Below are 70,915 nucleotides of genomic sequence, written 5' to 3' on the forward strand. Positions count from 1 at the left end.
AAGGTTGTTTTGTGGATGTCATCCGGGTGCATCCTGATTTGATGATAACCACTCCGGAGATCCAGCTTTGTGAAGAAACTTGCACCTCGGAGTTCATCAAGTAGCTCGTCCACCACCGAAATTGGAAATTTGTCCTTGATTGTTTTTGCATTCAATTCACGGTAATCAATGCAAAACCTCCATATTTTATCTGCCTTCTTGACCAATAGTACATGTGACGAGAATGCCGATGTGCACTCTCGAATGATGCCTTGTGCCAACATCTGATCGCACTGACGCTCAATCTCGTCTTTAAGCAGTTGAGGGTATCGGTAGGGTCGTACAACCACTGGTTCTGTACCAGCCAGCAACCGTATGTGATGGTCTTGGCGACGTGATGGTGGCAGTCCCTGAGGGTCCTGAAACAAATCAGAGAAAGAGGACAACAGTTCTTCCATACAATCCCCATTCTTGTCCATGGATGCAAATCCCAACACTGAGTCCCCAACCCCTGTCAATTTACCAACCTTCCCTTCCTCCGGAATGCCATTGTGTGTGTGTCAAAGTTGCAGACCACCGGTCCTAGAGATCGCAGCCACTGCACTCCTAATACGAGATCGAACCCATCAAGAGGCAAGGAATAACATGTTGTGGTGAATTTCTCAAGGCCGATGGTGAGGGTTGTTGTGATTTGACCCTTGCTTGAAATGCGTTCTCTATTGGCAACTTTTACCGATAGGCCTGGCTGGGACAACACTTGCAATCCAAGACGTGCCACTGCAGCTTCACTGAGGAATGTGTGAGTGGATCCTGAATCCACTAGTGCACAATGGTATCTTGCCGTGATCAATGCAAGAAATATGGAGATACAAGTGCTCGACTCACTTGGTACATCATCCGGTCGCAATGACCTCATTGACACTGTGAGTTTACACAAACTCAACAATTACTAACCCCTTATTAACTTAAAAAATCTCAACTTCTAATTCTATGTTTTTATAATAATATCAAGATAAAAGGACTCCAAAGACAAATTGATATGGTATCTCAGCGTAAGGAGTTAAAAGATCACAGGTGGCCAGACCTCCGAGTTGTTTCTTGGCCACTTAGAGAAATAGAAATGGAATATGCAAAGCAAACAGATAGGTACACCATACATTTTTCTTAGTTGCTATTAATATTCATTGCTGTTAATCTTGACATTTTTATCATCTGGTTGATGTAGCTCCTCGTGTGGCCTCTTTCTACTAAACTATATCGAATACTGGACAGGGGATGAATTATTTGATAATTTTACCCAGGTATATTATTACTACTGTGACATAGTATGCACATCTATAGTCAATGATACATATAATTGCTAAATAAATTGTTTCTTATTTGCAGGATGACATGTCACACTTTAGGAAAAAAATAGCTGTTATATTACTATCTTCAGATATAAACAAGAGAAAGGGGTGTCCGTTATACAAGTATGACAAAGAAGTCGATGCTGGAAGCTCCTCTGATGTTCAGATATTAGATAGTCCCACAAATCCTAAGAAGAGGAAACTACTTTGTGTATTTGAAGATAGCGAAGTATTGATGGAAGATGATGATGGCCCCATCACTCAAGCAAACTTAGAAAGGTGGTTTGTTCATGATTGGGATAAAAGAACTCCTATAAAAATCTCGACCGATGAGTGCACTAATGAATTTTTACTGAGTGGCCTTTTCACAAAGGACATGCCAGTGACCAAAGCCGATCTAATAGATGTTCTATGTGATTACATCATGACAATCCAAGATGATACGACATTAGAGTAAGTGCTCATTGTTTTATCTATTTTATATGTACCAACTACGTAGAGTTTTAATATAGACTTTTGTCATGCTACATTACAGGATGACATGGGTGCAAAGTTTCAACCCTTTTAAGATAGAAATATCTGTCAAAGACCTGTAAAACGTATTAAGGGTAAATCTAGATATGACTCTAAAATGTTTTGACATGTCTGTTCAATTGTTGGCCATTAAAGAGTCACATATGTCGAAAGATGAAATGATAAAGGATAAAAACATTATATGGACATGTGCTTCTGGGTAAGTTTGTTTCCAATCAATAATGTAGTAATATATTGTATCTATACATATAATCCTCATGTGGACATGTATATATATTTATCTAGAGAATGGTAGGTTTTGGTAAACTTACAAAGTACCATGAGAATCCTACAACAGAAGAGTTAGCCAAAACACTCGACTGTTGGCCTTCATTGAACTATTATATCACTGGTTGTAAATATGTAAGTATGTGTTCATTTAGAATGTATTTATAAAAGGCATTTCGTTGCAATCCTAATGACTCATATTTTTAGGTTCTTATGCCATGAAAATTCAACGGATGCTACACACTTTTCGTAATCGATCATGGTAAAAAGCACGTAGCTTTTATAGACTTTACACCCACTTAAGATTGGTGTAAACACATGCCATACAATAGGTTTGCGGAACCAATTGTCATGGCCTCAAAGAAATATAAGATTGCCTACAACAAGAAACGTTCTGGATGGACAGAGGATATTTTTAAGTGGGAACATACAATTCGGTTTGGTGTTCCAATTGACTTAAAAGGGTATTTTCTCAATACCACGTTCTCAACAGTTTAAATTTTTTCTATGATAACCATTGTATATAATATAGTTGGCCAAACATTATTCTATAGGGTTAATACCAGCGTTCTACAAGCTATGGTCGTGTGGGGGTGAAAGGGAATTAGGCTTACACCTAGTTCCTAAATAATTTTAGTGGTTGAATTGCCCAACACAAATAATTGGACTAACTAGTTTGCTCTAGTGTATAAGTTATACAGGTGTCAAAGGTTCACAACAAGCCAATTAAAAAGACCAAAGTTAGGTTCAAAATAGAGAGCTAAAAGCATCCCGGAAGACTCCCTGGTTTGGTGCACCGGACTGTCCGGTGGCGCACCGGACAGTGTCCGGTGCACCAGGGGGCCTCGCGCTGAACTCCTCAGCCTCGGGAATTTTCAGAAGCCAGCGCGCTATAATTCACCGGACTGTCCGGTGTACACCGGACAGTGTCCGGTGCTCCAAGAGGACGCGACTCTGGAACTTCGCAGCCTCGGGAATTCGCAACGGCTGCTCCGCTATAATTCACCGGACATGTCCGGTGTACACCGGACTGTCCGGTGTAACTGCGGGGCAACGGCTACTTCGCGCCAACGGTCACCTGCAACGGCATTTAATGCGCGCCAGAGCGCGCAGAAGTCAGGCACGCGCGTAGTGGCGCACCGGACACTCTACAGTGCATGTCCGGTGCGCCACCGGACATCCAGGCGGGCCCAGAAGTCAGAACTCCAACGGTCGAATCGCAACGGCTTTGGTGACGTGGCTGGCGCACCAGACATGTCCGGTGTACACCGGACTGTCCGGTGCACCATACGACAGTCAGCCTCCACCAACGGTCATGTTTGGTGGTTGGGGCTATAAATACCCCCAACCACCCCACATTCATTGCATCCAAGTTTTCCACTTCTCAACCACTTACAAGAGCTAGGCATTCAATTCTAGACACACCAAAGAGATCAAATCCTCTCCAATTCCACACAAGGCTTTAGTGATTAGCGAGAGAGATTTGTCGTGTTCTTTTGAGCTCTTGCGCTTGGATTGCTTCTTTTCTTTCTCACTTGTTCTTGTGATCAAAACTCCATTGTAATCAAGGCAAGAGGCACCAATTGTGTGGTGGCCCTTGCGGGGAAGTTTTGTTCCCGGTTTTGATTTGAGAAGAGAAGCTCACTCGGTCCGAGGGACCGTTTGAGAGAGGGTAAGGGTTGAAAGAGACCCGGCCTTTGTGGCCTCCTCAACGGGGAGTAGGTTTGCGAGAACCGAACCTCGGTAAAACAAATCATTGTGTCACACTCCTTATTTGCTTGAGATTTGTTTTGCACCCTCTCTCGCGGACTCGTTTTTATTTCTAACGCTAACCCGGCTTGTAGTTGTGTTTATATTTGTAAATTTCAGTTTCGCCCTATTCACCCCCCCTCTAGGCGACTATCAATTGGTATCAGAGTCGGTGCTTCATTAGAGCCTAACCGCTCGAAGTGATGTCGGGAGATCACGCCAAGAGGGAGATGGAGACCGGCGAAAAGCCCACTACAAGCCACGGGAGCACTTCATCGGAAGAGTCCCGCACCAAGAGGAAGGAGAAGAAGAAGGACTCCTCCAAAGGGAAGGAGAAAAAATCTTCCTCACACCATAAAGAGAAGAAGGAGAAATCCTCTTCCCACAAGCCGCATCGGAGTGGGGATAAGAAAAAGAGGATGAGGAAGGTGGTCTACTACGAGACCGATTCTTCATCGGCATCCACCTCCGGCTCCGACGCGGCGTCCGTCACTTCTAAGCGCCAAGAGCGTAAGAAGTATAGTAGGATTCCCCTACGCTACCCTCGCATTTCTAAACATACACCTTTACTTTCCGTCCCATTAGGCAAACCACCAACTTTTGATGGTGAAGATTACGCTAGGTGGAGTGATTTAATGCGATTTCATCTAACCTCGCTCCACAAAAGTATATGGGATGTTGTTGAGTTTGGTGCACAGATACCATCCGTAGGGGATGAAAACTATGAGGAGGATGAAGTAGCCCAAATCGAGCACTTCAACTCTCAAGCCACAATCATACTCCTCGCCTCTCTAAGTAGAGAGGAATATAACAAGGTGCAAGGGTTGAAGAATGCAAAGGAGATTTGGGATCTACTCAAGACCGCGCACGAGGGTGATGAACTCACCAAGATCACCAAGCGGGAAACGATCGAGGGGGAGCTCGGTCGCTTCCGTCTTCGCCAAGGGGAGGAGCCACAAGATATGTACAACCGGCTCAAAACCTTGGTGAACCAAGTGCGCAACCTCGGGAGCAAGAAATGGGATGACCACGAGGTGGTTAAGGTTATTCTTAGATCACTCATCTTCCTTAACCCCACTCAAGTTCAATTAATTCGTGGTAATCCTAGATACACACTAATGACTCCCGAGGAAGTTATCGGGAATTTTGTGAGCTTTGAATGTATGATCAAGGGCTCAAAGAAGATCAACGAGCTTGATGATCCCTCCACATCCGAAGCACAACCGGTGGCATTCAAGGCAACGGAGGAGAAGAAGGAGGAGTCTACACCAAGTAGACAACCAATCGACGCTTCAAAGCTCGACAATGAGGAGATGGCTTTAATCATCAAAAGCTTTCGCCAAATCCTCAAGCAACGGAAGGGGAAGGATTACAAATCCCGTTCCAAGAAGGTTTGCTACAAGTGTGGTAAGCCTGGTCACTTTATTGCTAAATGTCCATTATCAAGTGACAGTGACAGGGATAACGACAAGAAGGGCAAGAGGAGAGAAAAGAAGAGGCACTACAAGAAGAAGGGCGGCGATGCCCATGTTTGTCGGGAGTGGAACTCCGACGAAAGCTCTAGCGACTCCTCCGATGACGAGGACGCCGCCAACATCGCCGTCACCAAGGGACTTCTCTTCCCCAACGTCGGCCACAAGTGCCTCATGGCAAAGGACGACAAAAGGAAGAAGGTTAAATCAAAATCCTCCTATAAATATGAATCTTCTAGTGATGATGATGCTAGTGATGAGGAAGATAATTTGCGTACACTTTTTGCTAACCTTAACATGGAACAAAAGGAAAAATTAAATGAGCTAATTAGTGCCATCCATGAAAAGGATGATCTTTTGGATTCTCAAGAGGACTTCCTAATCAAGGAAAATAAAAAGCATGTTAAGGTTAAGAATGCTTATGCTCTAGAGGTAGAAAAATGTGAGAAATTATCTAGTGAGCTAAGCACATGCCATGACACTATTGCCAACCTTAGAAATGAAAATGCCAAATTAATTGCTAAGGTTGATTCTCATGTTTGTAATGTCTCAACTTCCAATTCTAGAGATGATAATGTTGATTTACTTGCTAGGATTGATGAGTTGAATGTTTCTCTTGCTAGCCTTAGATTTGAAAATGAAAAATTGCTTGCTAAGGCTAAAGATTTTGATGTTTGCAATGTTACTATTTCTAACCTTAGAAGCGAGAACGATATATTACATGCTAAGGTTGTAGAATTAAAATCTTGCAAACCCTCTACATCTATCGTTGAGCATGTATCTATTTGTACTAGATGTAGAGATGTTGATATTAATGCTATTCATGATCACATGTCTTTAATTAAACAACAAAATGATCACATAGCAAAATTAGATGCTAAAATTGTCGAGCATAACTTAGAGAATGAAAAATTTAAATTTGCTCGTAGCATGCTTTATAATGGGAGACGCCCTGGCATCAAGGATGGCATTGGCTTCCAAAGGGGAGACAATGTCAAACTTAATGCCCCTCCTAAGAAATTGTCCAACTTTGTTAAGGGCAAGGCTCCCATGCCTCATGATAACGAGGGTTACATTTTATACCCTGCCGGTTATCCCGAGGACAAAATTAGGAGAATTCATCCTAGGAAGTCTCACTCTGGCCCTAATCATGCATTTATGTATAAGGGTGAGACATCTAGTTCTAGGCGACCAACCCATGCTAAGTCTCCTAAAAATAAAACTCCTAGTGCATCAAATGAACATAGCATTTCATTTAAGACTTTTGATGCATCATATGTTTTAACTAACAAATCCGGCAAAATAGTTGCCAAATATGTTGGGGGCAAGCACAAGGGGTCAAAGACCTGTGTTTGGGTACCCAAAGTTCTTGTTTCTAATGCCAAAGGACCCAAAACCGTTTGGGTACCTAAAGTCAAGAACCAAAATTGTTTTGTAGGTTTATGCATCCGGGGGCTCAAGTTGGATACTCGACAGCGGGTGCACAAACCATATGACAGGGGAGAAGAAGATGTTCTCCTTCTATGAGAAAAATCAAGATCCTCAACGAGCTATTACATTCGGGGATGGAAATCAAGGTTTGGTCAAAGGTCTTGGTAAAATAGCTATATCCCCTGACCATTCCATTTCCAATGTTTTTCTTGTTGATTCATTAGATTACAATTTGCTTTCTATATCTCAATTATGCAAAATGGGCTACAACTGTTTATTCACTGATGTAGGTGTCACTGTCTTTAGAAGAAGTGACGATTCAATAGCATTTAAGGGTGTGTTAGAGGGTCAACTATACTTAGTAGATTTTGATAGAGCTGAACTCGACACATGCTTAATTGCTAAGACTAACATGGGTTGGCTCTGGCACCGCCGACTGGCCCATGTTGGGATGAAGAATCTTCACAAACTTCTAAAGGGAGAACACATTTTAGGACTAACAAATGTTCATTTTGAGAAAGACAGGATTTGTAGCGCATGCCAAGCAGGAAAGCAAGTTGGTGCCCATCATCCACACAAGAACATCATGACGACCGACAGGCCGCTTGAGCTACTCCACATGGATCTATTCGGCCCGATTGCTTACATAAGCATCGGCAGGAGTAAGTATTGTGTTGTAATAGTGGATGATTATTCTCGCTTCACTTGGGTGTTCTTTTTGCAGGAAAAATCTCAAACCCAAGAAACCTTAAAGGGATTCTTGAGACGGGCTCAAAACGAGTTCGGCTTAAGGATCAAGAAAATTAGAAGCGACAACGGGACGGAGTTCAAGAACTCTCAAATCGAAGGCTTCCTTGAGGAGGAGGGCATCAAGCATGAGTTCTCTTCTCCCTACACGCCACAACAAAATGGTGTAGTGGAGAGGAAGAATCGAACTCTATTGGACATGGCAAGGACCATGCTTGATGAGTACAAGACTTCGGATCGGTTTTGGGCCGAGGCGGTCAACACCGCCTGCTACGCCATCAACCGGTTATATCTACACCAAATCCTCAAGAAGACATCCTATGAACTCCTAACCGGTAAAAAGCCCAATATTTCATATTTTAGAGTCTTTGGTAGCAAATGTTTTATTCTTGTTAAAAGAGGTAGAAAATCTAAATTTGCTCCTAAGACTGTAGAAGGCTTTTTACTAGGATATGATTCAAACACAAGGGCATATAGAGTCTTGAACAAGTCCACTGGACAAGTTGAAGTTTCTTGTGACGTTGTGTTTGATGAGACTAACGGCTCTCAAGTAGAGCAAGTTGATCTTGATGAAATAGGTAATGATGAGGCTCCGTGCATCGCGCTAAGGAACATGTCCATTGGGAATGTGTGTCCTAAGGAATCCGAAGAGCCTCCAAATGCACAAGATCAACCGTCCTCCTCCACGCAAGCATCTCCACCAACTCAAAATGAGGATGAAGCTCAAGTTGATGAAATAGAAGATCAAGCAAATGAGCCACCTCAAGATGACGGCAATGATCAAGGGGAGATGCAAATGATCAAGACAAGGAGGATGAAGAACAAAGGCCGCCACACCCAAGAGTCCACCAAGCAATCCAACGTGATCACCCCGTCGACACCATCCTCGGCGACATTCATAAGGGGGTAATTACTAGATCTCGTGTTGCACATTTTTGTGAACATTACTCTTTTGTTTCCTCTATTGAGCCACACAGGATAGAGGAAGCACTTCAAGATTCGGATTGGGTGGTGGCGATGCAAGAGGAGCTCAACAACTTCACTAGGAATAAGGTATGGCATTTAGTTCCTCGTCCTAATCAAAATGTTGTAGGAACGAAATGGGTCTTCCGCAACAAGCAAGATGAGCATGGTGTGGTGACAAGAAACAAAGCTCGACTTGTGGCCAAAGGATACTCCCAAGTCGAAGGTTTGGATTTCGGTGAAATCTATGCACCTGTAGCTAGGCTTGAGTCAATTCGTATATTATTGGCCTATGCTACTTACCATGGCTTTAAGCTTTATCAAATGGACGTGAAAAGTGCCTTCCTCAATGGACCAATCAAGGAAGAGGTCTATGTTGAGCAACCTCCCGGCTTTGAAGATAGTAAGTATCCTCACCATGTCTATAAACTCTCTAAGGCGCTTTATGGGCTCAAGCAAGCCCCAAGAGCGTGGTATGAATGCCTTAGATATTTCCTTATCGCTAATGGCTTCAAAGTCGGCAAGGCCGATCCTACTTTATTCACTAAAACTCTTGACAATGATTTGTTTGTATGCCAAATTTATGTTGATGATATTATATTTGGGTCTACTAACGAATCTACATGTGAAGAATTTAGTAGGATCATGACACAAAAATTCGAGATGTCTATGATGGGGGAGTTGAAGTATTTCTTGGGATTTCAAGTAAAGCAACTCCAAGAGGGCACCTTCATTAGCCAAACGAAGTATACTCAAGACATTCTAAACAAGTTTGGGATGAAGGATGCCAAGCCCATCAAGACACCCATGGGAACTAATGGGCATCTCGACCTCGACACAGGAGGTAAGTCCGTGGATCAAAAGGTATATCGGTCGATGATAGGTTCTTTACTCTATTTATGTGCATCTCGACCGGATATTATGCTTTCCGTATGCATGTGTGCAAGATTCCAAGCCGATCCTAAGGAAGCTCACCTTACGGCCGTAAAACGAATCTTGAGATATTTGACTTACACTCCTAAGTTCAGGCTTTGGTATCCTAGGGGATCCACATTTGATTTGATTGGTTATTCGGATGCCGATTGGGCGGGGTGCAAAATCAATAGGAAGAGCACATCGGGGACTTGCCAGTTCTTGGGACGATCCTTGGTGTCTTGGGCTTCAAAGAAGCAAAATTCCGTCGCTCTTTCCACCGCCGAAGCCGAGTACATTGCCGCAGGCCATTGTTGCGCGCAATTGCTTTGGATGAGGCAAACCCTGCGGGACTACGGTTACAAATTAACCAAAGTCCCTTTGCTATGTGATAATGAGAGTGCAATCAAGATGGCGGATAATCCTGTCGAGCATAGCCGCACCAAACACATAGCCATTCGGTATCATTTTCTTAGGGATCACCAACAAAAGGGAGATATCGAGATTTCATATATTAACACTAAAGATCAATTAGCCGATATCTTTACCAAGCCTCTTGATGAACAAACTTTTAACAAACTTAGGCATGAGCTAAATATCCTTGATTATAGGAACTTCTTTTGTTGACTTGCACATATAGCTCCTTTATATACTTTGATCATGTCTCTTTCATATGCTAAGACTAATGTGTTTTTCAAGTCTATTTCAAACCAAGTCATAGGGGTATTGAAAGGGAATTGGAGTCTTCGGCGAAGACAAAGGCTTCCACTCCGTAACTCATCCTTCGCCGTCACTCCAAGCATCTCTCCATTCTTGGGGGAGAAAGCGTGAGCACCAAGCAAAAAGACTTCGTCTTTGGTATAATCTTCACTCATTTGTTTATGACCAAAGAAGAATAAAGTAATGAAAGGGCTCTAATGATTCCGTTTTTGGCGATTCATGCCAAAGGGGGAGAAAGTATGAGCCCAAAGCAAAAGGACCGCACCACCACCTATTTTTAAAATTAGAGATTTTTCAATTGGTAAATTTCAAATTGGTATCTTATTGTGTTCAAAAAGGGAGAAAGTATTATTTCAAAATGATATTTCAAAACCCTCTTGAACACTAAGAGGAGGATCTCATTTAGGGGGAGTTTTGTTTAGTCAAAGGAAAAGCATTTGAAACAAGGGGAGGAAATTTCAAATCTTGAAAATGCTTTGCAAAATCTTATTCATTTACCTTTGACTATGTGCAAAAGAACTCTGTAAAGGATTTACAAAAGAGTTTGCAAAAACAAAACATGTGGTGCAAGCGTGGTCCAAAATGTTAAAAACAAAGAAACAATCCATGCATATCTTGTAAGAATTTACATTGGCTCAATTCCAAGCAACCTTTGCACTTACATTATGTAAACTAGTTCAATTATGCACTTCTATATTTGCTTTGGTTTGTGTTGGCATCAATCACCAAAAAGGGGGAGATTGAAAGGGAATTAGGCTTACACCTAGTTCCTAAATAATTTTGGTGGTTGCATTGCCCAACACAAATAATTGGACTAACTAGTTTGCTCTAGTGTATAAGTTATACAGGTGTCAATGGTTCACAACAAGCCAATTAAAAAGACCAAAGTTGGGTTCAAAATAGAGAGCTAAAAGCATCCCGGAAGACTCCCTGGTTTGGCGCACCGGACTGTCCGGTGGCGCACCAGACAGTGTCCGGTGCACCAGGGGGCCTCGCTCTGAACTCCTCAGCCTCGGGAATTTTCAGAAGCCAGCGCGCTATAATTCACCGGACTGTCCGGTGTACACCGGACAGTGTCCGGTGCTCCAAGAGGACGCGACTCTGGAACTTCGCAGCCTCGGGAATTCGCAACGGCTGCTCCGCTATAATTCACCGGACATGTCCGGTGTACACCGGACTGTCCGGTGTAACTGCGGGGCAACGGCTACTTCGCGCCAACGGTCACCTGCAACGGCATTTAATGCGCGCCAGAGCGCGCAGAAGTCAGGCACGCGCGTAGTGGCGCACCGGACACTCTACAGTGCATGTCCGGTGCGCCACCGGACATCCAGGCGGGCCCAGAAGTCAGAACTCCAACGGTCGAATCGCAACGGCTTTGGTGACGTGGCTGGCGCACCGGACATGTCCGGTGTACACCGGACTGTCCGGTGCACCATACGACAGTCAGCCTCCACCAACGGTCATGTTTGGTGGTTGGGGCTATAAATACCCCCAACCACCCCACATTCATTGCATCCAAGTTTTCCACTTCTCAACCACTTAAAGAGCTAGGCATTCAATTCTAGACACACCAAAGAGATCAAATCCTCTCCAATTCCACACAAGGCTTTAGTGATTAGCGAGAGAGATTTGTCGTGTTCTTTTGGGCTCTTGCGCTTGGATTGCTTCTTTTCTTTCTCACTTGTTCTTGTGATCAAAACTCCATTGTAATCAAGGAAAGAGGCACCAATTGTGTGGTGGCCCTTGCGGGGAAGTTTTGTTCTCGGTTTTGATTTGAGAAGAGAAGCTCACTCGGTCCGAGGGACCGTTTGAGAGAGGGTAAGGGTTAAAAGAGACCCGGCCTTTGTGGCCTCCTCAACGGGGAGTAGGTTTGCGAGAACCGAACCTCGGTAAAACAAATAATTGTGTCACACTCCTTATTTGCTTGAGATTTGTTTTGCACCCTCTCTCGCGGACTCGTTTTTATTTCTAACGCTAACCCGACTTGTAGTTGTGTTTATATTTGTAAATTTCAGTTTCGCCCTATTCACCCCCCTCTAGGCGACTATCAGGGGGAGTGCTAGACGAATGGAATTTGATAGGGTGAGTGGAATACATTTGTTTCATGTTCAAACATACATTTCAGTTACATAATATAAATTTGACGTTTTGTCCTCTTATGTCTTTGTGTGTAGGATGCAAAGATTTTTCGAAGGAACTTTGTGATTGATCTGTTAAGTTACGAGGACAATTCATGCCGCTATGCCATCCCTGCAAATATAGGTGTACATTTGGGCCGGGCCTGATGGCCCGGCCCGAAGCATGGGAAAAAGCACGGCCTAGGCACGACACGACACGAAATATTTTAGTGCCAGGCCGGCACGACCTGATATATCGGGTCATGTTTGGGCCGAGGTCGCGGCCCATGGGCGGGCACGAGCATGGCCCGTTTAAGGCAGGCACAAAATGGCCCATATAGAGGCACGAAAAGGCCTATATATTTATTAAAATCAAACTTCGTTCGACACTTTCATGTACTTGATAAAGAACACAAAGCTAGAGATAATGTTAGTTAGATGTTTTTTGTAGCTTTGAATTAGAGTATGTGATGTAATTTTATTTTTGTTATGAACATTAGATAATGAACTGAACTTACGAACTTTATATAGAGCTGATGATACTCTTTTTCTTTCTAACAAAATGATTTGTAAACGAAGTAGTCATTGTATAGCTATGGTAACTTAATACAAATATTAAGTTTGCTTTTGGTCAAATTTATTTGTCTTATCTTTTATTTGTTTTATTAAATTTGTTTTGAATTTCGAGCTCTTACGTGAATTTTGGGCCCTGATGTGAATTTCAGGCCAAAAACTGAATTTCGGGCCCTAATGTGAATTTCGTGCCACCCGAAATGAGCCCGACACATTTAAGCAATTACGGGCTAGGCCCGTGGGCCGGCCCGGCATAGCCCGAAATTCAAACGGGCCGGACCGGCCCGAAATTCAAACAATACGGGCCTTTTCAGGCTTGGGCCCGAATGTACACCTATACCTGCAAACATACAACAAAGACTTATCAATATCACTAAAAAGGATTAGATTAATTGTCGGTGTTTCGACCCCGGGGGGTCCCTGGACCGACGAGTAAATTGCCGCTGCGTGTCCCAGCCCAGATGGGTCGGCGCGAGTGAGAGCACCTAGAGGGGGGTGAATAGGTGATCCTGTGAAACTTGAAAACTTAAGCCACAAAACTTGGTTGATCGTTAGCACAATAATTGCCAAGTGGCTAAAGAGGAATCCTCAACAAAACACAATAACCAACAAGGATCAATCACAGAGATGGCACGGTGGTTATCCCGTGGTTCGGCCAAGACCAACGCTTGCCTACTCCACGTTGTGGCGTCCCAACGGACGAGGGTTGCAATCAACCCCTCTCAAGCAGTCCAAAGACCCACTTGAATACCACGGTGTTTTGCTTTCTTTACTCAATCCCGTTTGCGAGGAATCTCCACAAAGTTGGAGCCTCTCGCCCTTACACTTAAAGTTCACAAAGAAGCACGGAGCAAGGGAGGGATTAGCAACGCACTCAAGACAAGAAATCACAGCAACACCACGCACACAAGTCGCAATGAGAGCTCACAACACAACTCAATGAGTTCACCACTCAACTAGAGCTCTAATCGCTATTGCAAAGAATCAAAGGCGCAGAATATATGTCTTGGTGCTTAGGAATGCTTAGGAGATGCTTGGTGTTCTCCTCCATGCGCCTAGGGGTCCCTTTTATAGCCCCAAGGCAGCTAGGAGCCGTTGAGAGCAATCTAGGAAGGCTGATCTTGCCTTCTGTCGACTGGCGCACCGGACAGTCCGGTGCACACCGGACACTGTCCGGTGCCCGATTTCTTTCCTTAAACGGCGCAGCCGACCGTTGGCAGCCAGAGAGCCGTTGGCGCACCGGACATGTCCGGTGCACACCGGACAGTCCGGTGCCCCCTTCTAGCCGTTGGCTCGGCCACGTGTCCCGCGCAGATTGTGCGGCCGACCGTTGGCCCGGCCGACCGTTGGCTCATCGGACAGTCCGGTGTACACCGGACAGTCCGGTGAATTATAGCCGTACGTCACCTGTGAATTCCCGAGAGCGGCCACTTCGCTGGCGCACCAGACACTGTCCGGTGCACCACCGGACAGTCCGGTGCCCCCAGACTCAGCAGATTCTTGGCTGCTCGAGCCAAGACATTTCCAATTTGATTTTTTCCTGTTTCCAGCACTTAGACACAACACATTAGTCCATAAAACAATGTACTAAGTCTGAAAAACATACCTTTATCCTTGATTTGTACTTTGTCCACTTTTTTACACTATGGCACTTGTGTTGGACACTAAATCACCAAAATACTTAGAAATGGCCCAAGGGCACATTTCCCTTTCAATCTCCCCCTTTTTGGTGATTTATGCCAACACAACATAAAGCAAGTAGAACAGATACAAAATCAATTCAAATAAGAACTCAAATTGTTTTGATTCAAATTTGACATATATGGATCACTCTTTGCCACCACTTGGTTTGTTTTTGCAAATCAAACTCAAATTTCTATATCTAAGTCAAACACACGTGTTAAGACATAAAGAGAGTCATTCCAAGAGAAATTGGTTCAAGATTTCAAAAAACTCCCCTTTTTCCCATAATCAACACTTCTCCCCACTAGAAACCAACTTTTGACAAGAGAGACAATAAAAGAGTTTTGACAAACCAAAAGCTCTATTCTACTATTTTCAAAAACTCTCAAGTGGTAGCTGATCCATTTATCGCTTTGGCCTTTATTTTCTCCCCCTTTGGCATCAAGCACCAAAACGGGATAAATCTTGGCCCTTTAACCCCATTGCCTCACCAAAATCTTCAAATAAGAGTACAAAGGCAATAAGAGTATAAAGATGAACTTGGAAAAGTTACTCTTTTCATCGAAGTGCAGTGGAAGTCTTGCATGGTCCAAGTCCACCTTTTCCCTTTCAATCCTCCTTTGAGACTAAAACAACCAAACTCAAGAACATGGTTAGTTTCAAAGGGTCAAGTTGTAGCACAGCTCCCCCTAAATATGTGCATCACTTGCAAAAAGGACTTGTGAGGTCCAGGGAGTGTTTGTACAACCTGAGCACCACAATAAGCAACAAAATGCAGAATGAACATGATCAAGGGCATAAACATATGTATGCTACATTTCAATCCAAGTTCCGCGAATCTAAGATATTGAGCTCACTATGCAGCCTGCAAAAGGTCTTCTCATCTAGAGGCTTGGTAAAGATATCGGCTAGCTCGTTCTCGGTGCTAACATGAAACACTTCGATATCTCCCTTTTGCTGGTGATCTCTCAAAAAGTGATGCCGGATGTCAATGTGCTTTGTGCGGCTGTGCTCAACAGGATTTTCCGCTATTCGGATAGCACTCTCATTATCACATAGGAGTGGGACTTTGCTCAGATTGTAGCCAAAGTCCCGGAGGGTTTGCCTCATCCAAAGCAGTTGCGCACAACACTGTCCTACGACAACGTACTCGGCCTCAGCGGTGGATAGGGCAACGGAAGTTTGTTTCTTAGAGTTCCACGACACCAGGGACCTTCCTAAGAATTGGCACGTCCCCGATGTACTCTTCCTATCGACCTTACATCCAGCATAGTCGGAGTCTGAATATCCAATCAAGTCAAAGTTAGACCCCTTTGGATACCAGATCCCGAAGCAAGGCGTAGCGACTAAATATCTCAAAATTCGCTTCACAGCCACTAAGTGACACTCCTTTGGATCAGATTGAAATCTAGCACACATGCATACGCTAAGCATAATATCCGGTCTACTAGCACACAAATAAAGTAAGGACCCTATCATAGACCGATATGCTTTTTGATCAACGGACTTACCTCCTTTGTTGAGGTCAGTGTGTCCGTCAGTTCCCATTGGCGTCTTCGCGGGCTTGGCGTCCTTCATCCCAAACCTCTTTAGCAAATCTTGTGTGTACTTCGTTTGGGAGATGAAAGTGCCGTCCTTGAGTTGCTTCACTTGGAACCCAAGGAAGTAGTTCAACTCGCCCATCATCGACATCTCAAATTTCTGTGTCATAACCCTGCTAAACTCTTCACAAGACATTTGATTAGTAGAACCAAATATTATGTCATCGACATAAATTTGGAACACAAAAAGATCACCATCGCAAGTCTTAGTAAAAAGAGTTGGATCGGCTTTCCCAACCTTGAAAGCATTAGCAATTAAAAAGTCTCTAAGGCATTCATACCATGCTCTTGGGGCTTGCTTAAGTCCATAGAGCGCCTTAGAGAGCTTACACACGTGGTCGGGGAACCGTTCATCCTCGAAGCCAGGGGGTTGCTCCACGTACACCTCCTCCTTGATTGGCCCGTTGAGGAAAGCGCTCTTGACATCCATTTGGTACAACCTGAAAGAATGGTGAGCGGCATATGCTAGCAAAATACGAATTGATTCTAGCCTAGCCACAGGAGCGAATGTCTCCTCAAAGTCCAAACCTGCGACTTGGGCATAACCTTTTGCCACAAGTCGAGCCTTGTTCCTCGTCACTACCCCGTGCTCGTCCTGTTTGTTGCAGAACACCCACTTGGTTCCCACAACATTTTGCTTGGGACGAGGCACCAGTGTCCAAACTTCATTGCGCTTGAAGTTGTTGAGTTCCTCCTGCATGGCCAACACCCAGTCCGGATCTAGCAAGGCCTCTTCTACCCTGAAAGGCTCAATAGAAGAGACAAAGGAGTAATGCTCACAAAAATTAACTAATTTTGAACGAGTAGTTACTCCCTTGCTAATATGACCCAATATCTGGTCGACGGGATGATCCCTTTGGATCGTCGCTCGAACTTGGGTTGGAGGTGCCTGAGGTGCTTCTTCCTCTTCAACTTGAACATCTTGTGCTCCCCCTTGATCATGCGCCTCCACTTGAGGTACCTGTTCGTCATCCTGGGTTGGGGGATGCACCATAGTTGAGGAAGACGGTTGATCTTGCTCCAATTGTTCCTGAGGCCCTACATCTCCAATCGCCATGGTGCGTATTGCGGCCGTTGGAACGTCTTCTTCATCTACATCATCAAGATCAACAACTTGCTCTCTTGGAGAGCCATTAGTCTCATCAAATACAACGTCGCTAGAGACTTCAACCAAACCCGATGATTTGTTGAAGACCCTATACGCCTTTGTATTTGAATCATAACCTAATAAAAACCCTTCTACAGCTTTGGGAGCAAATTTGGAATTCCTACCCTTCTTCACTAGAATGTAGCATTTACTCCCAAATACACGAAAGTATGATACATTGGGTTTGTTACCAGTTAGCAGCTCGTATGGGGTCTTCTTGAGGAGGCGATGAAGATAGACCCTGTTTATGGCGTGGCAAGCCGTGTTCACGGCTTCCGACCAAAAACACTCGGGGGTCTTGAACTCTCCAAGCATAGTCCTCGCCAAATCAATGAGCGTCCTGTTCTTCCTCTCTACCACACCATTTTGTTGAGGTGTGTAGGGAGCGGAGAACTCGTGCTTGATCCCCTCCTCCTCAAGGAACTCCTCCACTTGAAGATTCTTGAATTCGGACCCGTTGTCGCTCCTTATCTTCTTCACCTTGAGCTCAAACTCATTTTGAGCTCTCTTGAGGAAGCGCTTGAGGGTCCCTTGGGTTTCAGACTTATCCTGCAAAAAGAACACCCAAGTGAAGCGGGAAAAGTCATCAACAATAACTAGACCATACTTACTTCCTCCTATGCTTAGATAGGCGACAGGTCCGAAGAGGTCCATATGCAGCAGCTCCAGAGGTCTTGAAGTGGTCATCACATTCTTGCTGTGATGTGCTCCTCCCACTTGTTTACCTGCTTGACAAGCTGCACAAGGTCTATCTTTTTCGAATTGCACGTTAGTCAACCCTATCACGTGTTCTCCCTTTAGAAGCTTGTGAAGGTTCTTCATCCCCACATGTGCTAAGCGGCGATGCCACAGCCAGCCCATGCTAGTCTTAGCGATTAAGCATGCATCTAGACTGGCCTCCTCTTTTGCAAAATCAACTAAATAAAGTTTGCCGTCTAGTACACCCTTAAAAGCTAGTGAACCATCACATCTTCTAAAGATAGACACATCTACATTTGTAAATAGACAATTATATCCCATATTACATAATTGACTGACAGATAGTAAATTATATCCAAGAGACCCAACTAAAAACACATTAGAGATAGAGTGCTCATTGGATATTGCAATCTTGCCTAAACCTTTCACCTTGCCTTGGTTCCCATCACCGAATATGATTGAATCTTGGGAATCCTTATTCTTGACGTAGGAGGTGAACATCTTCTTCTCCCCCGTCATATGGTTTGTGCATCCGCTGTCGATAATCCAGCTTGAGCCCCCGGATGCATAAACCTGCAAGGCAAATTTAGGCTTGGGTCTTAGGTACCCAACTCTTGTTGGGTCCTACAAGGTTAGTCACAATTTCCTTAGGGACCCAAATGCAAGTTTTATCACCCTTGCATTTTGCCCCTAATTTCCTAGCAACTATCTTCCTATCCTTTCTACCAATAGCAAAGGAAGTATTTAAAGCATGATAAATTGTAGAGGGACCATTCATAACTTTTCTAGGAACATGAACAATACTCTTCCTAGGCATATGATGAACATTTTTCCTAGGCATATCTCTACCATGCATATAGGAAGAACTAGGAGCAAACATAGCATAAGAGTCATAGGCATGTGAATCAAAAGCATTGCAACTCCTATGAGACTGTCTTTTATCATTGTACATAAAAGCATGGTTCCTTTTAGTACTATTTGCCATAGGGGCCTTCCCTTTCTCCTTGGCAGAGATGGGAGCCTTATGGCTTGTTAAGTTCTTAGCTTCCCTCTTGAAGCCAAGCCCATCCTTAATTGAGGGGTGTCTACCAATCGTGTAGGCATCCCTAGCAAATTTTAGTTTATCAAAATCACTTTTGCTAGCCTTAAGTTGGGCATTAAGACTAGCCATTTCATCATTTAACTTTGCAATAGAAGCTATGTGTTCACTACAAGCATCAATATCAAAATCTTTACATCTATTGCAAATAACAGTATTTTCTACACAAGTTGTTGATTTACTAGCTATTTCTAATTTAGCATTCAAATCGTCATTAATGCTCCTTAAACTAGTAATCGTCTCATGGCAAGAAGATAATTCACAAGAAAGCATTTCATTTCTTTTAACTTCTAAAGCATGAGATTTTTGTGCTTCTATAAATTTGACATGTTCTTCATACAACAAATCTTCTTGTTTTTCTAAAAGCCTATTCTTATCATTTAATGCATCAATCAATTCATTAATTTTATCTACCTTGGTTCTATCTACGCCCTTAAATAAACATGAATAATCTATTTCATCCTCATCACTAGATTCGTCCTCACTTGAAGAAGCATAGGTAGCGTCTCGAGTACATACCTTCTTCTCCCTTGCCATAAGGCATGTGTGACGCTCGTTGGGGAAGAGGGACGACTTGTTGAAGGCGGTGGCGGCGAGTCCTTCATTGTCGGAGTCGGACGATGAGCAGTCCGAATCCCACTCCTTGCCAAGATGAGCCTCGCCCTTTGCCTTCTTATAATTCTTCTTCTTCTCCCTCTTGTTCCCTTGGTCCTGATCACTATCATTGTCGGGACAGTTAGCAATAAAATGACCAAGCTTACCGCATTTGAAGCATGAGCGCTTCCCCTTAGCTTTGGTCTTGCTTGGCTGTCCCTTGCGGCCTTTAAGCATCGTCTTGAATCTTTTGATGATGAGGGCCATCTCTTCATCATTAAGTCCGGCTGCCTCAATTTGTGCCACCTTACTAGGTTGCGCCTCCTTGCTTCTTGTTGCCTTGAGAGCTAGGGGTTGCGGCTCGTTGATTGGACCATTCAAGGCGTCGTCCACGTACCTCGCCTCCTTGATCATCATCCGCCCGCTAACAAATTTTCCGAGGACTTCTTCGGGCGACATTTTGGGGTACCTAGGATTCTCACGAATATTATTCACCAAATGAGGATCAAGAACGGTAAAGGACCTTAGCATCAGTCGGACGACATCGTGGTCCGTCCATCGCGTGCTTCCGTAGCTCCTTATTTTGTTGATAAGGGTCTTGAGCCGGTTGTATGTTTGTGTTGGCTCCTCGCCTCTTATCATCGCGAACCGTCCAAGCTCGCCCTCTACCAACTCCATCTTGGTGAGCAAGGTGTCGTCGTTCCCCTCATGAGAAATCTTGAGGGTGTCCCAGATCTGCTTGGCGTTATCCAAGCCGCTCACTTTGTGGTATTCATCCCTGCACAATGAAGCTAGAAGAACAGTAGTAGCTTGTGCATTCTTATGAATTTGTTCATTAATGAACATGGGACTATCCGAACTATCAAAGTGCATTCCACTCTCTACAATCTCCCATATACTAGGATGGAGAGAGAACAAGTGACTACGCATTTTGTGACTCCAAAATCCGTAGTCCTCTCCATCAAAATGAGGAGGTTTACCAAGTGGAATAGATAATAAATGAGCATTTGCACTTTGAGGAATACATGAATAATCGAAAGAAAAGTTCGAGTTAACCGTCTTTCGTTTGTCATAGTCGTTGTCGTCGTTGTCCTTGTGGGAAGAAGTGGACTCATCATTGTCGTCGTAGTAGACTATCTCCTTAATACGCCTTGTCTTCTTCTTCTTCCCTTCCTTCCGTCTATGGCCCGAGCCGGAGTCGGTAGGCTTGTCGTCCTTCGGCTCGTTGACGAAGGATTCCTTCTCTTTATCGTTGATCACGATACCCTTCCCCTTAGGATCCATCTCTTCGGGCGGTTAGTCCCTTTGTGAAGAGAACGACTCTGATACCAATTGAGAGCACCTAGAGGGGGGGTGAATAGGTGATCCTGTGAAACTTGAAAACTTAAGCCACAAAACTTGGTTGATCGTTAGCACAATAATTGCCAAGTGGCTAAAGAGGAATCCTCAACAAAACACAATAACCAACAAGGATCAATCACAGAGATGGCACGGTGGTTATCCCGTGGTTCGGCCAAGACCAACGCTTGCCTACTCCACGTTGTGGCGTCCCAACGGACGAGGGTTGCAATCAACCCCTCTCAAGCAGTCCAAAGACCCACTTGAATACCACGGTGTTTTGCTTGCTTTACTCAATCCCGTTTGCGAGGAATCTCCACAAAGTTGGAGCCTCTCGCCCTTACACTTAAAGTTCACAAAGAAGCACGGAGCAAGGGAGGGATTAGCAACGCACTCAAGACAAGAAATCACAGCAACACCACGCACACAAGTCGCAATGAGAGCTCACAACACAACTCAATGAGTTCACCACTCAACTAGAGCTCTAATCGCTATTGCAAAGAATCAAAGGCGCGGAATAGATGTCTTGGTGCTTAGGAATGCTTAGGAGATGCTTGGTGTTCTCCTCCATGCGCCTAGGGGTCCCTTTTATAGCCCCAAGGCAGCTAGGAGCCGTTGAGAGCAATCTAGGAAGGCTGATCTTGCCTTCTGTCGACTGGCGCACCGGACAGTCCGGTGCACACCGGACACTGTCCGGTGCACACCGGACACTGTCCGGTGCCCGATTTCTTTCCTTAAACGGCGCAGCCGACCGTTGGCAGCCAGAGAGCCGTTGGCGCACCGGACATGTCCGGTGCACACCGGACAGTCCGGTGCCCCCTTCTAGCCGTTGGCTCGGCCACGTGTCCCGCGCAGATTGTGCGGCCGACCGTTGGCTCATCAGACAGTCCGGTGTACACCGGACAGTCCGGTGAATTATAGTTGTACGTCACCTGTGAATTCCCGAAAGCGGCCACTTCGCTGGCGCACTGGACAGTCCGGTGCACCCAAACTCAGCAGATTCTTGGCTGCTCGAGCCAAGACATTTCCAATTTGATTTTTTCCTGTTTCCAGCACTTAGACACAACACATTAGTCCATAAAACAATGTACTAAGTCTGAAAAACATACCTTTATCCTTGATTTGTACTTTGTCCACTTTTTTACACTATGGCACTTGTGTTGGACACTAAATCACCAAAATACTTAGAAATGGCTCAAGGGCACATTTCCCTTTCAGCGAGACGGAACACAAGGGGGAAAAAGGGAACCACGGCTCGTGTTGTCCTGCGCCCAGGGCGGATGCGCTTGCAGTAGGGGGTTACAAGCATTCGCGAGAGAGGGAGAGAGCCTGCTCGTCAGCCCGTCCTCCCGCGCGGCCACCTTTTCGTACGAGGGCCCTGGACCTTCCTTTTATAGATGTAAGGAGAGGGCCCAGGTGTACAATGGGGGGTGTAGCAATGTGCTAACGTGTCTAGCAGAGAGGAGCCAGAGCCCTATGTACATGCCGACGTGGCTGTCGGAGAGGTATTAGTGCCCTGTGCATGTGATGTCGTGGCCGTCGGAGGAGCGCTTGAGCCCTATAGAAGCACAGCTGTCGGGGCTGTCGGGACCTTGCTGACGTCTCCTTGCTTCCGTAGGGGGCTGAGAACCGTCGTCATCATGGGAGCACACAGGGTGCCATCATTACTTGTTTACCGGGGCGAGCAAGATGGGACGTCGGTCTTGTTCCCCGTAGCCTAAGCTAGCTAGGGGTAGGGTAATGACGTACCCTCCTATAGCGTGGTCGGTCCGAGCCCAAGGTCGGGCGAGGCGGTGACTCCTCCGAGGTCGAGGTTGAGTCCGAGCCCTGGGGTCGGGCGAGGCGGAGACCATCTTCCGAGGTCGAGGTTGATTCCGAGCCCTGGGGTCGGGCGAGGCGGAGACCGTCTTCCGAGGTCGAGGTTGAGTCCGAGCCCTGGGGTCGGGCGAGGCGGAGACCGTCTTCCGAGGTCGAGGCGGGGGCCGAGCCCCAGGGTCGGGCGAGGCGAAGCTTCCTATATATGGCGCCTGCGGCTGGGCTCGGCTGCTGTCAGCCTCACCCTGGCGGGTGGCACAGCAGTCGGAGCAGGGCAGGCAGCGCTGTTTTCTTGTCAGGTCAGTCAGTGGAGGGGCGAAGTGACTGCGGTCACTTCGGCCCTGTCGACTAAGGAACGCACGTTAGGATAAGGTGTCAGGTGATCCTTGCATTGAATGCTCCCGCGATACGGTCGGTTGGCGAGGCGATCTGGCCAAGGTTGCTTCACTGCGAAGCCTGTCCTAGCTGGGCCTCGGGCGAGTCGAAGGTGCGCCCGTTGCTTGAGGAGGCCCTCAGGCGAGGCGTGAATCCACCTGGGTCTACTGTTCCTGCCCGAGGCTGGGCTCGGGCGAGGCGAGATCGTGTCCCTTGAGTGGACGGAGCTTTGACCTGTATTGCGCCCATCAGGCCTTTGCAGCTTGTGCTGATGGTGGTTACCAGCCGAGTTTAGGAGTCTTGGGGGTACCCCTAATTATGGTCCCCGACAGTAGCCCCCGAGCCTCAAAGGGAGTGTTGGTACTCGCTTGGAGGCTTTATCACACTTTTTTGCAAGGGGACCGGCCTTTCTCGGTTATATTTTGTTCCGGTGGGTGCGCGCGAGCGCACCTGCCGGGTGTAGCCCCCGAGGCCTCGGAGGAGTGGTTTGACTCCTCCGAGGTCTTAGCGCCTTTTGCGATGCCCCGGCTGGTCTGGTTGTTCCCTCATGCGATCTGATCGTAGCCCGGGTGCATGGTCAGGTTCCGAGTTCTCGGGCTGGTATGTTGACGCTGTCAACGGTTTGGCCGGAGCCAGGTTCGCGAGAGCAGCCCCCGAGCCTCTGCACGGAGCGAGAGGACAATCAAGGACTGACTCGGCTTTTATCATACGCCCCTTCGTCGCCTTTCCACAAGGAGGAGGGGGGAAGCGCCATGTTGCCCTCGGAGGGCGTCGAACATGGTGTCTCCAGTGAGTTGCTAACGGGTGATCCGAGTGGATGCCCATGCCCCTTTCGATAAGGGTCGGCTAGTGGCCCAGAGGCGCGCTCCAAAAGTACCTGCAGGTGATTTGCCGGACCCGGTCCCATTTGATAGGGTCCGAGGGCTCGATGCCTCCCTCTGATGGGATTCTGTTACAGAATCGCTCCTGCTGGTCTCGGAAATGTCCTAGGGTACCTTGGGAGCGTAGCCCAAGCCTCGGCCATGTATCGGACGTACCCAGAGTCATCCCTCGCTCTGCGTGTTCTGAGGCGGTTGTCGAACCCTTCGGGGGGCCAGCCTTCGAACCCCTGATCAGTAGTGGGCGCGAAGCCCGAGTGGGCTGAGGCGGCTGTCGAACCCTTCCGAGGGGCCAGCCTTCGAACCTCTGATCAGTAGTGGGTGCAGAGCCCGAGTGCTCTGGGGTGGCTGTCGAACCCTTCCGAGGGGCCAGCCTTCGAACCCCTGATCAGTAGGAGGGCTCGGGGCCTGCTTCCTTCGCGGAGAAGGATCCCTTTCGGAGCATCCCCTTTCCCGGTCCCTGTAGCAAGAGAGAGAAAGGGGAAGAGGAAAAGGATACGAAATTGAACGATGTGGCGCACCTTTTTCGACGCGGTCATTATGGCGGAGGTGAAGCGTCTCCCGCTTCGCCTGCCAAAGGTGTTGCCTGCCCTGCCGCGGAGTTAATGCGACGGGACGAGTGGTTCGCGGGGCAGCCGTTGTGCGAGCCGTTCGAGGGATAGAACACGGGCGCGTCGTCTTCACGCCGTGGAAGAAGGCTCCCCTGCTGCTCTAGGAGGGACATGAGCCTGCAGATGATTTGACTGCTGCTTCCGCCCGCCTGCTGCCGCCATTACTGTCGGTCCACTTTTGGCCATATCGACCGTCGTGCCTTCTCCCGCGGCTGACTGACCCGTGACTGATGCGCTTGGTTGCCACTGTTGGGCTATGCGCAGGGTTGCCTCGAGTTGCGGCACCGGTTTCGCAATCGAGAAGGCGCGGTACGGGCGCAAGTGGAGATGCAGTTTTTCGCACGTAGTAACCGGCGCGCTGGTTACATGACGTGTGGGCCTGGGCCTCCACGCTGGATGTGTCGAAGTTGAAGGGGCGCGTCTCCGTGGTGTAGTTGCACGCCGCCTGCATGGCGGTCCGCCCTTTCACCCGCTGGTTTAGGTGAAGATGGAGGAGTGCTTGTAACCGCTGGGCGGTTACACGCTCCGCGCGCGGCGGTTTGGCTTCTTCTGTCCTAGGCCAGCTCGCATGACGCGTGGGACCCAGCCCCCGTGTCGTAGGGGGAGGACCCTAGAGCGTGTTGGTGAAGACTTAGTCCGCGACGCCTGAGGACGCGAGTGGGAAGAGTCGCCTTTAAAAAGGGATCGACCCCCTTGGGTGGCAGCCACGCCTTCGCACTCCCCTCATGCATTGTGCCCTTCCACCTTCCGAGCCCACGGATGGGGAGCGCCCGCGTTGCTTTTGTCTTGCTGCTGTTGGAGGAGCGCAACTTCATGGGGGTTGGCACCTTTCAGCCATTGCTCGGCTTCAAGGATTTTCATCAGGCAGCCCGGCCGCATCCCCTCACCAATGGTCACCCAGGACGGTGACCACCAGTTCGATGGTGGGGAGAAGCAAGCCGGGCTGCGGCCTCTGCCCCGCCCTCAGCTTCAAGGATCTTCATCATCCTTGCTGGGGCGTGGGGCGAGCTGAGCCAGAGCTCTACCTCCCGTACGGGCCGGCGGGCCATCTCTTCCCTCAGCATTCAAGGGAGAAGGCGCTCACCGGCCTAGCGGAGGAGGCGGACTTCGACAACGCGGGGCCGATCGGCCACGAGCGTCGTCAGCTCCAGCATGCCTGGTTCGCTGGCTCAGCTGGCTCTGGCGCAGCTTCCGGTGTCACCTCCCACTGCTGGCCGGAGTGTGGCTATCTGCCCGCCGTATGGGTGGCTGTTGCGCCGCGCGCACCGGGGAACCGCCCAAGACGTCGCGCGCTGCTAGGGCGGCGTTCGTGTTCTTGGGTTGTCCTGCCCTCGCTCCAGCACGACGCCTCCACATGGAGGTCGGTGCTCGCCCGTCTGGGAGGACTTGAGTGGGGATCTGCCGGTGGGCAGGTGGCTGCCGTCATTGGTGCTGAGGTGGTGGTAGTTGGAGAAAACTTCCCCACCGACGAGACCGTCAGCGCCACCCGTGGACCGACCTCCGGCTCTTTGGCTTTGATAGCTTGTCCTCGCCCCTCGAGTGGGGACACGGGTGAGGGCCTTGTCGCAGCAGTGTCTACCCTGAGGTCATCGTTGCTGCTATTTGGTCGCCTGGAGCGGAGGTTGTTGTCGCTGCCGCAGTGGTCGGCGGCAAGCCACCCGGAGCTTGTCGTCCCGTAGGCCCTCCGATGTGGAGGTTGTTCATACCCGCGGGGGTGGAACCGGAGTTCCGTTTGTAATGGCACCTTGAGTGCCGGTGTCTGTTCATTATGGTTGTCGGGGCCTGAACATCTAGGTATTTTGGGTGCAATACCATGTTTCTTCCTCATTTCGAGCACCAGGACTCGCCCGTCGGCTAGCTGGACCGCTTAACCAACTGTGAGTTGCCCTGTGCGGAAGGTGACGAGTGAGGTATCTGTATCCCGGAGGCGTAGGAGTCCCTCGGCTCGGTCGACCTTGCCACCCAAGGCTTCTCTTCTTTAGTTAAAGAAACCCTCGGCCGCTCTGCGATGAGCCGGAGCCGGAGACAGCGGTGTCAGCGTGGACAAAGGCGGAGTCGGCTTGAGAAGAAGCTTCATCGGCCTAGGAGCAGGGGACTTCCCAGGCCGAGGAGGCGTAGCAGCGGCGGCTGGAACCTGGCCAGGTCGTCCACTGGCGGGACCAACCCCGGAGTCGGGTTGCCGAGGCCATGAGCTGGGCTGATGTCCTCGGGGGACAGCTGGCTGAGGCTACGGAGCGGCCGGTCAAGCCGTCTGCTCGGGCCGGGTTCCTGGAGGAGACCCTGGCGGCGATGGCCTAGGCGCGGTGCTGACATCCTCCTTCGAGGTGGAGATCCTCTGACCGTGTCGCTGTTCGAGGCCGGGTCGGATTCCGCCGAAGGTGGAGTCGACGCCGAGGGTGCTGCTGCTCCCCCTGTTGATGTCTGAACCTGCAGGAACAGTTTGTCTGTAGTGTGCATATGTTTTTTACGACCGCCGAGGCCCAAACATATCATTGTCGTGTTCTAAAGCTGCGTTTATTTTCCCCTTGTTTCGAGTATCAGGACTTGTTCGTCGGTAGCAGAATCGCTTATCCGAGCGAGAGTTACTTATCACAGAAGGTGATGAGTGAGGTATCCGTATCCCGTAGGCGTAGGAGTCCCTCGGCTCGGTCGGCCTCGCCGCTTACGTGTACTCTTACTCGTCCGCCGGATTCTGTTATCGATATAGTCGGGAAACACAAAAGTCGTTTTGGCAGAAAAGTTTTGAGGCGTTAAGACTTGTTCGATCAGCAGAATCGCTTATCCGAGCGTGAGTTACTTATCGCAGAAGGTGATGAGTGAGATATCCGTATCCCGGAGGCGTAGGAGTCCCTCGGCTCGGTCGGCCTTGCCGCTTACATGTACTCCGTCGTTTTCAGGATCCCACTATCGAAGTAGTCGAAAAGCGCGAAAGATGTTCTGGCAGAAAGACTTTTTCTGAGGAAAAATTTGACGCAGAGGGGGTTGGTTCCCCCTTCTAGCCCCCGAGGGAGGGTCGGGCTTTGCCAAGGCAAGGCTGACCCTTCCTTGACGGTTAGACTCTATTTGTGTATGTAAAGAGAACGAGGTATATGAACGACTTGAAAACATCTTAAGGGTAAAAGCGACGTAGCTGTCGGATGTTCCAAGCGTTGTTGTAGACCTCGCCTTGAATGTTGGCCAGCTTGTACGTTCCGGGCTTCAAAATCTTGGCGATGATGAACGGCCCTTCCCAGGGAGGTGTGAGCTTGTGGCGCCCTCGGGCGTCTTGTCGTAGCCGAAGCACCAAGTCCCCCACCTGGAGGTCTCGGGACCGAACCCCTCGGGCGTGGTAGCGTCGCAAAGACTGCTGATACCGTGCCGAGTGTAGTAAGGCCATGTCCCGAGCCTCTTGCAGCTGGTCCAGTGAGTCTTCTCGGCTGGTCTAGTTGCTTTGGTCGTCGTACGCCTGTTGGGGACTCGTTCTCAACTTCTATGAATCAAGAACAAGGCAACATAGAAATTGTTAAATGTTAAAGTCCTTCGTCCTTCGAAGCATTATTTCCCTCAGGATATAATGGATTCTGGACGAAGGTTATGAAGGTTATACCTTCATAAACACAACAAATAATGAGGAAGGGTAAAAATATGTAAAATAATTTAAACGCATGATTATTATTATTAACTTATTTCTATTTCATTATTGTAAAAATGATAACAAATTACAAATGTACCTTCGACTTGAAGGAAAGCAAAAATACCAGCGTGAAGCAAAAACAAATGCCCAATGCGTGATTACAGGAGAGCACGTGAATAGTACAGGGGTACTGTTCACCTATTTATAGGCACAGTTCACAGCCTGTATATAATTACATTTATACCCTTTACAATGAACTACAATAATGACACAGAATATCATGGGTCTTTTAAGTCATTTCATCTTTAAGTCGGTTCACCCCTTCGTCTTGAGACATGTCACTGTGCCGAAGCTTTATAGTCGATAGCTTCGGCGTTGCTTTGGAGAGGATATGTCGAAGGTGTTCATTTCTTTAGGATCTTCGGCTACGAAGCATACCCCCAACAATGCCCTTGTCCTCGGGGAACCGTATTCTAAGTCTATGGGCAAGATAGCCTCGGCCCCATAGACTAGAAAAAACGGCGTGAAGCCCGTGGCTCGGCTTGGCGTCGTCCTCAGACTCCAGACCACCGAGGGGAGTTCCTTCATCCATCGCCTGTCGAACTTGTTTAGGTCGTTGTAGATCCTTGGCTTAAGTCCCTGCAGAATCATGCCGTTGGCATGCTCTACCTGCCCATTCGTCACGGGGTGAGCTACGGCGGCCCAGTCCACCCGGATGTGGTGGTCCTCGCAGAAGTCCAGGAACTTCCTGCCAGTGAACTGGGTGCCGTTGTCGGTGATGATGGAGTTCAGTATCCCAAAGCGATGTATGATGTTGGTGAAGAACGCCACCGCCTATTCGGACCTGATGTTGTTTAGGGGTCAGACCTCAATCCACTTGGAGAATTTGTCGATAGCGACCAGCAGGTGCGTGAAGCCCCCGGGTGCCTTCTGCAAGGGACCGATGAGGTCCAGACCCCACACAGCAAACGACCAGGTGATGGGTATTGTTTGCATGGCCTGAGCGGGCAGGTGTGTCTGCCTTGCGTAGAATTGACACCCTTGGCAGGTGCGTACAATCCTAGTGGCGTCGGCCACCGCGGTTGGCCAGTAGAAACCTTGTCGGAAGGCGTTTCCAACGAGGGCTCGAGGTGCTGCCTGATGACCGCAAGCCCCCTACCTGGCACGCCAACTGTCGGCGTTTCGACCCCGGGGGTCCCTGGACCGACGAGTAAATTGTCGTTGCGTGTCCCAGCCCAGATGGGTCGGCGTGAGACGGAACACAAGGGGGAAAAAAGGGAACCGCGACTCGTGTTGTCCTACGCCCAGGGCGGATGCGCTTGCAGTAGGGGGTTACAAGCGTTCGCGAGAGAGGGAGAGAGCCTGCTCGTCAGCCCGTCCTCCCACGCGGCCACCTTTTCGTACGAGGGCCCTGGACCTTCCTTTTATAGATGTAATGAGAGGGCCCATGTGTACAATGGGGGTGTAGCAATGTGCTAACGTGTCTAGCAGAGAGGAGCTAGAGCCCTATGTACATGCCGACGTGGCTGTCGGAGAGGTATTAGTGCCCTGTGCATGTGATGTCATGGCCGTCGGAGGAGCGCTTGAGCCCTGTAGAAGCACAGCTGTCGGGGCTGTCGGGACCTTGCTGACGTCTCCTTGCTTCCGTAGGGGGCTGAGAACCACCGTCGTCATGGGAGCACGTGGGGTGCCATCATTACTTGTTTACCGGGGCGAGCCAGATGGGACGCCGGTCTTGTTCCCCGCAGCCTGAGCTAGCTAGGGGTAGGGAAATGATGTACCCTCCTGTAGTGTGGTCGGTCCGACCCCAAGGTCGGGCGAGGCGGTGACTCCTCCGAGGTCGAGGTTGAGACCGAGCCCTGGGGTCGGGCAAGGCGGAGACCATCTTCCGAGGTCGAGGTTGAGTCCGAGCCCTGAGGTCGGGCGAGGCGGAGACCGTCTTCCGAGGTCGAGGTTGAGTCCGAGCCCTGGGGTCGGGCGAGGCAAAGCTTCCTATGGCGCCTGAGGCTGGGCTCGGCTGCTGTCAGCCTCACCCTAGCGGGTGGCACAGCAGTCGGAGCAGGGCAGGCAGCGCTGTTTTCCTGTCAGGTCAGTTAGTGGAGGGGCGAAGTGACTGCGGTCACTTCGGCCCTGTCGACTAAGGAACGCGCGTCAGGATAAGGTGTCAGGCGATCCTTGCATTGAATGCTCCTGCGATACAGTCGGTTGGCGAGGTGATCTGGCCAAGGTTGCTTCACTGCGAAGCCTGCCCGAGCTGGGCCTCGGGCGAGTCGAATGTGCGCCCGTTGCTTGAGGAGGCCCTCGGGCGAGGCGTGAATCCACCTGGGTCTACTGTTCCTGCCCGAGGCTGGGCTCGGGCGAGGCGAGATCGTGTCCCTTGAGTGGACGGAGCTTTGACCTGTATTGCGCCCATCAGGCCTCTGCAGCTTGTGCTGATGGTGGTTACCAGCCGAGTTTAGGAGTCTTGGGGGTACCCCTAATTGTGGTCCCCGACATTAATGTATGGTTGTCGACATATTTGCCTATTATTAAAAATTATATATTGACTATTTAAAATAGTTTGTGCGATATTGATAATGTTTGTCACACGGATTCTGTATATTGTAGTGAATAGATGGTGAGAGACTGCACGAGGCATGCAAATTAGCGTGGAATAGTGTGCTGATGGGGCACAAGGGTAACACATGCTCAGGTCTTATCATGTTTGGCTTCCGAGCAAACTTTCTCCAGACCCCTAAGGAAATATAAGATCCGATCATATATGTGTCGATGCTCATCCCAGCGTACTCCCGTTGCAATGCACAGGCAAGCGTGTATGGTGGTGTGTGCCTGATACCTGACGATGTACGAGGGAACTTCTACTGGAGGTGTGGCACGTACTCTCCAATGATGAGACCATACAAATCGTGGCATATACCGAAGTCTGCATGATACTGATGGTTGCAATGTAGTAGTGAAACAATTAAATTAAAATAACAAAATTTATGTATGGCGAGGATCATGAAATAGATTATGAAACATTTTCTTATAACAATATAAGACATATTTTGTATATAAACTATCACGGTATTATATGTTTTCGTTGCTACACACGTATACATATTACATACAGAGTAAAATCTTTTGAACTTTTTTCTAAAATTCAAATCTCTACTACTACATAAGACACTACTGTAGACGTCCACAATCGTTTGGTGCACGGTTCTGCCGAGGTTGCCGAGGATCCCCACCGTCCTCCCCACGCCGATCCGGCCCACCCTCCTCCCCACCGTTGATGGAACCCTCCTCTGCTCTGCCATTAACGGCCGTCTCCAATAGCGGAAGGTGGCCGAGGATCCCCGCCATCAACGCCCGCCATCGGACCCTTACGCGATATCAGCACCGCCTGTCATGGAAGGTTGCTGAGGCCGCCATCAACGCCCCATTCCCGTAGACGTCACCAGCGCCACACCAATTCCTCCCCGGCTTGCCACACCAATTCCTCCCCTGTTCAAGCCCGGATCCATGGCGTACCTCTCCCTTTCCCCCTTCAACACCGGATCCCTCGGTACGGCGCTGGAGATCACGCCCTTCCCACCTTCCCCACCGGATCCGGCATGGCGGTGCGGATCCATGGCGCCCACCGGAGACCTCTCCCTTGGCCCTTCAACACTGGATCCCTCGGTATGGCGCCGGAGACGGCGCCCTTCCCACCTTCCCCACCGGATCCGGCGCCCGCTCTATCTCGAATGAAGGCAGTGATGGAGACCTTCCCACCTTCCCCACCAGGTGCAGCGCACTAGACTACGGCTCGCCGACGGTGGCACGCATCCCGACATTGTCGCTCGATCTCAGTCCCTTCATCGGCGACGACGAAGAGCCTAGCAGGCCAGCCACCGGCGACCTGCTCCCCGCACGCCCTGTTAACGAAGCTGGGCCGCGGTCGTCAAGCGACGAGCGGGAGCGCCTCTCCCATCGGGCCGGCTTCTCCCGACTGCTCTGTCTTCCTGGCGTCCGGCGACCTCATGCGCCGCCGCGGGCGCTGGCGGCTCGGGCGGAATTCTCCTGTGCTGCTGCGGGAACCAGCAGCTCAAGCGACTGTGGCAGGTGGTCGAGGCTAGGCGTGGAGGGGCGGCCGTGGGAGGCACCTTACTGGTCACCGGGGTCACCTCATGGAGCTACGGTTGCGCAGTGGAGAGATGGAGTGGAGTGGCGGCCGGAGACCACCTCTCCCTTACCCCCTTCAACATCGGATCCCTCGGTATGGCACCGGAGACCGTGCCTCCGTGACCCCCTCGCCCCGCACAGCAGGAACACTGTGCCCCTGCCTCCGTCGCGGCGGCGGCGAACCGGATTCGGCCGCTCGCCAGGGCCTTCTGCGGCGCGTCGGCCTCGCGAGCGGATGCGGGGGCCAACGGGACGCCCAGCCCGCAGGTACTCACACCCGATCACTCTGCCTCCCGTTGCTGTGTAGGATTTAGGTATCCATGGGAATGGCGTCATACTTAATTTCAGTTGTATTTCAACTTTCAACGGTATTTGGATCTAAACTCACGAGCAGGAGTACAGCTGTATTTCGAAGGACGGCGGCCGACCGCAGGCGCAGCGGGCATGCCCATTCGTCCGGCCGGCATCATGCTGTACTCCTACTCGTCCTGTGCCGTCGGCATATGAAATGGAATGGTGGATGAGCCAGATGGATCGATCGCCAGCCAGTCCAGGTCGCCGCTGTCGTTTTCCAATCATGCAGCAGAGAGAGAGAGAGGTAGGTACAGGTATTTTTATTTGTTACCATCTTCAGCTTTCTCGATCATAAAATTCACTTACTATATTTTTATTTGTTACCATCTTCAGCTTTCGCTTGGAGTCGGATGATTTGCCCTTTAGAAATGACATCCGGCCTGTACTTCAGGTCAAAAGTAGTGCACACGCAATGATGGGATTTGCTAATGATGCTTTCGTAGGTAACTTGGACCAACTCTGTAACAATCTTGTTCCTCCAAAGACACTCGCTTGTTGCATGAATGCAAGTAAAACTATTGTACAAATCAAAATCCCTCTCCATGTAGGATGCGCGCACGGAAACAAGCAGGTGAAGGGTTTCATGTTTGAAAAACCGGTTGATCTGAAAGTAGGTGTGAACCATGTCGTATTGTTGTCATCAACTATGGGAATGAAGGTAAAATTTTGTCGGAATTGTGGAATGTGTTTGGAATGTAAGATGGCTGATTATACTATCCTGTCCGATATCCAGGTGAAAAAATTGTGGTTGTATTATTGCAATAGACAAACACTTCATTTTTGAAAGGCAGACATATAAAGTTTATATCATAAATAGAAGGGTGGCCCATGTTCTCAGATAATGCAATAATCCTGCCCATCAGCTCTAAATTTGCATGTTTCACTATCTTCTGCAGGATAGTGGTGGTGAACTTGCTGAAGTAAAGGGCGGCATTCAGGAGTGCCTAATCCAAGGTCTCAACACTGGTAAGTGATCACTCCATGTACGTGGGTCATCAGTGGACTACCCCAGCTTATGTCTACCTACAATCTGATTGTTCTTTTTAACAGCCTCTGTTCCCTGGAGAAAGCGGTGTTGATCAGCTTGTTGAAATCATCAAGGTAAACTACTATCTTTGTCCCAATTAAACTCCTGCATATCGTTGCTTTACCTCCAACTTAATTCCATCATCTCTCAGGTTCTGGGCACACCCACACGTGAAGAAATTAAGTGCATGAATCCAAATTATACCGAGTTTAAATTCCCGCAAATCAAAGCTCACCCGTGGCATAAGGTAGGAATTTTGTATTGGATTTTGTGCCCTCTCTTCCTGTCCCTAACCTCCACCAAGGTTGACATCTTCCATTGATGTCTTTCTATGCTAGATATTCCATAAAAGGATGCCTGCTGAAGCAGTAGATCTTGTGTCCAGGCTTCTGCAGTACTCACCAAAACTTCGATCGACTGCTGTAAGTGTAACATCATTATTTTAGCAAACAAGAGGCATTGGCATTTACTGCCCTGTTATTAGTGTTGTTTTTCTTTCTTTCACTGATTTAAGCATTACTTAGCACAAATCAATTTACTGTTCGTTATAACAATATCATATAAACACTTCTTCACAAAACTGTAAACCTTGGTTATTGTCATTTACATTGCAAGTTTGTTACTCCCTACAGTTGGAAGCATTGGTCCATCCGTTCTTTGATGAACTTTGGGATCCAAACACCCGCTTACCGAATGGTCGTTTTCTTCCGCCTCTCTTCAATTTTAAGCCCCATGGTGAGCCTGTTATACTGACTTGACTTGTGCTGATAAAGAAAAAACATAAAAAACAACTCGTCAACTGATACGCTGTTGCTCAGAGCTGAAGAACGTGCCGGCGGATTTCATGGTGAAATTGATCCCTGAGCATGCACGGAAGCAATGTGCCTTCGTAGGATGGTGATCTCTGGATAAGAGGATGACGGCTCGATGATTAGCTGAGGACCAAGTTAATGTCTGTTAGAAACTGCCGGAGATCGACATTGCCAGATGTGGTGTGGTATAAGATAGGCAATATGTGTGATTATTTTTTTGTTCGAGGTTATCAACCCCCTTGCCCTAGAAAAGATGAGAAGATGTTGATGTAACAAGCCCTCTGTGTTTCTGTAAGTAGATGAGTGTTGCTGCATGCCCCCTGGGTACATGTATCGGTTTGAGCAGAATTCTGTTTGCCTGAATCGTGCCATCACCACGCAGGGATCCATCCCTTGTGTGACGATGTTCAGCACTTCAGCCCAACATTTGTTTATGGATTCAGGCTATTCGTTCATTTGTACTCCTCGCATCCTATGGATGCTTAAGCAATATTTGCAATTTTTCTATTTCGATACGTAGTTATTTTAACACCTAAAAAAAGTTTGGGTTGCCATATTCAGTATATTGTAAAGAAAAAAAGAATAATAACCACAAGTACCGGTAAATTTGTCGTCGACGAACAATCCCTTGTCTTTTTAAGGAATCAAGCCGAAGTTGTATGCAGGTTAATGTAGTGAGCCTACAGATTATTCTATACTATACTTAAAACACCAGTTTTAATGATCGTCTCACGCAGTTATTTCAAATTAATCCGATTCACGTCTATAGATGACCAAACGGCGGTCCGACATGGGCCAGACGCTCGCGGGCCACAACTCTGGCCCAGGCACGTTGTCATGTCGACCTGCTCATGTCGGGCCAGCCCGTCGGCCCATTTGATTAAATCAGCGTAAAATGTTAAAAAAAACCTGCTGACTGTGGCGGGCTAGCCCGTTAGCTCGTCGGCCAATTTGATTAAATTAGCGTAAAATGTTAAAAAAATGGCCAATTAGCGAGGTGGGGTTCTAACCCATGCCTTGATGGAAGAAGGGCGAGAGACACTGGGTGAAGCTATCTAACCAGTAGAACATTATACTCGAATGTTTTTAATATTGAACATAAATTGTATATATGTATATACGTTTTTTGTAAAATAAAAAATATAATCATGTCGGGTCGGGCCAGCACTACAGACCGAGGTTATAGCTCAAGCACGACACGACGTTTTTGGCTATTGCAAGCATTAGGTCGTTTCTGAGACCACATTGGCGCAATGGACTCAATGATGTTTGATGTTACTGAATTGGATTGAGCAACAATGATTTGTCACACTAACAGTAAAATGAAAGATTATTTGTTGATTTTAAACGTTAGTAATTACTACGAAGTAGCGTAATTTATATAGAGCGCATTCAGTTTTTATTGATGCCTGACTTTAGCAATCATTCCATATTTTGATCTATCTTTTTTATAAGTTTGAGTTCATGTGACTTACTTTATAAACTTGAGCTCACAAACTTTCTGTTATTTGGTCTCTGTATGGTAAAATTATGTCATTTTATAATCTCTGTTCGTTCAGTCGGTTGTTATGATCTCTCTTCTAATCGCTCACTTCATTGGTCGTGTTGTACCAAGACATATTGGATGGAGTAAACAATAACATCAGTTAGCCAAATCAAAAAAATATTATACGGAGAGCGCAGACAATAAATAAAAAATCTTGAATTTTTTTGGTGGATGGTTTACATGGGCATTGTTGTAAGTCGTCGCAACGCACGGGCAACCGACTAGATATTGGGTCATTGGTATGAGGTTGGGAACAACTTCTTCAATCATTTTGGTTTCTGGAAACTTATATTATTATTTGACAGTGTTCTCCGACCTTCAAATGAATCTTCTTTGGTGTTGTGATTATTTTTCTATATTGTAGGCACACATCTTTGAGTTGCCTGAAGAAAAGCTATGCCTCTCTTTCCTTTCCAACAATAACACGGGCGAAGACGGAACAGTGATCTTCCGAGGGGATAAGCACTATGTGCCTAGCCGTTCTGTCTCCATTATTTGGGGTTACCTAGGAGGTAGATTATTGCCCTGCATAACATACATGTGTTTTAAAACTGAATACTTCAACTTGAGTCCTCCTTCTCATTGAATTTGCCTTCTCATTCTATTAATTTGTTGATCATAGTCAGTCCTCTTGTTCTGCTGTAGTTTGGACTTTGGCACATTGACAAAATTTGATTGTCCATGCATTTGCAGAGTGTTGTCGTCGACTGTATCTCCAAAATTCCTTTCGACGCCATTCAATTGCCTTCCTCCGACTACATTGTGATCATTGACCACCATTGTTATCTGTACTATGACAGGGGGTGAACCAAACACAAAAACATCAGCTCATGCTCGTGTGGTATTTTAAGCCCTGCCTCTACATGGACGCCGGCCTCGCTTCCGCGGTCACCACGCTCCGGACCTGCACCGATGTCGCGCACGTGCTCGAGCAGTTTCGTCTCGCCTGGTGCGGCAAGCTCGTTCGGGATGCCCGCACCGTCGTTCCGTCAAGGACCTCTGCTTCGACCTCTTCATCATTAGGGGTGGAAACAAAGCTTTCAATGCATGCTGGAGGTGCGCGATGTGATCGATATTATCCATGCTTGATAAATGATGACAATGGTGATGACCATGATATATGATCAATATTGTATTGATCTTTTTTCGAGTTTTAGACTGTTATGTTGTTTGCTGGAATGGAGACATTTCATTGTTCACTTGGTTCATGTGACAGAGTTAATTACCTTATTTACGTGCTTTCTTAGTACCCTTTTTCTGAGATTTGAGTTGTAAGTAACACTTCCCTAATCGTGTTGTCATTATAACTCAATGACATTATTAAAATCATATATAGAAGTCTATATGGTACTGATTGTTGCAATGTAATGGTGAAATAGCTAGATTAAAATAACAAAATTTATGTATGAGTAGGATCACAAATGGTTTTCGAAACATTTTCTTATAACAATATAACACACATATGTACATAAATTATCGTGTTATTATACGGTTTCGTTGCAACGCACGGGCACGCACCTAGTTTTCAAATAAAAAGACGTATTCCCTTTGTCTTAGCGTCCACGGCTCTGCCCACGCTTGCTGGACGGGGCAACCGGCAACCCCACTCTTTACAAAGTAGGGTACCCTACAAAGTATCACCAAATCCCACACCATTGCCAGTTTGGCACCCTCCTCACCCCACTACCTCTTCTTCCTCCGCACAGCGCACAAGCCGCGGAAGCAGCGCAGACCCGGCAAAATAGTGAGCTCTCATCTCTCAGTCTACATTGTGCTTCGCATCCTTCGTTTGTAGGTGTGTGTGCCCTGATCGTGCTTGTGCCGTGCCGCTCCGATGCAGGTGATGGCTCAGAAGACGAAGGAGGCGGAGATCACCGAGCAGGATTCGCTGCTTCTAGTAAGCCTTCTCCTCATCTCCTCGTCCTTCTCCGCGTCAACTTCAATTCCCGCCGATCGAATCGTTGTGGTTAGATCGAGATGTTTTCCTGTGATTTCTGGCCGGTGGGTTACACAAGGGTAACGTCATGGTCTTGTACTCTTGTTCGATCAAATTGGAATCGACTCGAGCATTTACATGCTCGCGTATCAAGTTGGTTTGCATTTGCGGGGTTATTAGTGGTTTTTGTTTCTCAGTTTTACCCGTTTCTCGTGCGCGGATTCTAGCGCGCTTGATGCTCGAGCAGTGGGGTTTTGGGGTCTCATTGGTCTGTGCTAGTTTCTCCTTCCAATGGTTCTAGTTGGGTCGGTTCGGAACATGCTCAGTAGCTTCTAGTAACTCAAATTATGTGTCGTCCCTAGTTCTCCGCTAAACACTCGAACATGTATTTGGTATTTTGGTAGATATATTTTTCCTGCTACTTGCTTTTTCGAATTCAAACGTCGCCCCGGGGAAGGTCCTCTACTAGGTTCCCGGTCGATTCGGTCTAAAACCGGTGCGGAACTTCTCTTTTGTTTGCAGTCTCATTTCTGCGGTTTTGAACATTGGTAGAATGCTAGAACATGAACTGATAGAAGAAGGTATGTTGGTTTTCTAGTTTTCTGGTTGATTTCGGCGATTCTCAACATTGATCCAGTAAATCGTCTCAACTTGGTTGTTGGGAAGTAAGGACCTGTTAATTTGCTTTTAGATCTCAAATCAGTCTGCAATGCATATATACATGTCTATCATTTTTTTGCTTGCACTATTCTCATCGTTTCATTTTTTAGCAATTAGTACTTCTGATGTCTGCAAATTTATTTCTCCAGGGGCCTCTAGAAAATTATTAATCAATTTAATACCCACTCAGTCTGTGATGATTAATTTAGGCATTTAGCTCTCCATCGTGATAGTTTTTGTGGACTGAGCGTTAGAATACAGGTGAATTACCTCTCTCCATTGAGTTGAACTGGTGGGTGCATATAACTTAATATGGTATCAAAACAAGAGGTTTCAAATTTGAAAACTGTTTAGCGCAATTAAATAAAAATAATTGTTATCCGCTCCTATTTCACGTCTGAGGCCTTAGAGAGCCTCTATGTGAGGAGTGTTCGAATAAAGTGAATTGTCCATCTCTCTTCGTCGCATCAGGTTTCACTAGTATCCATTTCCCTTCTTACTTATGTTTGCACTTGGGATAAGATCATAAGACATATTTATGTCCAAACATATCTTGAACAGAAACACTGCTTTTATTTGATCTGTAGTTCGACAGTGTCCATGTTCATGGCAGTACAAATTTAAATTTCTACTTTGGGTTTGTAACAAACAGTACATATTTCTCCATTAGTTTTTGGGATCATAAACTCTTCCACAGTTTCTAACTGGTTGCTGCCTTGTATCAGAATATACTCTGTTATGGAATCATAGGAGCTTGTTAGACTTTCCTGGCGTGCTCTAGTAATATCAATTTCCTCTATGCATTACAGCAGTGTATATAGTTCTGGTAATCATACAGTGATTGATATGTAGAATAGCAGCAGTGTTCAGTAATGCTTGGTTTGGTATAGAAGTTTTGCTGCATTATCTACTTGTTATGGTTTACTTCCAATTAGATTACTCTTCTTTGTGTTATCCTATACCTTTGTGTATGTCCAAGCGGTTGCAGGTTGTTTGGAATGCTTCCATTATTTTCCAAAAAAACTTGACCTGCGGGGTAAGACCGCCCCCACGGTATTATATTAAGAAGACATTCTCACGCAAATCGAGAAAACCTCCCTGCCCCACCCATGCACAGTGGCACTGTAGGCCATGTGAGAACGACCGCAACCAGGGCTGGCCCTTAGACCTGTGCTTTGGCGTGCGATAGATGAGGGGATTTTTTTAACCACAACCTGAAACGGGGAGTTGAACCCAGGACCTGAGTAGTGCTACTCAGACCACCTAACCAACTCGGCTAGAAGCTCTTTCACTGTTGAGACACAGGACAAAGTTTGCTACTCAGGCATGAGTGTTCAAATAAAGTGAATTGTCCATCTCTCTGTCATGGGTTATTTTGATTTGTGTTTCACTGTTGAAAGACAACTCATCTATATTGTGTTCTTTTGGAGAACATTGCAGTCCATTCCGATTCTTTTTTTTAAGGAGCTTCAACTGTTTTATGAGTTGATGGGTGTTCAATGATTTCTTTCAACATGATCTGATGTGAGAAATCATAATATAGCCTGGTTTTTTGTATGGATATTTCTGATAACATGATGTTACTCTTATCCAACAGACAAGGAATTTGCTCCGGATTGCCATATACAACATCAGCTACATCAGAGGCCTATTCCATGAGAAGTACTTCAGTGATAAGTCGGTTCCAGCACTAGGTTAGAATGTCAATAACTTTGTGCAGTATATATGTCCAAATCAGCGGCTGCTGTCATTTTACCTCAGAAATACTTCTATTTCTGCAGAGATGAAGATTAAGAAGCTGATGCCAATGGATGCTGAGTCAAGGAGACTAATTGATTGGATGGAGAAAGGTGAAACATGTCCTGAGCTCATTCATTGTCTACTACTACTTTCAGAGATGGTCTCAATTCCCTTAATATATTGGGTGCCTAGGTGTTGTGGAATCATAGAAATAGAAGTGTATTCGACAGCCTCTCTCCTAGTATTACTGCAGTTTTAGCTCATGCTTGAGAGGAGCATCGGATGTGGGAGTTTTCTGGGGCCAAGGAGCTGTCCTTCCTTGCAGGTTGCAGCCCCCTCCCAGAGGTGATTTAGTGCATTAGTTTTGTAGATGAATCAGTTTGTGTACGTTAGATTTTGGCTGCCGTAAAGTGGTTCTATGTACCTTGGTCTTTGTAGGGCTTGTATCTTTCTCCTTATTAATATAATGAAACACAACTCTCCTGCGTGTTCGAGAAAAAAAAACAGTCAGTACCATCTCGTTTGCTTCAAAAAAAAGTCTGTGTTGTATTTTTTGTTTTGGACATTGACATAATATGCGCATCTCTCACAAAGTTTTTTCTAACTTACATGGAAAAATTATATTAATTAATAATATCATATCATAGTGCTTTTGAGGAAAATTCTACTTCTATGTATTCTACAACATATTATTTTAAACACAGGTTGTATTGTGAAAGGAATAGAGTGCTATAGGAAACCCTAGATGCTACAGTACAGATATATCCTAATGGGCCAGGCCCATATACACATCACTCTAACACCCCTCCGCAGTCGAAACTCTAGCCACTGCAGATGTTGAGACTGGATCGAAACTCCGCAAACACCGTGGACGGAAGCCCTTTGGTGAAGACGTCGACGAACTGGGAGGTGGTCGGGACGTGGAGAACGCGAACATCTCCACAGGAAACTCGTTCGTGGACGAAGTGAAGATCGATCTCGACATGCTTCGTGCGCTGGTGCTGGACGGGGTTGGTGGAGAGGTAGACGGCGCTGACGTTGTCGTAGAAAACCAGGGTGCTCGTGGCCAGCGAACTGTGGAGCTCTTGGAGAAGCTGGCGTAGCCAGGCCACCTCAGCCACGCCGTTGGCTACGGTGCGGTACTCGGCCTCGGCGCTGGAGCGGGAGACGACCGGCTGGCGCTTGGACGACCAGGAGACGAGGTTGTCCCCGAGGAACACAGTATAGCCCGAGGTGGACTGGCGTGTGTCGGGACAGCCTGCCCAGTCGACATCGGTGTAGACGCGAAGCTCCGCGGTCGAGGAACGGTGTAGAAGGAGCCCAAAGTCGAGGGTGCCATGCAAGTACCGCAGTATGCACTTCATCGCGGTGAGGTGCGGCTCCCGAGGATCATGCGTGTGGAGGCATATCTGTTGGACGGCGTAGGCAACGTCGGGCCGGGTGAATATGAGGTACTGAAGTCTCGGCGATGCTCCGGTAGCCGGTCGGATCGGCGACCGGGGGGCCGACGGCAGAGACCTTGCCCTGCGTGTCCACCGGGGTCGCGCAGGGCTTGCACTCGGCCATGCCAGCGTGCTCGAGGAGGTCGATGGTGTACTGGCACTGGTGAAGGAACATGCCCTAGGGACGACGCTCGACGGTGATCCCCATGAAGTGATGGAGCGCCCCTAGGTCCTTCATCGCGAACTCCTGCTGAAGACAGGAGATGATGTGACGCAGGAGCCCAGGGGAGGAGGCGGTGAGCACAATATCGTCGACGTAGAGTAGGAGGTACACAGTGTTCGGGCCGCGACGGAGGAGGAACAGGGACGTGTCCGACTTGGCTTCGACGAAGCCCTGCAAACACAAGAAAGTGGCGAAGCGACTGTACCAAGCCCGGGGGCCTGCTTGAGGCCGTAGAGTGACTTGTTGAGCTTGTAGACCAAGTCGGGGTGAGCAGGGTCAACGAACCCAACGGGCTGAGTGCAGTAGACCGCCTCCATCAGGGTGCTGTGGAGGAATGCGTTCTTCACGTCGAGTTGGTGGACCGGCCAGTCCAGGGACAGAGCGAGAGTCAGGACAGTCCGGACGGTGGCAGGCCTGACCACCAGAATGAAGGTCTCGTCGTAGTCAACTCTCGGGCGCTGGGTAAAGCCCCGGAGCACATAGCGGGCCTTGTACCGCTCCAGGGACCCGTTGGCATGCAACTTCAGCTTGAAGATCCATTTCCTGGTGATCACGTTGGCGCCATGGGGACGCAACACCAGGTCCCAGGTGTGGTTGGCCTGGAGAGCGTCGTACTCCTCTTTCGATCGGCAAGCGCACCACGGACAGTCGTGGGAACCGGTGGTAGGACCGGAGAAGAGGTCGTGGCGAGAATCAGGCGATCAGGGGCCCGAAGGACACCCGCCGCGCGCCGGATGACCATCGGGTGGATGTGTCGAGGATCCCGGTGGACGATGACGGGGTGATAGGCCGGGAGGTCGGCGCGAGGGCGAGTCGGGGCACCGTGACGACCACGACCCTGGTACATCTGGGGTTGGTGTAGCGAGACGACAGAGGCCGGTCGGGACGATGCGGGAGACGCCTAGACCGCACGTGGCTGTGCAGGGGAGGGTGGCGCCGGTGGGGTTGCGCGAGGTGACGCAGGGGACGCCGAGGCCGCACGTGACGATGGAGGAGACGCCGAGGACGCACGTGGCTGTGCGGGGGAGGGTGGTGCCGGTGGGGTCGCGCGAGGCGACGCAGGGGACGCCGAGGCCGCACGTGGCGAGGCGGGGGAGAGCGTCGTAGGCTCTCGCAGGCGGGGCCGTGCGGGGAGGCGTGGTGAACGAACCTGCAGGAAAGGGGGGGCGACATTGGGCGACACAGGGGCGGGATCGAGGAACACGTCGAGCTCGGTGAGAGAGGTAGTGGAAGAAGAGGAAAAGGGGAAATCCAACTTGTCGAAGATGACATGACAAGAGATGAGGACTCTATGTGAGGTGAGGTCGAGGCACCGGTACCCCTTATGGTCGGGGGAGTACCTAAGGAAGACACAACGAGTGGAGCGGGACGCTAACTTATGAGGAGTGGTGGAGGCGAGATTAGGGTATCAAGCGCACCCGAAAACACGGAGATGATCGTAGGAGGGGTGGATGCCGAAGAGAGCGAAGTAAGGAATGGGGTGAGCAACCGCCTTGGGCAAACAGTTGAGGAGGTAGGTGGCAGTGTTAAGGGCCTCGGCCCAGTAGTGAGCTGGAAGAGAGGCCTGAAAGAGCATGGAGCGCATGACATCGTTCGTTGTGCGAATCATGCGCTCAGCCCTACCGTTTTGAGGAGACATGTAGGGGCACGACATGCGGAGGTGGACACCGCGAGAGAGAAAAAAGTCATGGGGCACATTGTTATAGAACTCACGCCCGTTGTCACACTGGATACTCTGGATGGTGTGACCGAACTGAGTGGAGACCCAAGCGAAGAAGTGAGACAGGGGTGGGAAAGGTGTCCGACTTATGATGTAAGGGAAAAGTCCACATGTAGTGCGAGAAGTCATCGAGAACGAGTAAATAATACTTATAGCCAGAAATGCTGATTACAGGGGATGTCCATACATCACAGTGTATTAGATCAAAAGTGCCTGCTGCCCTAGAGGAGGAGGTGGGGAACGGGAGCCGAACATGGCGACCTAACTGACAAGCATGACAGAGGTGCTCAAAAGATCCCCTACAACCGGAAAAAGAGGTACTGTTGGAGAGCTTGGACATCACATCACGTCCGGGGTGGTCGAGACGACGATGCCAAGTGACAGAGGAGGCGGCCGCTGCGAGAACAGCCGGGGCAGAGGTCGATGTAGGGGAAGCATGCAAGCGTAGCGTGTAGAGGGGCCCAGGGCTGTCACACCGAGCGAGAAGGGTCCTGGTGGCAAGATCCTTCACAGACAGACCAAACGGGTCAAATTCCATAGAGCAAGAATTGTCAGTAGTGAACTGACGAACAGAAAGAAGATTTTGCACGATGTTGGGGGCGACAAGGACGTTGGTTAAACGGAAGGGACCGGGAAGAACCGCGGCACCCACGGAGGTGACGGGTAGGGCAGAGCCGTTTTCCACAACGATGGAAGAAGGAAGGGAGGGGTGGGGGAGAGGTGGAAGACAGTATACCTGCGTCCGAGGTGGTGTGACAGGAGGCGCCGGAGTCCGGCATGGAGAGCGCACTGGAGGGGAACCCGGGGGAGAGGACTGCGACGGCCAGGGCAGATCCGTGGGGGCCTGGCGCGGCCCCGGCGGACAGAGGGTGGAATGGCGTGGGTGGAGGCATGGGTGAACGAGTGGGGGGAGGAAGGCCAGATCGGCCGGAGGTGCGGGCGGAGAGGGGAGAGCCGCGACGCTGGGATCGAGACGGCCGGGGGTTGGAGCAGCCGCGGGTCGAGGGGAAGTGCTGCTGCCGGTCGTCGGTGCCGACTGAGGGCACACAGGAGTCGGGTGGGGGAGGGGGGGGGAAGGCGGCGACGCCAGCGCACGTCGGTGGGGGCGGCGACATACGCGCGCGTGGCCGGGCGCGGGGGGCGCGGCGAGCGCCCCCGGTAGGAGAGGGGGGAAGGGTTCCCCATCGGCGGGGGAGGAGGGAGAGGGCGGCGGCCGGCCGGCCATGGAGACGACGGCGGCGGCGTCCTGGCGGCGGTGGCGGCTGGAGGAAGCCCTAGCCTGGCTCTGGTACCATGTGAGAGGAATAGAGTGCTACAGGAAACCCTAGCTGCTACAATACAGATATATCCTAATGGGCCAGGCCCATATACACATCACTCTAACATGTATGTATCATGTATTCATGTGTAACACTATTGTCCTGGTTTTCTTATGTGACCAACTTATGGAATCAAACTTTTAGGTGTCTATGATGCTTTGCAAAAGAAATATCTCAAGACCCTCCTCTTCTGTATCTGCGAGAAGGAGGAGGGCCCAATGATTGAGGAGTATGCCTGTAAGTTTCCCCCTGTGGAATCACATATCAGGTTGGATTGTCGACTTATTATGTGTCCTTGTTTCCCTACAGTCTCATTTAGCTACCCCAACACCAGTACCGAGGAAGTTGCGATGAACATGAGCCGTACGGGGAGCAAAAAGGGCAGTACTACATTCACTTCAAATGCTTCAGAAGTAACTCCTGATCAGATGAGGTACATCTTACCTTGGATGTTAACTTGCATGAGCATGCAGTCTTTGTAAAAGAGCTAGTGTTGCATTCAGAATGTTATGATTTGAAACTTTTGAAACAATTCAACATTATGGTTTTGTTGTGTAAAGAACATGCTGAAAAATTCAGGTATATAGGTTTGATTGTCAATCTGTTGGCTATGATAAAAGTACACAGTTATATCGAAACATGAACAGATTATGCCTATTCAGTTCAATTTTATGTGGATCAGGTGCTATATGTTGCTCTTAGTTTTCTTGACTTTCCTTACAGAAATCTAGTAACGAAGGTCATCGTCCTTGTATAATGGGGCTAAAGTGCATCACGTAGATCGATTAGTGTATTCAGGTCTTTTATTCAATGTGCCTGTTGGGTGAGAAAATGACAATCTTAATATTTTTTAGATGATGGAAACCAATATTCGGCTTTCACCTCACTGGGGGAGGATATGACCAACTTATTACAAGAGCAATAACTCAATCAACTACATCCGAGGGAGGGACAAACCTCCCACCAAAATAGCAACGAAACATAAGGATAGATGGTTTGGTTACAACACAATCCTATTTGTAGATCTCCATCCATGGAGATAAAAAATCTTCAATGCCATCGTCTCTAATTGTCGACAAGCGTTCTTTATTTGGTCTTCTTCCTCTTCACTTTTCTGCAACCCATAACCTGCGCTAGTAAGTTCCCCTGAAGAGTACTTGTAAACGAGTTAGCATTGGGGTGTGATAAAAAACTAAATCATTCCTACTTATCCAGATAGCACAGCACAAAACCGAAAATACCTGTAATAATAAGCTATTTAGTTTTTGAATCCACCCCATTAGCCAATTCCCAAATACATGACTCAATGAACGTGGTGGTCTCAAGCCAAAACAACAATAGATGAGCCACCACATGTCATTAGCAAAATGACAGTTAAAAAATAAATGTTGTATCGTTTCATTTCTATCACAAAACACACATCTTTTATTCCTCTGCCAATTCTGTCTTGGTAAGTTATCTTTAGTGAGCACAACACCCACAAAAATCTTTATCTTTAAGGGTAATTTTAGATTCCAAAGAACTTTGTGCTGGAAAACATAACTGTTGTTCATCAGAGTTCTATACATCGATTGAACAGTAAACTGATCATATGAAGTTAGGTTCCACCTAACTGAACATACACAAGACGCTGAACAAGGTTATACCACAAAATCAAGTTTTGGCCCACTAAAGACCTACGGAAAGACACATTAAGAGGAACAGATCTGAAAACATTGGCTACTGTGGCACTTTTATGCCGAACAATTTGGTATAAAGATGGGTACTGAAACATGAGAGATTGATTTCCTAACCATTTGTCTTCCCAAAACCTTATTTGTTCACCATTCTTAAGGGTAAAAACACCAAGGCTTAAGAAAAGACCCTTAACTCTCATGAGCCCCGACCAAAAATGTGAGCCCCCTGGCTTATACATTACTTTAGATAGAGTATAATTCTTTAGGTATTTTTTTCGTAAAACATGTTGTCACATGCCATCCTCATTAATCCACATGAAGAGCCACTTGCTTAGCAAACACTTAGTTTGAATGTCAATATTCTGAATTCCTACCCCCCTTGTTCCTTAGGTTTGGCATACCCCATCTAGCAAGTCTATATTTCTTCTTATGCTCTTCTCCTTGCCAAAAGAACCTAGATCGAAAGTAATCAATTCTTTGTAAAACTCTCCTGGGGACCTAAAAAAAGGGATATCATAAACATAGCTAAGCTCGAAGGACGGAGTTGATTAACACCAGACGACCACCCATCGACATAAGCTTTCCTTTCCAGCTACTAAACTTCTTCTCAAACTTATCTTCAATGATTTTCCAATTGCCATTGTTGAGCTTCCTAACATGCATAGGAATCCCTTTCTCAAACTTATCTTCAATGATTTTCCAATCGCCATTGTTGAGCTTCCTAACATGCATAGGAATCCCAAGATATTTAAACGGAAATTCCCCTCTTTTGCACCCAAACAAATTAATATAATGAGGCTTTTCATCTCTAGCTTGGCCAAAACAGAAAACCTCACTTTTACGATAATTAATCTTTAGGCCCGAGACTTGTTCGAAAGCTAGAAAGATAAGTTTTATGTTTTCTGCCTTAACCAAATCATGATCCATAAAAAATCAGAGCGTCATCCGCATATTGTAAGATAGATAGCCCGCCATCCACTAAGTGGGGGGTAAGACCATCAACTTGGCCATTCTCTTTTGCCCTTTTAATTAATATGGCAAGCATATCCACTACAATATTAGAAAGAACCGGAGACAAGGGATCACCTTGGCGTAAACCTTTTCTTGTTTGAAAATTTCCCCCCACCTGATCATTAACTTTTATACCCACATGACCCCAATCATGACCGAATTTATCCATGAGCACCACTTACTAGAAAATCCATTCATCCGTAAAGTCTGCTGCACAAATGGTCATTTCACTTTGTCATAGGCCTTTTCAAAGTCTATCTTAAGAATAACACCACTAATTTTTTTCCTATGTAACTCATGGATTGTTTCATGTAACACTACTACCCCCTCCAGAATGTTCGGACCAGGAGTGAAAGCAGATTGAAACGGGCCAATGATTTCCTTTGACACATTTGGCATCCTATTTGTAAGAACTTCAGTAAAGATCTTAAAACTTACATTCAGAAGACAAATGGGTCAAAAGTGCTTAATCGTCTCTGCATATTTTGATTTTGGCAACAAAATAATTGTGCCGAAATTCAAACTATAAAGAAGGAGATCACCTTTATGAAAATAAGCGAACAGAGCCATGAGATCGGGTTTTAACGAGGACCAAAAGGTATGACAATTTTAATATGTGATGATCATATCCTGACATATAGTTTTCTTTTAGAAGCTCTGCTTGTAAGATGATCAGAACGCTGGTTTCACTTATGAGAACCTTGGACCCAATGCCTGAGGAGGTATTTTCAGACATCCCGTAATTTGTTTACGAATTTGCAATAATACATTGTGCTGATCTGAAACTGGGGTCTGTTCTTCAGCGAACCATTCTAATGAAGCTTCTATACTATGATGATGTCACAGTGAGTATAACTTTTCTTCTGTTTATTTATTTGGCCATATTGATACTTGGGTTCTGGAAGCAGATAACCTTGTTCTTTTGTTCTCAATAAATGAGGAGATAAATTATCCTGTTCTTGAATATGTTGGTAGAAGTCAACCCAGTTTCTTTTCCATACTTGCAGCCCGAGGATTATGAGCCTCCTTTCTTCAAGTGTTGTGCTGATAATGAGGCCATAAGTATATGGAACAAGAACCCCTTGAAGATGGAAGTGGGCAATGTCAATAGCAAGCACCTTGTGTTAGCTTTGAAGGTAAAGGGAAATGAGGCAGAAGGTCCTTTCACCTTTTATATATTTGAATTAAAGATGATTCTTCTCACAGTTTGTTCTCCTGTGAAGGTCAAGAGTGTCCTTGATCCATGCGATGATGACAATGTTAACAGCGAAGGTGATGGCATGACTGTGGATAATGAGTCTGATCATGATGATGACTTTTCTGACACTGAGGTGAAGAACAAACAGATCGATACTATGATATATTACTAGTGCATGGCATTAATTTAGCAATCTATTGTGTTCCTAACATAAACATACTTAACTCTATACCTATATAACTTATGCTCTTTTTACCTGAAGTGTTGCTTCACATTATCTTTGATTGTGTTAGGTTCATCCACCAAAGGCGGATCATTACATCATAGCTCCTAATGGTAAGCATGTCCTCAGCAATGTTTGCATTTGCTGTTTTGGAATTATTAATAGAAGTTTTCTCACAGAAGGAAAAGACAAAGATCAGGACACTGGTACTATTTCAGAAGGTATATTTGGTTTGTGCAGCTTCATTTGCAATGCATTGATTTATTCTTCCTTAATAAAGAGAGACACATCTTGTTAATTTAGTAATGTATTTGTAAGTCTTGGGCAATTGGGAATTTGATATATTTTATTATAGTTGTCTGTGCACATCTGCTCCTCTGACTTTCTATGTTTGAAGATGATACTCAAGATACTGCTCATGAGGAAGAGCTAACTTCCCAAGTGAAGGAGTGGATATGCTCAAGGGACAGCGGAACAATTAATGTTTCAGATGTCCTTTCTAACTTCCCTGACATATCAATGGTAATTAACTATTGTTCCCTAGATTTCAAAGCAAGTGACAAACTTATAGTAGTACACTAATGCATGTTGTATGGCTTGATTTTTTACAACCTTTTGTTGAATATATTGCAGGAATTGGTTGAAGGTAATGCAGGAAAGGGTTCTGTTTGCTGGAATCAGCCCTTCTTTTCTCGCTCCTGTTGAAGTCTTAAATTAGTAGCCGATGGTTGGTTTTTCAGATATAATGGACAGGCTACTTAAAGATGGTATACTATCCAGGGCAAGCAAAGATGGTTATACGGTTAACCAGGTCAGCCTAATGGACTGCTTTTGTTTATCATATCTTATGATGTTATTCTCTTATTTGTAAAAAAACGTACTACCTTCACTAACAAGACATATGAATGTTTTCAGAAGGCTGATCCAAAAACACCACATATAAAGAAGGAGGCCATCATGCCAGATGTATCACCAACTAATGTAACCAAACACAACAATGGGGATCTGCTATATATGAAGGTGAACCTTTTTTGACCCAATAGAATTTGTCTGCATATGTTGTCACCTGCTAATATAACATAATATAAAAAAAATCCCGATGTGTGTGTGAGGGGTAAGACAGCTCCCAGTCATTACGTTAAGAAGACCTCACATGATATATAGCATAACATTACAGGCATTATATCATGCACTTCCCATGGATTATGTGACAATAGCCAAACTTCAAGGAAAGCTGGATGGGGAAGCCAGCCAAAATACAGTCCGAAAGTTGATTGACAAGATGGTGCAAGATGGATATGTGAAGAATTCAGCCAACCGAAGACTGGGTAATTGATTGAATATGTACACAGAAAGTCCTGAATGCATTATAATGTTCTAGTATTTTGCTAAATGGGTTCATCTATTATGTTTGTTTATCTGTGAAGTAGCAGTCCAGTCTAGTGAGCTGTGTTTGAAGTAATTTGACTCATAATATTCTTAATCATGGTCACATTTTCTACAAAGGGACAACCGACCATGAAATCAACTCATTGAGAATTATGCATCTCAGCTGGAATTTTGGCATTAAATTTATGACTTAATGTGTTAGAAGATGAGTCAGGATGCCTGATGTTGTTATTCTGTAGTCCTAACTTCCAATATCAAATTATCAATCATCTAAAACCACTTAGACTCTGTTTGGATCCTTAAAATTGAATTCCATTCTAATAATTATAACTTAGCCACAAATTAATTAAGTTAATATAGTTGTACATAAAATATATTTATACTATTGTCGGACATATGAGGGGGATACTTATGTGTTGCACTTCTATGTTCTATCGAAGAGCATGCTATAAGTTGCACAGTAAAAATAGTATAGAATCAATTTCTATTTTCTACCCTATGAATTTAAGATAAGCTTATATCTCAACTTTGAAAAGTTGTGAAATACAAATTAGCCTAGTCCATTAAGTAGATTACAATTCCTCCAAAATAAAGGGATCCAAGCGGACCCTTTGAAAAATGGAATGATTCTACTGTGCTATATCATACAGTGATGTCTTTTTCCTACTAACCATATTACTATGCTGTAGGCAAAGCTGTCATTCATTCTGAATCTACCAACAAAAGGCTCCTTGAGATAAAAAAGATACTGGAAGTCAATGAAGGCGAAAAGATGGTAACATATCATGTACATATAAGTTTGACATATCACTAGCAGTACCTAACTAATCATTGTAGCATTACAGCTCTACAAATCAATTAAAATACTGCTACATTATGCAGGCCATTGACACCAATACAGAGCATCCTGAGCCTGAGCACAAAGACCTTCTGAGAGGTAAGTATTAACAGCAATCTGCATCTTCACATTACTTTGACAGCAGGATTGGCATTGCCTCATTGACATGATGCCATCCAAATTATCTTTTCACAGTCTATGAAGTGGGAGATGGCTCCACTATGGGTTGCCTCCACTCAATTGGATCTGATCTTACTCGTACTCGGGAGCTGCCAGAGCTGCAACAGAATGTGTCCATGCAGAGCGGGCAAGAAGCTTCCACAGTGGGTAAGGATTCCAGCAGGACTCCAACAAGTGTGCGTGAGGTATCTACACAATCTGATTTCGCAGTAGTCAAGAAATGTTACAGTCTAGGGTCTTGGTGATCTCAAATATTGTGTTAAATGTATTTGTCTAAAACTTTCTTGCAGCTGGCTGTACCTGTTTGTTCCCTGGAAAGTGGAGTGCTTGGAAAGAGAATCAAAAGGTCTCTAACTGGTGGAAATGAGATGCAGTCTACCCAGGACAAGCGATCCAGGAAGGCTAGCATGGTAAACTTTGACATTTCTCCTCTGAAATGATCATAAGTCACACATAACTCAATCCTACAAAATCGATATGTTCATCTTATAACCAACATTACTGCTGCATGACAGCATGAACGATGAGCTGTAATATTCCTTGAAAATCCTGCAGGTGAAGGAAGCAATACTCCAACATGTCAAGTGCCAAAACCCTCAGGCTCAGTGAGGTGGGGTGACAGGAGTAGCTAACCATAGTTCAGGTCCTTGTGCAGGCAGACAAATAAACAAGTACAACAGTCACCGCAGAAGTAGCTTCCACTCCCTATGTTTTGCAAGGTAGAGAGTTCCACAATGTAGATTGCAGTCCCAATGTTTTGCAAGGTAGTAAAAGTTATACGCATCTGTTAGCCTATCGATCTGGTGATGAACATTTTCTTCTACAAAGTCAAAAGATGTTTTATTGACACGGAAATTGGACATATAAAGCTTCTGTTGAATGCATGATAGTTCAATAGATTATGGATAATATATTCCACTTATTTTCTACTTTCATATTGCTACTGTTATCTACAAAACCTACGCAGGTTTATGTTACACAACTCAATATGGCAATATGCTGCTACATCTAGAGGAATTTAGAGCCGTTACTCTTCGAATTTAGAGCCATGCCTCCAATTTAGAGCCATTACTCTTCATAAGACAAAAACAACTTCCCTAGTGGAGCATGCCTCCAATTCGTGAACTTCGTGAACTGAGAATCAAGAATATGTTACAATCTTTCTCGACGTGATTCTTCCTACAGCAAGCTTCGATTAACTTGTCCAACTTGAATAGTTTCGAGAACATGGAAATTGCCAAAAGATGATTTGCCTCTCAGTTTTGTTATGTAAACATAAACGTTTGCTATTTTGGAAAGGAAAAAACTACTACATCATCTTCTCTTGTCATATGCACTAAATTACCTATTCACCTTAGCTAATGAAAATGGAGCTATTTACAGAAGAGACTGAAGGAAAAGTGTGTTGAAATGTTAACAAGTACTCCCGCTGTCCACTTTCACTTGTTATTTCAGACAAACTAATAAAGCTGTTTGCAAGTCTAGATCGTTGTCTCAAACTGAGAGCACCTAGAGGGGGGTGAATAGGTGATCCTGTAAAAACTTAAACTTATAGCCACAAAACTTGATTAGGCGTTAGCACAGTTTATGCCAAGTGGCTAGAGAGGAGTCAAAACACAATAACCACAAGAATCCAATCACAGAGATGACACAGTGGTTATCCCGTGGTTCGGCCAAGTACAAAACTTGCCTACTCCACGTTGTGGCGTCCCAACGGACGAGAGTTGCACTCAACTCCTCTCAAGTGATCCAATGATCAACTTGAATACCACGGTGTTCTTGCTTTTCTTTTCTCAATCCCGTTTGCGAGGAATCTCCACAACTTGGAGCCTCTCGCCCTTACAAAAGATGTTCACAGAGAATCACAGAGCAAGGGAGGGATTAGCAACTCACACACGACACAAAGATCACAGCGAATACGCACACACAAGACCCAGACTTGAGCTCAAAAGACTAGCACACTAGAACGGAGCTCAAATCACTAGAATGTCGAACAAGTGCGCGAGATTGATGTGTGAGTGATCAAGAGTGCTCAAGGAATGCTTGGTGTTCTCCTCCATGCGCCTAGGGGCCCCTTTTATAGCCCCAAGGCAGCTAGGAGCCGTTGAGAACAATTCTGGAAGGCCATCCTTGCCTTCTGTCGTCGGGCGCACCGGACAGTCCGGTGCACACCGGACACTGTCCGGTGCCCGATTTCTTTCCTTAACAGGCGCAACCGACCGTTGCCGACCATTGCAGATCTGGCGCACCGGACAGTCCGGTGCACACCGGACAGTCCGGTGCCTCCTTCCGATCGTTGGCCAGACCACGTGTCGCGCGCAGATTCCGCGGCCGACCGTTGGCTCGGCCGACCGTTGGCTCACCGGACAGTCCGGTGCACACCGGACAGTCCGGTGAATTATAGCCGTACGCCGTCGGCAAAATTCCCGAGAGCGGCCTCTTCGCCCGAGGCAGCCTGGCGCACCGGACACTGTCCGGTGTACCACCGGACAGTCCGGTGCCCCAGACCAAAACAGCCTGTTGGCTGTACACAACCAACATTCTCCTTTTCTTCTTCTCTCTGTTTCTAACACTTAGACAAATATATTAGTACACAAACCAATGTACTAAGGCTTAGAAACATACCTTTACTTGTGATTTGCACTTTGTTCATCCATGGGCATAGATTCACATTAAAGCACTTGTGTTGACACTTAATCACCAAAATACTTAGAAATGGCCCAAGGGCACATTTCCCTTTCAATCTCCCCCTTTTTGGTGATTTATGCCAACACAACATAAAGCAACTAGAACAAGTGCGAAATCACTTCAAATAGAATAAATTTGAGTTCTATTCAGTTTTGGCATATATGGATCATTCTTTGCCACCACTTGGTTTGTTTTTGCAAATCAAACTCAAATCTCTATCTCTAAGTCAAACACACATGTTGAAGCATAAAGAGAGTCATTCCAAAGAAATTTGACCACGGATTTCAAAAACTCCCCCTTTTTCCCATAATCAACATTTCTCCCCACAAGAAGCCAACTTTTGACAAAAGAGACAATACAAGAGTTTTGACAAACCAAAAGCTCTATTATACTTTTTCAAAATTTCTCAAGTGGTAGCTGATCCATTTATTGCTTTGGCCTTTATTTTCTCCCCCTTTGGCATCAAGCACCAAAACGGGATCAATCTTGGCCCTTTAACCCCATTGCCTCACCAAAAATCTCCAATTAAGAGCAAATGGCAATAAGAGTTCATTAGATGGACTTGGAATAAGTTACCCTCTCATCGGAGTGCAGTGGAAGTCTTTCATGGTCCAAGTCCACCTTTTTCCCTTTCAATTCTCCTTCGAGACTAAATCAATCAAACTCAACTACATAGTTAGTCTCAAAGGGTCAAGTTGTAACACATCTCCCCCTACACATGTGCATCACTTTGCAATGGACTTGTGAGGTCCAGGGGGTGTTTGTACAACTTGAGCACCAAAATAAGCAACAACATGCAGAATGAACATGATCAAAGGCATAAACACATGTATGCTACAATTCAATCCAAGTTCCGCGAATCTAAGACATTTAGCTCACTACGCAGCCTGCAAAAGGTCTTCTCATCTAGAGGCTTGGTAAAGATATCGGCTAGCTGATTCTCGGTGCTAACATGAAACACTTCGATATCCCCCTTTTGCTGGTGGTCTATCAAAAAGTGATGCCGGATGTCTATGTGCTTTGTGCGGCTGTGCTCAACAGGATTTTCCGCCATGCGGATAGCACTCTCATTATCACATAGGAGTGGGACTTTGCTCAGATTGTAGCCAAAGTCCCTGAGGGTTTGCCTCATCCAAAGTAGTTGCGCGCAACACTGTCCTGCGGCAACATACTCGGCCTCAGCGGTGGATAGGGCAACGGAAGTTTGTTTCTTAGAGTTCCACGACACCAGGGACCTTCCTAAGAATTGGCACGTCCCCGATGTGCTCTTCCTATCGACCTTACATCCAGCATAGTCAGAGTCTGAGTATCCAACCAAGTCAAAGGTAGACCCCTTTGGATACCAGAGCCCGAAGCAAGGCGTAGCAACTAAATATCTAAGGATTCGCTTCACCGCCACTAAGTGACATTCCTTAGGATCGGATTGAAATCTAGCACACATGCATACACTAAGCATAATATCCGGTCTACTAGCACATAAATAAAGCAAAGATTCTATCATTGACTGGTATGCTTTTTGATCAACGGACTTACCTCCTTTGTTGAGGTCGGTGTGTCCGTCGGTTCCCATCGGCGTCTTTGCGGGCTTGGCGTCCTTCATCCCAAACCGCTTTAGCAGATCTTGCGTGTACTTCGTTTGGGAGATGAAGGTGCCGTCCTTGAGTTGCTTCACTTGGAACCCAAGGAAGTAGTTCAACTCGCCCATCATTGACATCTCGAATTTCTGCGTCATCACCCTGCTAAACTCTTCACAAGACTTTTGATTAGTAGAACCAAATATTATGTCATCGACATAAATTTGGCACACAAACAAATCACCATCACATGTCTTTGTAAAAAGAGTTGGATCGGCTTTCCCAACCTTGAAAGCATTAACAATTAGAAAGTCTCTAAGGCATTCATACCATGCTCTTGGGGCTTGCTTAAGTCCATAGAGCGCCTTAGAGAGCTTACACACATGGTTGGGGTACCGTTCATCCTCGAAGCCAGGGGGTTGCTCCACGTACACCTCTTCCTTGATTGGCCCGTTGAGGAAAGCGCTCTTTACATCCATTTAGTACAACCTGAAAGAATGATGAGCGGCATATGCTAGCAAGATTCGAATTGATTCTAGCCTAGCCACAGGAGCAAAAGTCTCCTCGAAATCCAAACCTGCGACTTGGGCATAACCTTTTGCCACAAGTCGAGCCTTGTTCCTCGTCACCACTCCGTGCTCGTCTTGTTTGTTGCGGAACACCCACTTGGTTCCCACAACATTTTGCTTCAGACGAGGCACCAGTGTCCAAACTTCATTCCTCTTGAAGTTGTTGAGCTCCTCTTGCATGGCCAACACCCAGTCCGGATCTAGCAAGGCCTCCTCTACCCTGAAAGGCTCAATAGAAGAGACAAAGGAGTAATGCTCACAAAAATTAACTAATCTAGATCGAGTAGTTACTCCCTTGCTAATGTCACCCAGAATTTGGTCGACGGGATGATCCCTTTGAATCATCGCTCGAACCTGGGTTGGAGGTGCTGGTTGTGCTTCTTCCTCCATCACATGATCATCTTGTGCTCCCCCTTGATCACACGCCTCCTGTTGATGAACCTGTTCATCGTCTTGAGTTGGGGGATGCACCATTGTTGAGGAAGAAGGTTGATCTTGTTCATCTTGTTCCTGTGGCCAAACTTCTCCAATCGCCATGGTTCGTATAGCGGCCGTCGGAACATCTTCTTCATCTATATCATCACAATCAACAACTTGCTCTCTTGGAGAGCCATTAGTCTCATCAAATACAACGTCGCTAGAGACTTCAACCAAACCCGATGATTTGTTGAAGACTCTATACGCCTTTGTATTTGAGTCATAACCTAGCAAAAACCCTTCTACTGCTTTGGGAGCAAATTTAGAATTTCTACCTTTCTTCACTAGAATGTAGCACTTGCTCCCAAATACACGAAAGTAAGATACATTGGGTTTGTTACCGGTTAGCAGCTCATACGAAGTCTTCTTGAGGAGGCGGTGAAGGTAGACCCTGTTGATGGCGTGGCAAGCCGTGTTTACGGCTTCCGTCCAAAAGCACTCGGGGGTCTTGAACTCTCCTAGCATCGTCCTCGCCATGTCGATGAGCGTCCTGTTCTTCCTCTCTACCACACCATTTTGCTGTGGTGTGTAGGGAGCGGAGAACTCGTGCTTGATCCCTTCCTCTTCAAGGAACTCCTCCACTTGAAGGTTCTTGAACTCGGACCCGTTGTCGCTCCTTATCTTCTTCACCTTGAGCTCAAACTCATTTTGAGCTCTCCTGAGAAAGCACTTGAGGGTCCCTTGGGTTTCAGACTTATCCTGCAAAAAGAACACCCAAGTGAAGCGGGAAAAATCATCTACAATAACTAGACCATACTTACTCCCTCCTATGCTCAGATAGGCGACGGGTCCGAAGAGGTCCATATGCAACAGCTCCAGAGGTCTTGAAGTGGTCATCACATTCTTGCTGTGATGCGCTCCTCCCACTTGTTTACCTGCTTGACAAGCTGCACAAGGTCTATCCTTTTCGAATTGCACGTTAGTCAAACCTATCACATGTTCTCCCTTTAGAAGCTTGTGAAGGTTCTTCATCCCCACATGTGCTAAGCGACGATGCCACAGCCAGCCCATGCTAGTCTTAGCTATTAAGCATGCATCTAGACCGGCCTCTTCTTTTGCAAAATCAACTAAATAAAGTTTGCCGTCTAATGCACCCTTAAAAGCTAGTGAACCATCACTTCTTCTAAAGACAGACACATCTACATTTGTAAATAGACAGTTATATCCCATGTTGCATAATTGACTAACAGATAGCAAATTATAACCAAGAGACTCTACTAAAAACACATTAGAGATAGAGTGCTCATTAGAAATTGCAATTTTACCTAACCCTTTTACCTTGCCTTGATTCCCATCACCGAATACAATTGAATCTTGGGAATCCTTATTTTTGACGTAGGAGGTGAACATCTTCTTCTCCCCCGTCATATGGTTTGTGCATCCGCTGTCGATAATCCAGCTTGAACCCCCGGATGCATAAACCTGCAAGGCAAATTTAGGCTTGGGTTTTAGGTACCCAACTCATGTTGGGTCCTACAAGGTTAGCACAAATATCTTTAGGGACCCAAATGCAAGTTTTGTCTCCCTTGCATTTTGCCCCTAACTTCCTAGCAACTATTTTCCTATCCTTTCTACAAATAGCAAAGGAAGCATTTAAAGCACAATAAATTGTAGAAGGTTCATTCACTACTTTCCTAGGAGCATGAATAATATTCTTCCTAGGCACATGATGAATAGCATTTCTCCTAGACATATTTCCATCATGCATAAAGGAAGAACTAGAAGCAAACATGGCATGAGAGTTAAAATCATCATATGCATTATAACTCCTATAAGCATTTCTAGTTTGTCTCCTATCATGATATATAAAAGCATGATTCCTTTTAGTGCTACTTGCCATAGGGGCCTTCCCTTTCTCCTTGGCAGAGATGGGAGCCTTATGGCTTTTTAAGTTCTTGGCTTCCCTCTTGAAGCCAAGCCCATCCTTAATTGAGGGGTGTCTACCAACCGTGTAGGCATCCCTAGCAAATTTTAGTTTCTCAAAATCACTTTTGCTAGTCTTAAGTTGGGCATTAAGACTAGCTAATTCATCATTCAATTTTGAAATGGAAACTACGTGTTCACTACAAGCATTAATATCAACATCCTTACACCTAGTGCAAATTTCAACATGTTCAACACAAGAGTTGGATTTATGTGCTTCTACTAGTTTAGCATTTAAGTCATCATTAATGCTCTTTAATTTAGAAATTGAATCATGGCATGTTGACACTTCACAAGCAAGCATTTCATTCCTCTTAATTTCTAATGCAAGGGATTTTTGAGCCTCTACAAACTTATCATGTTCTTCATACAACAAATCCTCTTGCTTTTCTAAAAGTATATTCTTTTCATTCAAGGCATCAATTAATTCATTAATTTTGTCTATCTTAGATCTATCTAAGCCCTTGAACAAACATGAATAATCTACTTCATCCTCATCACTAGATTCGTTCTCACTTGAAGAAGCATAGGTAGAGTTGCGAGTACATACCTTCTTCTCTCTTGCCATAAGGCATGTGTGACGCTCGTTGGGGAAGAGGGCTGATTTGTTGAAGGCGGTGGCGGCAAGTCCTTCATTGTCGGAATCGGAAGAAGAGCAATCCGAGTCCCACTCCTTGCCTAGATGCGCCTCGCCCTTTGCCTTCTTGTAATGCTTCTTCTTTTCCCTCTTGTTTCCCTTTTCCTGGTCACTATCATTATCGGGGCAGTTAGCGATAAAATGACCAATCTTACCGCACTTGAAGCATGAGCGCTTCCCCTTCGTCTTGGTCTTGCTTGGCTGCCCCTTGTGACCCTTTAGCACCGTCTTGAAGCGTTTGATGATGAGAGCCATCTCCTCATCATTAAGTCCGACCGCCTCAATTTGTGCCACCTTGCTAGGTAGCGCCTCCTTGCTTCTTGTAGCTTTGAGAGCAAAAGGTTGTGGTTCGTTGATCGGTCCATTCAAGGCGTCGTCCACGTACCTTGCCTCCTTGATCATCATTCGCCCGCTGACGAATTTTCCTAAGACTTCTTCGGGCGACATTTTGGTGTACCTAGGATTCTCACGAATATTATTCACCAAATGAGGATCAAGAACGGTAAAGGACCTTAGCATTAGTCGGACGACGTCGTGGTCCGTCCATCGTGTGCTTCCGTAGCTCCTTATTTTGTTGATAAGGGTCTTGAGCCGGTTGTATGTTTGAGTTGGCTCCTCGCCCCTTATCATCGCGAACCGTCCAAGCTCGCCCTCCACCAACTCCATTTTGGTGAGCAAGGTAGCGTCATTTCCCTCATGAGAGATCTTGAGGGTATCCCAGATTTGCTTGGCGTTATCCAAGCCACTCACTTTATTATATTCATCCCTGCACAATGAGGCTAGAAGAACAGTAGTAGCTTGTGCATTCTTATGGATTTGCTCATTAATGAATATAGGACTATTCGAACTATTAAAGTGCATTCCACTATCTACAATCTCCCATATGCTAGGATGGAGAGAGAATAGGTGACTACGCATTTTGTGGCTCCAAAATCCGTAGTCCTCCCCATCAAAGTGTGGGGGCTTGCCGAGTGGAATGGAAAGCAAATGTGAATTTGAACTTTGCGGAATACGAGAGTAGTCAAAAGAAAAGTTAGAATTAACCGGTTTCCTTTGCTCGTAGTCGTTGTGGTCGTTGTCCTTTTGGGAAGATGTAGACTCATCACTGTCGTCGTAGTAGACGATCTCCTTGATGCGCCTCGTCTTCTTCTTCTTCCCTTCCTTTCGTCTATGACCCGAGCCGGAGTCGGTAGGCTTGTCATCTTTGGGCTCATTGACGAAGGACTCCTTCTCCTTATCGTTGATCACGATTCCCTTCCCCTTAGGATCCATCTCTTCGGGCGGTTAGTCCCTTTCTCGAAGAGAACGGCTCCGATACCAATTGAGAGCACCTAGAGGGGGGGTGAATAGGTGATCCTGTAAAAACTTAAACTTATAGCCACAAAACTTGATTAGGCGTTAGCACAGTTTATGCCAAGTGGCTAGAGAGGAGTCAAAACACAATAACCACAAGAATCCAATCACAGAGATGACACAATGGTTATCCCGTTGTTCGGCCAAGTACAAAACTTGCCTACTCCACGTTGTGGCGTCCCAACGGACGAGAGTTGCACTCAACTCCTCTCAAGTGATCCAATGATCAACTTGAATACCACGGTGTTCTTGCTTTTCTTTTCTCAATCCCGTTTGCGAGGAATCTCCACAACTTGGAGCCTCTCGCCCTTACAAAAGATGTTCACAGAGAATCACAGAGCAAGGGAGGGATTAGCAACTCACACACGACACAAAGATCACAGCGAATACGCACACACAAGACCCAGACTTGAGCTCAAAAGACTAGCACACTAGAACGGAGCTCAAATCACTAGAATGTCGAACAAGTGCGCGAGATTGATGTGTGAGTGATCAAGAGTGCTCAAGGAATGCTTGGTGTTCTCCTCCATGCGCCTAGGGGCCCCTTTTATAGCCCCAAGGCAGCTAGGAGCCGTTGAGAACAATTCTGGAAGGCCATCCTTGCCTTCTGTCGTCGGGCGCACCGGACAGTCCGGTGCACACCGGACACTGTCCGGTGCCCGATTTCTTTCCTTAACAGGCGCAGCCGACCGTTGCCGACCATTGCAGATCTGGCGCACCGGACAGTCCGGTGCACACCGGACAGTCCGGTGCCTCCTTCCGATCGTTGGCCAGACCACGTGTCGCGCGCAGATTCCGCGGCCGACCGTTGGCTCGGCCGACCGTTGGCTCACCGGACAGTCCGGTGCACACCGGACAGTCCGGTGAATTATAGCCGTACGCCGTCGGCAAAATTCCCGAGAGCGGCCTCTTCGCCCGAGGCAGCCTGGCGCACCGGACACTGTCCGGTGTACCACCGGACAGTCCGGTGCCCCAAACCAAAACAGCCTGTTGGCTGTACACAGCCAACATTCTCCTTTTCTTCTTCTCTCTGTTTCTAACACTTAGACAAATATATTAGTACACAAACCAATGTACTAAGGCTTAGAAACATACCTTTACTTGTGATTTGCACTTTGTTCATCCATGGGCATAGATTCACATTAAAGCACTTGTGTTGACACTTAATCACCAAAATACTTAGAAATGGCCCAAGGGCACATTTCCCTTTCACAAACGACCAGTAAAAATGATAGGAGACAGTGTATTAGTGTTCAAAAGAACACATTATTGTGAGTAAGGGGACAAAATAACAATATGTTAGAAGCATACCACAAAAACTAAAATATATATATATATATATCTACTATATTTAAGTGGAAATGTCTTTTCGCGTCTCCCCCACACACTGTCAAAAAATACAAAAAATAAGCACAAAACTTAGGGTTCCAACCCTAACCCTCTCCCCCAAGTTTAGCTTTTAATCACTAAAATATATATTTGTTTGTGTTTAAAAAAGATAGATATTGTAAATATTGTGAATATAGAAACCGTAGTAAGACATGGGCAACTGACTAGTGACCATCTATCTGCAAACATGAAGTTTCTTTTTCGCGATAAACCCACCCTAAATTCAAAACTTATGCCAAAACTCAAATAGGACGCACACTTTAGATTCCATTTCAATCTTTCTCTGCCTTTAATAATACTATCCGCAAAGAACTAAGGTGTCATTTGGTTCACGAAATATAATGTGAATGGTAATTATTCACACTCGAGTAACGAAGGTAATAAATTTGAATAGACCGGTATCAACTTCTAGTGCGGTATCAGATTATAGTTGAACTTAAACAAATATAATTTAACGTTATCAATTATCAGTTATCAATTACGTTATAAATATGTGAACCAAACCATACCTAATATGACTTGGTAAGAGTAACTGCAGCTGCAGGGCAGCCTTGTACAACAGATGAACGAATTGGTTTCTTTAGAAACCATATGCTTGCCACTTTTTCGCTACTCAAACTGTATTGATCAGATCCACTATGGTGTCTAATCAAGCAATTCTTAAAGAATCAAGCTGCTTCTCTAGCCTCAATTCCGTGGGATCATTCAGTACACCACTTACGACTTTCTCCCATCCACTTGACACAAAAGCATTTTACCTTTGCTAGTCGGCACAACACTGACTCTAGCAATACCACATCTCCTTGCTTCTTAATCCCCCGGACAAACTTCTGCTCACCTCCTTGCTTGGCGCAAAAACCTTGAAAACCATCTCGTCCAAAACATGGTTTGCTTAAAAAAAATACTACTCAGCAGCGTACATCCCATCAAAGAACATTATGTAGGTCACCACATCTGGATGGCGCCCGTATCTTGGCATATCCTCAGCCAATTCTCTCGTATCCCGCCAACGGCCTAACTGGCAGAACCCTATAACTAATATGTTAAGCTCCTATATCCCCTCTTTTATATTTCCTTTCTCACTAGCAGCGTTCTCTATATCTCGTTCTCTATACATAAATACTTATATGAGAGACATATTTTACTTTTAACTTTTGTACGTACATATTTGTCATGCTCTCAAATATCTCTACTACTTTATATGTTTCTAGAGTGGGCATCCACACCCTCTGGTGAAGCATGCCTCCGCTCGGCTCTCCTCTCTCCCGCAATCCCTACGACCTCGCCCCAGCCTCTCGATCCACGTCCGCACTCTCCATGGAAGACGAATCAAACGCCCCGGATCGCCGCAATCCCTGCTCTCTCCCCCAGAATCCCATCCGCGTCCGCGCTCTCCATGGCGAGTCCTCCGCCTGGATCGCCGCAATCCCTGCTCTCTCCCCAGAATCCCATCCGCGCTCTCCATGGAAGGCGAGGAGTCCGCCCCGGATCGCTGCACCGGCTCTCGATCCGCGTCCGCGCTCTCCAGGGAAGGGGAGTCCTCCTCCCCTCCCCCCCAATAACCTTGCCCCATATCTCCCTTGCCACCAACCAGCCTCGCCCCACCATCGGCAACACCCACCCCTTCAATCGGCCCAAATCTAGAAAGCAATAACCTTCCATGGAGATCACGGGTGAGAAGTTTCCATCGACGACATCATCGACTACAAAGCATGCAATGGTTAGTACCAAAACAAAACATGCATCACTTCGTATGAAAACTGATAACTATTTAACAAAATATTCTCACTATTAAATTCATCCGACGCTGAGCAATCATTAGCTTAAATGCATAGTTAGCACACATTCAATACCTCTATCGAGAGATATTATGATCCTCAGACTTGTCAACCTTGTAAGGATCACCACAAAAAAAAGCACTAGAACATCCCTTGGCAAAGGCAGCGGGTCGAAGATAGTTCTGGTTAAATGACCCTTCCTAAAATTCGACATGTTTTATAAGAATCAGAAATATTAGTTATTGCATTTTTATAACGCTTATCTTTGTTCAGCAGATTTATCGCACCTAGACATCCTACAAATAGAAAATATGAAGATTATAAATGATTCAAAAACTCTAACCCTGATAACGAGAGACAAAAGGGCAAACCAAAAAAGAGAAAGAAAAGGGAGGGAGATTACCTTGTTACCGAGGAACAGTGGATCGATTACAAGTTTTTATGGTCTAAGTGGCTGATCTAGGTTGCTGTTTGTCGTTTGGAAGAGGAGAGATAATTTGATGAATGTGATTCAAAGAACTGGTGGCTGAAGCGTAGTTCTTATAGCCCGTAGGTAGGCACCAAAGCAATTGGCGCCTAGATCGGCACCAAAATCCATGGCGCCTACTTAGGCGCTAATTGATTTTACGCCTACCTACGGGCCACGCTAGATCCACGTCGGCGTCGAGTACAAGATCTAGGCGTCGAACTATTTAGCGCCAATACATGTTAGGTTGACGTCAATAGTAACAGCGCCGACCTAAATATTCATTTTTTGAATTGAAACTAGAAATAGTATATTTGTGAAAATAAAGAAAATGGGCTAAAATGGAAAAAGACGTTTGACTTAGCGTAGTTAATTTTTCTATAGTGTTGGATTTATAGGGACTAATTTTTAGTCTCTTTATTTTATTTTATTTTAGTCTCTAAACTATCAAATAAGAAACTAAAACAATAGAGTTTTACCTTCAATATTTAGCACTTTATAAATTAAAATAGAATAAAATAAAAAACTAAAATTAGTACAAACATATATCCGCGATCCCAATCGTTCACACGCGCAAACGCCGGGAGCCACCGCGATGTCGCCCAAGCCGGCGAAGCCGACACCCGCCACCGAGTTCGAGTACTGCGAGCTGTGCCGCCATCACCACGACCATGGCCGGCGCCATCGCTACATCGTCAAGCACAGGAGAAATCTCGACGCCGCGCTCACCTGCTTCCGCTCCAAGCTCTCCGACCTCCGCCGCGCCTTCCTCCCCGGCTCCCCCTCTTCCCAGCCGCCGCGGACCCGTCTCTGGTGCCCCTTCTGCTCCATTGACCTCGTCGACCTCGACAGCCGCTCCGCTGGGTACTCGTCACCTATCCCTTGCCCCCATACCCCTAGGGTTTCGGACTTTCGGTTTGGATTTACATATGCTATCTGGTTTTGGTTGCACCGTGGATTGCCCGGTATATTATGCAATTGAACCCTAGTAGGCAAGTAGTACATTAGGATCAGTAGCTCAGTACGGCTGGGGGTTGGAATCGTCATAAGGTTTTCAAAGCACTGTAGGTTTTCAGAGCACTGCAAGCATAGCGTGAGTTTAGGAGGAAAGTTAAGTCTGGTTCTCTTCTATTGCAGTAACAATGCCATTTACCATATGGCAAGCAGTGAGCACCTGAAGGGTGTGAAGGATTTCCTGTGGAAGCACGGGGGACGGATGGATCAGGTGGTCTCGCTTAGGATTTCAGAGGATGTGCTTGCCAAGGTGTGTCTTATACTTCCATTTTTCTATCTATTAAATTAACATGATATGCATTTCTTCATTCTAGTTTTGTAAACGGGTCTATTTAGGTATGTTGCTGTTTGTGTTTGTTTCTGCACTGACCTGGCAAAATGAGGTGTTATGGTACGTGGTATGCAGATCTCTAATGTTTTTTTAGTTTCAGTGGGAGAAAGGCCCTGAATGCTTGAGCACAGGAACGAAGAAGGGGACTGAAGAGCTGATTGGACCATCTCTGAAGCAGATAAAAGATATCCAAAATGAATATGCATGTGACAGTTTGGATAGTTTTGCACAAAACAATATCCCATCTTTTAGTAACACTGCATCATATGTTGTTATGCCTTTACAAAATTCTACCAATGGGGCATATGGCTCTATTAGTACAGCGTGTCATGGAGCTTCCAGTTCTGGAAGTGCTTCACATTCTGCTCCATATGGAACTGTCGGCCTGCCCATCACACCTTGGGGATCGGCCGAAACACATAAGCTGCAGGGTGCACTGTCTACAAACTGGTTTCACAGCAGTGGTACTGAAACAAAAGGTGACCGAGCGTTACAATTATCATTCTGCTTTCTTTTTCATATGATTATGTCGCTTGATTGGCACATGGATAATTATATTTCCTTTTGTAGGCCATCAGTCTACTGTCTTTGTGAATGGCGCAAGCCAATCACTTTCTTGTTCTGATCATGTAAGTATGTACCACATGTGCATGCATGTCTATGCGATAGGTAGCACAAGTCTAGTGAAAAAAATGACAAACAATGATGTGATGCTTCAACATTACTTCAGTTCTTTGCTCACATATTTGGCTTACTATTAACAATTGAAAATGTTGCTTCATTTACACAAAAAGAAAAGGTAGCTTAGTAAATGTTATGCAAGGCAGGAGCTTGCACAATTAAGGTATCTCGAATCTCAATGGCAACAAAGTTAATCAGATTGCCTTTTGAGTTCATTATCCTTCTCGAATTTGCTATGTTTCCTGTTTATGTTCTGATTTAGGTCGTTATAGTTGTTGTTGTGAAGTTGTGGTGTATAGTTGTTTTTTGTTCACATAATAACGTAAAAGTATTGGAGAACAGCACACAACCGCCTCTAAATTTCTATGCGTACTTGTTGCCTTCTTATTTTTATTCCACTGCTTGCCATATCTAAAAACATATATTTTCGTTCCTAGCTCCTAAGTAACAGATTACCATCTCAGTTGACTCATGAATTAGCTACTTGGTCCATATTTGTTCCATTATATTCATGGTCTATGAATTTGACACTGTAAATGTTGTCATTATTTAGCAAAAATTTCATGGCATTGTGGTTTTTTAGTTTCAAATGGAATGATAAAAATATCCTTCTATGAACCAAGTTTTTTTGTTAGCTTGTAAAGCTCTTGTGTACATTAAACAGGAACAAGTTTATATTCATGATTCCACTGAGTAAAGGGTTTGCACTGAATGTCTTCCCCTCCATATGCCTGTTCTGTTTTTTCTTTTGTTTATTTGTCATGTATACATAATTGATGTGATTGTTTGATAAACAGATGTTACCTTTGCGGGTTCAACAAAGTCACACTGGAGGAAATTTGAGCAATGGTATTGGATGCATTAGTTTTATATTTTCATGTTCTAGATTTTGTCAAGACACTCACTAGTCTGACTGCAATATAGTTACTCCTAATTTCTTCTAGCCCTCATGAGAATCCTGATGCAATATCATTTCTTTATACTTATAGGCTCAAAAGCAAATGTGCATACGGGTGCTCCTCCTCCCTGGTTAAAAGCTAACGAACACGATCCAAAGAATTTGTCACTCAAAAGCTGTGGTCTTTCTTCCCGGAAAGGGAAATTGAGGAAACTCAATCCAAACAGGGTTGGTGCTGCATGGGCAGAAAGAAGAAGAGCTGAGATGGAAATGGAGAAGCAAGGTGAAATTGTTCCAGCAACATCTGATTCTAGTTGGCTGCCTAATTTTGGTAGTGTCTGGCAATCTGGCACAAGGAAGGAATCAAGGAAAGAATTTGAGAAAAGCCACAAGATTCATGACACGAAGAGCGACCATGACTTATCCTTGGAGATAAAACCATATATCAGCAAACGGATGGTAAATGTGAATTTTCACCTTTCTGTAGTTATGTTATCTCTTCCCCCCATATTTAACTTCATTTCCTCGAACTTGTGTTTCTTGCTAACTGTTAGCAAATAGTTTCTGAGTGTCATTTTCAAAGGTTACAACATTGACATTATATGATGTTCTACCACCTTTTGTCTGCATTAACTCAGTTGTCCTGCTTATAGCTGGAATAGATTGGCACTAAGCTACAACCTTTACGATAACCGAAGTTGCTTTAGCTGGTTTACTAATTATTATAGCTGTCCTGCTTTCTGGAAGTAACATAATTGTCTTTGTGTTTGTTCAGCAAAGCCAGAGTTTGGATTGCCAAATATTTTAGCAAGTGCTACAGTACCATATGTTTATTTAGAATTGCAATCCACCTTAGATCAATTTGAAAGGAGGTTCGATCGTGTGGGCATAAGCTAGTGCCCAGTAAGCTATGTAGAGTGCATGTGCATATGCAGCTACGTTAGAGATGTCAATGGGTAATTCCCCACCGGGTTTAGACACCTCATACCCATCCCCATGAAGCTATACCTATCCCCATCTCCATGGCCATATCCATCATGGGTATAAGATTCATACCCATATCCATTCAGGTATCGGGTCACCATTAGGTCCCCATCCCCAATAAGAAAAGCATGATCACATTATATTTTATAACATTAACAGCCACACTACACTCAATTTGTTAGCTACTTTCAGTAAATTAGTTATTTGTTAGCTAGCTAATTCCACTAGCAATTGTTTAGCTAACTAAATATTAGCTTTACTGCATTCAAACACCCCCTTAGTTACTGCATTTTTGAATTCTGATCGTTCATATATACTTTGTTTGTCTTTCCTCTTGCAGCGTGTAGGTGCTGAGAAAGCTTCTGACAAAGCTGAAGAGCTTGGCAGCCACCTACCGCAGTAAACAGATGTACAACCCGGTATGAACCTTTTACACTCGCCGATTCGGTAAAAGAAAAGTTTAGGTTTAGCAATTAGAACCCACGTTTAAGGCTTGGAAATTAATTAAGCGCATAGCTTTAGAGATCTATACATATATATGTTTGACAGTAGTTATTCGGTAAAAGAAAGGTTTAAGTTTAGCAATTAGCACCCAAGTTTAAGGCTTGGAAATTAGCATTGCTTTAGAGATCTATGCATATATACGTTTGACAGTAGTTAGCGAGCCCTGCTGTCTTTGCTTTCCATCAATAGAAGGCTACAGCAACTTCTGATCACACAATTCAATGCCCCCAGCAATGAATATGATATTTGCGGTGACGGGGGCACTAGTACCACGACTCGCTTGCAGGACTCCTGGAATGATTGCGCTGCGCCCCTTGGATCTGTATCTGTTGAAACACGCCATGTAGGGCAGCTGTTCCTGACTTTCTGCTCACTGTTTGGCGCCTGCAGGTGGATGTCGTCGCGTGGGCGTCTCTGCGGAAAAAGCCGCCAGGGCGCGCGGCTTGATTAGCGATTGGTTTGGTTTCCATGTCAGGTCGCGCCTGGGAAGCCCGCCGCGAGTACGGAATGCCAAGCCAGTAGTAGTTTTTGTTCTCGGCACGAAGCCATTTGATGTTCGTTTTGTGCGACGGTTTGCGGCTTGATCGCGATTGGCCTCGTAGCCTTTTTGACCGAACGAGAGAAGCAGCAGCTCTGCAAAGCTACCTCCAGGTTCATTCGAGACGGTAGGCTGGGAGGGATAGCGTCATTGCGGCCAATGGTTTTCGGTTCTTTTCCACTTGTGCACGACGTCATAAACCCGAGAAAATGTTTACAGCCTCACAGGGCACCTCTCAGAGAACCAGAGACTCCGGTTCCTTGGGGGTAAAACCGTAAAATGGCCGCCGCTTGTCTTGTTGCTTGTAGTGTGTTGTTGTTGCTTTGCGCCATTGCCACTGCCTGTAGCACGCACAAGGCGCGCGCAGCGAGTCACTAGTCAGCGTGCGAGGACCCGCGCTACAGGAAAGCAATCAGGAAACCTTTTTTCCCTGGAAAAAAAAAGAGGACCAGAAAAGGTGGGATCGAATTTATCAACCATGGCCAGGTCTGGTGGAACCTGTCCGGAAGAGAGGAGTTTGCACATCGCATCCAGAACGGAACAAAGAAACAAAAACACACACACACATGTCGCTGCCCTTAGCCAACGCAGCATAGGGGTGTTTGATTTATAGGGATTAATTTTTAGTCTATATATTTTATTTTAGTCTACAAATTGTTAAATACGGAAATTAAAATAGAGTTTTAGTTTTTATATTTAATAATTTAGAGATTAAAATAAAATAAAATAAAATGGAGTGAGTAAAAATTAGTCTATAGAAACTAAACACCTAAGGCCGGTAATGCAAACATCAGCTGGTACTGGTAATCCGGGCGAGACGAATTTAAGATTCATTCAACAGTTATTATAAAGTAAATCGACAAATCCACTTACAATTTAGGATTAAAATAATACACCATTTTCATTTTTAGCATGTACGAGTAGATCTTTACGGTTTATTCAAAATTTTCAAAAATAAATTGGTCAAATCTAATAAACTCCGACAAGATGGGGGAGCAGGACTGTCGTGTGAATGTCTTGATGGATCCACTCCGAGGCGGCGTTGTAGCTGGCGAGAAAACAAACGCATTAGATCACGACGTGACGGAGACCATCACGAGAGACGCCGTGGTGTAGCGTGCGTGGAATAGGAGGCGGCGCGCGCAACTCTCACATGGGAAGAACGAGAGAGGGAGGGAGGGTAGAAAAATATGGATCCTTCTCCCGTCTATACATATGCGTTTGGTTATGGGACAACTTGGTTGCGGGAGAGCTGAGAACATATAGATAGAAGCGTCACTTCCAATTTTAATGGATAACTGAGAACAATACTGGAATAATTCTGTTTCAACTTGTAACCCTAAACCAAACAACCTTACTTAATTGATCGTCCTATCCCATTGTTTTTGTCATTACAACCAAATGC

The 70,915-nt window shown here is 46.2% G+C and overlaps 3 protein-coding genes across 6 annotated transcripts; all 3 read left to right on the top strand.

Moving 5' to 3' along the window:
* The first annotated feature begins 33,788 nt into the window (after positions 1–33,788).
* LOC541696 (uncharacterized) lies at positions 33,789–35,115 on the top strand. The gene is made up of 5 exons (NM_001305806.1): positions 33,789–33,867; positions 33,945–34,040; positions 34,132–34,215; positions 34,426–34,528; positions 34,612–35,115. The coding sequence occupies exons 2-5, from the start codon at positions 33,981–33,983 to the stop codon at positions 34,692–34,694; spliced, it is 330 nt and encodes a 109-aa protein (NP_001292735.1). The 5' UTR covers positions 33,789–33,867; positions 33,945–33,980; the 3' UTR covers positions 34,695–35,115.
* A 2,664-nt stretch (positions 35,116–37,779) lies between these two features.
* Positions 37,780–52,635, top strand: LOC103647573 (meiosis-specific protein PAIR2). Of its 2 annotated transcripts, none has more exons than XM_008672091.2 (22): positions 37,780–37,895; positions 37,992–38,048; positions 40,345–40,441; positions 40,529–40,597; positions 45,336–45,428; positions 45,501–45,624; positions 48,531–48,600; positions 48,682–48,723; positions 48,886–49,014; positions 49,102–49,209; positions 49,370–49,412; positions 49,479–49,520; positions 49,697–49,821; positions 49,933–49,945; positions 50,040–50,110; positions 50,215–50,319; positions 50,477–50,627; positions 51,378–51,475; positions 51,571–51,625; positions 51,722–51,891; positions 51,997–52,116; positions 52,262–52,617. In XM_008672091.2, exons 2-22 carry the CDS (start codon positions 37,995–37,997, stop codon positions 52,313–52,315), a joined length of 1,833 nt encoding a protein of 610 aa, XP_008670313.1. In that variant the 5' UTR covers positions 37,780–37,895; positions 37,992–37,994; the 3' UTR covers positions 52,316–52,617. The 2 variants fall into 2 exon arrangements, with proteins under 2 accessions (XP_008670313.1, XP_008670312.1); XM_008672090.4 differs by having other exon boundaries at positions 37,808–37,895; positions 51,378–51,463; positions 52,262–52,635.
* A 12,465-nt stretch (positions 52,636–65,100) lies between these two features.
* On the top strand, positions 65,101–69,810 carry LOC100382690 (uncharacterized). Of its 3 annotated transcripts, NR_158541.1 has the most exons (9): positions 65,152–65,424; positions 65,698–65,824; positions 66,006–66,090; positions 66,200–66,384; positions 66,476–66,534; positions 67,384–67,435; positions 67,576–67,943; positions 68,809–68,887; positions 69,363–69,609. NR_158541.1 is itself a non-coding variant. In XM_035964903.1 (8 exons), the coding sequence occupies exons 1-7, from the start codon at positions 65,156–65,158 to the stop codon at positions 68,869–68,871; spliced, it is 1,323 nt and encodes a 440-aa protein (XP_035820796.1). In that variant the 5' UTR covers positions 65,101–65,155; the 3' UTR covers positions 68,872–68,887; positions 69,363–69,810. The 3 variants fall into 3 exon arrangements, 2 of the variants coding, with proteins under 2 accessions (XP_035820796.1, NP_001348603.1); XM_035964903.1 differs by having other exon boundaries at positions 65,101–65,424; positions 66,000–66,384; positions 69,363–69,810; NM_001361674.1 differs by having other exon boundaries at positions 65,117–65,424; positions 66,006–66,384.
* Positions 69,811–70,915: the final 1,105 nt, after the last annotated feature.

This window comes from Zea mays, chromosome 2 (assembly GCF_902167145.1).
Source record: "Zea mays cultivar B73 chromosome 2, Zm-B73-REFERENCE-NAM-5.0, whole genome shotgun sequence".
NCBI lineage: Eukaryota > Viridiplantae > Streptophyta > Magnoliopsida > Poales > Poaceae > Zea > Zea mays.

Excerpts from the sequence above, each read along its gene's own strand:
- LOC100382690 (XM_035964903.1), top strand. The coding sequence starts at position 65,156 with ATGTCGCCCAAGCCGGCGAAGCCGACACCCGCCACCGAGTTCGAGTAC. Across the intron at positions 65,825-65,999 it reads CAGAGGATGTGCTTGCCAAG|TTTCAGTGGGAGAAAGGCCC; the intron begins GTGTGTCTTATA and ends ATGTTTTTTTAG. Across the intron at positions 66,535-67,383 it reads CACTTTCTTGTTCTGATCAT|ATGTTACCTTTGCGGGTTCA; the intron begins GTAAGTATGTAC and ends TTTGATAAACAG.
- LOC541696 (NM_001305806.1), top strand. The coding sequence starts at position 33,981 with ATGAATCCAAATTATACCGAGTTTAAATTCCCGCAAATCAAAGCTCAC. Across the intron at positions 34,216-34,425 it reads CAAAACTTCGATCGACTGCT|TTGGAAGCATTGGTCCATCC; the intron begins GTAAGTGTAACA and ends TACTCCCTACAG. Across the intron at positions 34,529-34,611 it reads CTTCAATTTTAAGCCCCATG|AGCTGAAGAACGTGCCGGCG; the intron begins GTGAGCCTGTTA and ends GCTGTTGCTCAG.
- LOC103647573 (XM_008672091.2), top strand. The coding sequence starts at position 37,995 with ATGGCTCAGAAGACGAAGGAGGCGGAGATCACCGAGCAGGATTCGCTG. Across the intron at positions 38,049-40,344 it reads AGCAGGATTCGCTGCTTCTA|ACAAGGAATTTGCTCCGGAT; the intron begins GTAAGCCTTCTC and ends CTTATCCAACAG. Across the intron at positions 48,601-48,681 it reads TGGACCCAATGCCTGAGGAG|CGAACCATTCTAATGAAGCT; the intron begins GTATTTTCAGAC and ends TCTGTTCTTCAG.